Source organism: Miscanthus floridulus, unplaced genomic scaffold (assembly GCF_019320115.1).
Source record: "Miscanthus floridulus cultivar M001 unplaced genomic scaffold, ASM1932011v1 fs_401_1_2, whole genome shotgun sequence".
Lineage (NCBI taxonomy): Eukaryota > Viridiplantae > Streptophyta > Magnoliopsida > Poales > Poaceae > Miscanthus > Miscanthus floridulus.
Window position 1 is genome coordinate 22,912 of NW_027096704.1, and position 72,089 is coordinate 95,000.

At 42.8% G+C, this 72,089-nt stretch overlaps 1 protein-coding gene and 1 long non-coding RNA gene across 2 annotated transcripts; both read right to left on the minus strand.

The window, feature by feature from the left end:
• Positions 1-27,864: 27,864 nt before the first annotated feature.
• Positions 27,865-29,464, minus strand: LOC136531642 (defensin Ec-AMP-D1-like). The gene is made up of 2 exons (XM_066524288.1): positions 29,305-29,464; positions 27,865-28,301 (listed from the first exon to the last, which is right to left on the minus strand). Exons 1-2 carry the CDS (start codon positions 29,366-29,368, stop codon positions 28,141-28,143), a joined length of 225 nt encoding a protein of 74 aa, XP_066380385.1. The 5' UTR covers positions 29,369-29,464; the 3' UTR covers positions 27,865-28,140.
• A 1,807-nt stretch (positions 29,465-31,271) lies between these two features.
• Positions 31,272-32,735, minus strand: LOC136531640 (uncharacterized). The gene is made up of 2 exons (XR_010778083.1): positions 32,603-32,735; positions 31,272-31,885 (listed from the first exon to the last, which is right to left on the minus strand). It is a non-coding gene; the product is annotated as an uncharacterized lncRNA (long non-coding RNA).
• Positions 32,736-72,089: the final 39,354 nt, after the last annotated feature.

Below are 72,089 nucleotides of genomic sequence, written 5' to 3' on the forward strand. Positions count from 1 at the left end.
CATACCATGTAGTGAATGCTGTCTTGGGTATGTCCGAGTTTCAAATCTTAAGCTAATGATACCCTGAGCGGAGATCAATCTTGGAGAACACATGTGCTCTTCTCAACTGATCAAACAAATCATCAATCCTAGGCAACGGGTATTTATTCTTGATTGTAACCTCATTAAGTGAGCGGTAATCCACACACATCCATTGACTACCATCTTTCTTATCCACAAAGATCACAGGTGCCCCCCACGAGGAAGAACTGGGCCGTATGAAACCTTTTTCTTGCAACTCTTTTAGTTGTTTCTTAAGCTCTTCTAATTCATTAACTCCCATTCTATATGGATGTTTAGCTATTGGTGCAGTTCTAGGTAATAATTCAATAATGAATTCAATGTCTCGGTCAGGTGGCATACCTGGCAAGTCATCGGGGAAGACATCCGGGAACTCCTCTACAACACGATCTTGTTCATTGACTTCTCCATCTAGCTGGTTCACTGTGGCTGTAGGCTGAGCTTGCACTACCACTTCTACATAGATTCTATCTCCATTGAGTGATGTCACAACCACAGATTTCTCCTGACACTGAATCACTGCCCGGTGTTGTTTCATCCAATCCATTCCCAGAATAAGATCAATTCCCGTTGTTCTCAACACAATAGGCTTCACTTTGAAGTCTACCCCCTTAAGAAAATGCTAGTTGAGGGGCTCCAATAAGAAGCGGGCATACTACCTCCCAGGGAATTTACTAGTATGGGTTTTTTCATGGCACACAAAGGCAGTGGAGAGCAATCGATAGAGAATTCCTAAGTTTGAAATGATGCAAGAAACTTAAGGTTGCTTTAAGTACGGATGGTATGAATCCTTTCGGGGCAGAGCAGTAGTCATAGCACTTGGCCTGTTACTCTATGTATCTCACTTCTCCTAGTTATGCATGAAGCGTAAGGTATGATTATGATTCAGTGCTCATCCAAGGCCCAAGGCAACTGGCAACAACATCGATTTACCTGAGGCCACTATTTGAAGAACTTCTACTTTTGTAGAACAAACCAGGTGTACATGTGTGGGATGAGCACAAACAGGAGCACTTTGACCTGCGAGCATTGTTGTTTTGTAACAATCAATGATGGCCTACTCTAAGTAATCTTTCAGGATATCAACAAGGATATAATGCGTGCATGCACGGTTTTGATGACATTAAAGGTATATTCTTGAAAAAAATGTTGAAGAGGTACGTGTACCTTGGCCATCGTCGATTTTCTTCCTATGAACACCCCCTAAAAAGACAAGCAGCATTTAAAGGTAAGGCAGACACCAACCAAGCTGGGCAACCGAATAGGTGGATTACTCATATGGTCAAGGATGTGAAGTAGTATTTTGGAAAGCACATGTCAGCGAACTATCCGAACGACACCGACGGTCACGCACCCATGTGGAAGAAGAAGTCCATATTTTGGGAGCTACCCTATTGGCAAGTCTTAGAGGTCCGAGCATGATTGACGTGATGCACCTGACAAAGAATCTTTGTGTGAACCGCTAGGCTTCATGGGTGTGTATGGGAAGCCTAAGGACACACTTGAAGCACGACAGGACCTGCGGTGTTTGAAAAGAACGAGACAACCTGCATCTAGAGAAGACAGATGATGGACGCCATTACTTAAGTCCTGCCAGCTACACTCTTAGCAAAGAAGAGAAGGAAAGCATGTTTGAATGCCTAGCAGCATCAGGTACCTCGGATTCTCCTTGAATATAAAGGGTATAATAAATGGCCAAGAGAGAAATTCCTAACTAAAGTCCCATGACTGCCACGTGCTCATGACCAATTGCTTCCCGTTGCATTAAGAGGAATTCTACCTCCAAATGTACGTTTAGCCACCATGAAGGTTGTGCATTCCTAAATGCAATTTCTTCAGATGGCAATCGATCCAATGGATCTAGCTAAACTACATAATGATGTGGTTCAATGTCTTGTCAGCTTTGAGTTGGTGTTCCCTCCTTCGTTCTTTAATATCATGACACATCCTAGTTCACCTAGTCAAGGAGATTAGCATTCTCGGTCCTGTGGTTCCTACACACATGTTCCCCTTGAGAGGTTCATGGGAGTCCTAAAGAAATGTTTCACAACCGTGCTCGACCAGAAGGAAGCATCACCGGGCTATGGAACAGAGGAGTCATTGAGTTTTTGTGTTGACTTTATTCCCGACCTTGACCCGATTGGTGTTCCTGAATCGCGGCATGAGGGAAGACTAAGTGAAAAGGGGACACTAGGGAAAACCATATATTGGTATGCAGGACAATTATTTTAATAAAGCACACTACACAGTTCTGCAAAACTCATCTTTGGTGGATCCGTATATCGAGACACATAAAGAGTTGCTCCGATCCGAGTTTCAAGGGAAGTATGAAGCTTGGATTACGCATTAGCACATGGAAACTTTCAAGCGACTGGTTGTGAAAAGAATGTCAGGGTGATGAAGTATTGATAACAACTTATTTGTTGGCTAGCAGCCATCGTGGCATATCCTCACATACAAAGGGTACGAGATAAATGGAATACATTTTACACATAGCCCAATAAAAGAGCACCAACCAAAACAGTGGTGTCCGCATATATCCACCACCCTAATGGAAATGAGCAAACATATTATGGCCGCATAGAGGAGAATATGGGAACTAAATATGCACCTACTTTAAGGACCTTGTTCAAGTGCCATGGGTAAAGGCACTGGAGGCGGGGTAGCAGTCGACAACTATATGGAATGACAACCGTGGACCTCAACATATTGGGTACAAGACGAACCGTTCATCCTTGCCAAGGACGTGAATCAGGTGTTCTATGTCAGGACTGGCTACAAAACCGAAAGAGGGAAAACACCAATGACCCAATCAATGGCCAAAGCGCCACATAGTTCTTTCAAGGAGAGAAACAATCATCGGAATTGAAGACAATCAGACATATCAGAAGATTATGAAAGGATGGCCGAATTTTCACCCTTCATAGTGACTAAAGACCCAGCATCCAGCTAACTGATGAGAACACTCCATGGTTTACTCGCGATCATAACCAAGGGATATATGTTAGAAGAAGTTCACTACTATGCCCCTTGATATATATAGTGATGTATTAGACCTATGATTAATAATTGTGACTTCAGATTTTATTGTCGTGTTTTCATATTTTCTAACGGTTCAAAATGACTTTTCTGGTATATGGTGGATTTCCCGTGGTAATGTTGATGAAAACCAAATGATAACATTAATAGATGTGAAAACTATTTCTGTCGAAAAACAATAGTTTTAATGATTTTAAGTTAAGTAGTATATTTTTCCATGGTGTAAATTATAATTATTATTTACACTATGTCAAATATTTATACAGTAAAACAAAAGAGTTTAGTTTACAAATTTTTGTTGCATATAATAATGCAAAACCAGGTCAAAGAATTTTTTTATAATTTTTTGGATAATATTTTATTTATTAGGCAATTAATAACTCTCTGCATATTTATATAAAGAAATATATAAAAAGGAAAAAACTTACTTTACTCCCGGGTGGATCAACCACCCGAGACTTTAGGTGGTGCTTTAGTCTTGGGTGTATACACTAGCCGGGACAGATCCCCCTTTACTCCAGGATGGATCAACCACCTGGGACTAAAGGTAGAGCTGCAGTTTTCACCAGCCCCACCCAAATGGCCCTTTACCTCCCAGGTTGTGGGATACACCCAGGACTAAAGCTTAGACCTTTAATCCTAGTTGTAATAATAGCCCGGGACTAAAAATTCTTTAGTCCCGGTTGGTAGCTCCAACCGGGACTAAAGGTATCCCTTTATAACCCACGCCCTAGTTTTCTTCCTCTCTATCTCCGCCACTGCCGTCGCCTCATCTTCTCCACCAGATCAATCCAGCAGTGCCGCCACTCCTAGGCGACCAACCTACCCTTGCCTCGTCAGCATGCCTCTTCTCTGGCCAGGCCAGCGCACTTCTTCTCCGCAAGCCAGCGCGCCTCGCTCGTCCTCGCTAGAGCGCGCGCTGTCCCTTGTCCCTGGCCCCACCTCGCTCGTGCTCACCGGAGCGTGCCGAGCCTTCACCACGCTGCCTCACCGGAGCTCGCCCGAGCCTTCCCCGCGCTCGCTGCCCCTCACCGGAGGGTGGCTAAGTTCTTCCCCGCGCTGCCCACAACCGAAAGCTCGCCCGAGCCTTCTCCGAGCGCGCTGCCTCACCAGAGCGCGGCCGAGCCTTGTAATTAGTTTCGATCTCTTGTATGTGCCTGTCTGTAGCATTGTATGTTTTGAGCATGTTTGAGTTTCTGTAAAACGCGACATGCGGGACGGCAGAGAACTCGTGCTGCCGATCGACTCCACGTGGTTGCGGTGCCCAGCGCTGTGGCTGCGTTTCCATCGGTAGCGCTAGGCGCATGCGTCAGTCGTCTCTGTCGTTCATGGTTTTGCGGTTGCGTTGCTGTCTTGTGCACTTCGTTCGTAGAATCAGAGCCCGAACAGCCGGCCTGATAGTTTTTGTTTCGTTGCTGCGGTCCAGGGTGCAATGCAATGCAATGACAATTGACCAATGCATTGCTAGGTCAAAATATGGTCGTTTCTCTAGACTCCGTGACTAAACATTTTATTTTAACTTTTTATGAAATGAAAAACTTAGAAAATTGTTAGAAAATTGTAGAAAATTCGTACTAGTTGAACTTGTGGACCGTGATCAGCTCGGCGAGCATGTTCTCTGCCAAGCGGTAATGGACGTTAAGGAGGAGCTTTGATTCTACGAGGGAGAGCGGCAACGGTCGTGGAAGACCGTGTTCCCTTCCTTGTAGAATCGGAGCTCTTCCATGGCCACGTACGGTGCCGTCCGGTGGAGAAATGCTCGCCGAGATGATCACGCAAGCAATGTCAACTAGTACAGATGGTTATTTATTGAAACATATTTTTGAGCTATAATTTGATGGATATTTGATAACTTTAGACCTACAAATGTCACAAATGTTACTATCCTCGGCAACCTAAACGCCCGAGAGCTCACCGATATCGAGCAGGTCACTTAGAATTATTTTTTCCATAAAATGAAATACTTAGAAATCATGCCTTTTATTTTTTAGAATTAATTTTTCCATGAAATGAAAAACTTAGAAAATAGTTAGAAAATTGTAGAAAATCCATATTAGTTGAATTTGCGGGCCGTGTTCATCTCAGCGAGCATGTTCTCTGCCGAGCGGTAAAGGACGTCAAGGAGGAGCTTTGATTCTACGAGGGATAGCGGCAATGGTCGTGGAAGACCGTGTTCCCTCCCTCGTAGAATCGGAGCTCTTCCTTGGCCAAGTACGGTGCGGTCTGATGGAGAAATGCTCGCCGAGATGATAACGTCAGCAAGGTCAACTAGTACGGATGGTTATTTATTGAAACTTGTTTTGAGCTATAATTTGATGGATATTTGATAACTTTTGACCAACAAATGTCATCTGCAAATGTTACTATCCTCGGCAACCTAAACGCAGCGAGCTCATTGATATCGAGCAGGTCACTTAGAATTATTTTTTCATGAAATGAAATACTTAGAAATCATGCCTTTTATTTTTTAGAATTAATTTTTCCATGAAATGAAAAACTTAGAAAATAGTTAGAAAATTGTAGAAAATCCGTACTAGTTGAATTTGCGGACCATGTTCATCTCGGCAAGCATGTTCTCTGCCGAGCGGTAACGGACGTCAAGGAGGAGCTTTGATTCTACGAGGGAGCGCGACAACGGTCGTGGAAGACCGTGTTCCCTTCCTCACAGAATCGGAGCTCTTCCTTGGCCAAGTACGGTGTCGTCCGGTGGAGAAATGCTCGCCGAGATGATCACGTAAGCAAGGTCAACTAGTACGAATGGTTATTTATTGAAACATGTTTTATTTTTTATAGATATATCTAGTGGAGTAAAAGCTAGATGGCTGCCCCGAGAGACAACATGGATGAAGAAATGATGAATATTATCAACACCGGTACTCAATTTGCCGATGGTCACCGGCAGGATGTAGATGACGGGAGTCAATACCTGGCTCTTGAAAAAAACCAAGAAAATATTGTGCAAGAAAATACTAGCAAGGTATATATATATATTTGAATATTGTATATATATATTTGAATATCTATCATCTATTATGTGTACACATGATATTTATTTATTCTTTTTTTATACGTAGCCCTCTGGATCGACGACCACAACGGCGAAAAGCAAAAATATTCGAGGCCCAAAAAAACCATTGGAGGGGCGTTACATAATATCGGAATTCAATATCGAGACAGGCGAACCACATGGTCCACATGCAAGGAAATTCGTGCAACACTGTGCGTACCTTGTAAGGGACAGGTTCCGATCAGTGCCCGTGAATGGAAGCAAAAGATCAACGAGCCTCATGTTAGTTTTGTCTCTGATCTTGATAAGAATTTAATTTGGGATGATATCCTTCAACATTTCATGTTGCAAGAGGATGATTATGATGATATCAACGATGATGAATTGAAGGAGCTAGTTCGAAAGTGGGCTATGAAGAAGATGGCCACACAATTCCAGACTTGGAAGAAATCCCTATACATGAAATACGTTAAGAAGAACCTAATGCCCAATTTCAATACTAGGTGCATGCTCGCGAAGTTGAGGCTCTACTGGAATGATTTTGTACAGTACAAGACATCGGAAGCAGGTGAGGAACGGGTCAGAAGGAACCAAGAGAATGCCCGACAGAAGGTATACCATCATGGCATGGGATCTGGTGGCTACGCGACTGCCATTCCCAAGTGGGAAAAAATGAAAGCGGACATTCTTGCCAAGGGTATCACACCAGAATCACTCAATTGGCCCAAACACGTGAAGAATTGGTTTTTCGCTCATGGGGGAAGACTAGACCTAGAGACCGGGAAGTTGGTTCATGGCCCAAAACTCGAAAGAGCAACACAAAGATTATCTTATGCTCTACAAGCTAAAGCTATTGGTGCGTTCAGGCCCAATAGAGAGAAGGATGAACTGACGTATGCCATCGGGACTGCTGAACACAGTGGCCAAACAAGAGGTTTAGGACGGAACATTTCTTGGGAGCATGGTTTCCCTAACGACAGAGATACCTATAGAAGCCGGCAGAGAAGGAAGGATGAGGAAGCAGTGCGGATCAGCAGGTTAGAGGAATACGTTCATGAGTCACGGGAGGCATTGCTTCAAGCACAAGAGCGCGAAAAAAACATGCAAGCTAGAATGCAAGACGAAATCTTAAAGCAAGTGCAAATAGCAATGAGTGCCCAAAGGCAGACATCAGATGCAGGAATCAGCATTAATATTAGCCCCCCTGATCAGTTGAAAAGGAGCTACACTTCCACGGAGTTGCCAAATCAAGATGACGTAATGCTACGTTTCCCTGTGGATGACATCACTGCACCATTTACATCATGTGAGCTACATATTCCAAAAGAGAATGCCACAATCATGGTGGCTCTCGGTGTTTTTTCTCCTCCAGATCCTACCAAGACACCAAGAATCCATAGGGCAATAATACCACCTGAATATGTTAGCGTCTCAGTGGATAGAGTTAACAAAGGTTTTAGTGATCTGGCTCTTGACATTCCAGGAGGTGATGGGGAGAAGACTCTAGGAGAAGCAGAGAAGATATTCATACTATGGCGCAAGCGCTACATCATTATTCCCGGGGTCTCTAGTCCATCGCCGCTTCCTCAATTGCCAGACAATAGGTGCGGACATAAGTGAACAAAAAAAATTTCACTAATTTTCTATTGACATGCATGATTAAAAATAACAATTTTTTATACCTAATTATTCTTTTTTATACTCACACAGTAGGGTCTCCGCCAACCTAAGTCCAATTATCCAATCTCCAGATCATCATAGTGCTCCAGGAAATCAGGTGGCAACGCCGCCACCGCCACCACCTCCAAGGAGGTCTCCAACGCCTCCAAGGAGGTCTCCAACGCCTCCAAAGAGGTCTCCAACGGCTTCTCCGCCTCCCTTGATGACTAGGAAGAAGCCAGCTCCTAAGAGGTCCGCCCCACAAAAATGAAGCCGTTGGCCCACTAGCCGGCAAAGAAGAAAGCCACATCTAATCCAATTATTCCCCAAAAACTGTCTTACGAGAAAAGTGAAAAGGAATTAAATGCTGCAGTACAAAAAGATGTGGATAGTTTCTTCGAAAAAGGTGAAAAAGCAACGAGAAGCGAGGGAGAACCCGGAGAAACCGTACTTCTACCTACCTCCAGATCTTCTAAGAAAGAAGGTGGACCAGAAAAAGCGGGAATCTCAAAAGACCTTGCCAAAATCGGACTACTATCACTCTCTCACCAAGTCATTTGAGACGGCGCAGAAAACGACTAGACCAGGGAAAGGTGTTGCACAACTCGGACAACAATCGCAACAATCAGCCCCCCTCTTGTCGTTCGTAATGAATATGGTTCGAACTTAGACTTAGACGTCGATTTTGAGGAGCTGGCTCAGTTTTACGAGGAAACTGGTTTGGACCTTGCCCAAGTGCTCGCTGAAGGACCATCTGCTCCGAAAGTGGATCCTTGGAAGAAATTTGAACATGGAAAGAGTCTATGCAACCCTGAGGCCTTAGGTGAACTGGGTACACAAATGTACCTGCTAAACAAGTGGTACATGGCGACGTGTGAATGGGGAGAGGCCTTTGTTCCTGTTAGAGTTAGAAACCAACATTACTTCCGTGGCGATGACGTTATATATGTCGAGTTTGTAGAATTACACCAACTATGCCACCTGGACTCTCTTGACAAAAGTCTCATTAGCTGCTATTGTTTGTAAGTGTGATTATTTTCTACTATTAAAGTGTATATATATAAAGCTACATGTATATATATAAATTATATATCCTCACACTATATTTTTATATGTGCAGATATGAGATGACAGAACTCAGAAAGAGAAAGGATAATGATGTTGGTTTCATTGATCTAAATGTCGTATTCAAACACACCCTCCGCCTCAATGGAAAGCTGAACTCGAGAAAAATCTCATGAGGTTCTTAGTGAACCAACAAAACAAGAACATACTCTTCCCACTACAACTTCAAGTGAGTATTAAATAATTAATGTTGATTATATGGACATTTGTTCAATTATTTGCTTACTAGCTAAGCTATCTCCCATATATATATATGTTGACTCTAGTTAATGTCGATCATATTTATGTATAAAAACATATGCAGCAATCATTGAATATTGATGGTCATCGATATGGCCAATAGTCGCTTGAGCATCTTAGACTCGTTAAAAAAAGAGCAAACAGAGTACCAAGACATGATAGATATTATTCCAAGGGTAATTTGATCTCTCTAGCAACTATATATACCCCGATCTCTTAACTGTAATAATTATTAAAGGCTAAATTAATTTTTTTATTTTATTGGGCGCAGTGTTTGGAAAAGTTTCATTGAGGAACACCACATGAAACATTGCAAAGCGCCACTGGATGTAATCGTACACAAAGTAAGTACTAGCTACATATATATATATATATATATATATATATATATATATATATATATATATATATATATATATATATATATATATATATAATTCAATTAACACCATGCATGCTTTCAATTCACCGGATCTTTTTTCTTGTAAAAGTGGGTTATGAGACAAGAACAGGGAACAACTACTGCGGATACTATGTTTGCGAGTTCATCATGGCGTACGCAAAAAGAACTCCTAAAGAGAACCTCAAAGTACGTTATATAAATATATTCATATATTCATAATTTCTTTTGTTGCTCATATATATAAGTAATCACGTGACCAACACATATATATATATATTAATACTTTTTCTTTAACATTTATTGAAGACTCTATGGTTGAAGGAAAAAGTCATACGACGTGACCAACTAAAAGCAATTCAAGAGACCATAGCAGGATTTCTTAATGACCAGGTCCTCAACCCCGCCGGCGAGTTCTACAATGATGTCAATGAAACATGGAAGCCAAACCAGATGGAGTGAATTTGTTATCCCAAGGATATGATAGAATATACAATGCAAGCTTTATTTGTAATATATATATATATATTATATGTACATAAAATAACGTACAATATATGTATATGTATGTAATATATACGTTAGTTTCATACTTTAGTTTGTACAAAATGTTCGAACATTATAAACGTGTAGAATACGTATATTACTAGCAGCGTTGAATGCGTATTCGAAAACCTATTCGAAAACCAAAATGAATCGTCAATTGAAAATAGAAACAAAAAGAAAAAAAAGGAAACCTTTAGTTCCACGTGGCCTGGCCGGGAGGCCTCTTTAGTCCCGGGTGAGAAGCCAGGATTAAAGGATGGGCCCTTTAGTCCCGGATTCGTGCTCCCGGTTGAGAAACCGGGACTGAAGGGGTTTCCAACCGGGAGTAAAGCCCGTTTCTGTACTAGTGTATAAGATTTCAGTATTAGCTTGGCATTATATATTCATCATACTGAACTTCATGTCGTTCCATAATATCTTCAATATGGCCATTTGCTGCACACATCCCTTGATCATCACGTATTTTTAGAACTTTTTTTTACATGATTTTCATTCACCACAAGTTCAGGCTGCCATTACTTTTGAACTACTTTTGAAAACCTTGTCAGTTTTATACCGAGAAAAAAGGCGGTTCGTACACACAAGCCCAAAAGTAGACAAAAGTATTAGCATGATTACTTCTAAATTTCGCTAACAAAAATAAAACACCATGATTTTTTTGCTACTTTAGGTTCAAAAGAATTATTTCTTTTGAAGAAAAATACCACCTGAAGAAAAATAACACCATGATTATTTCTTTTGACGTTCAAAAGAATTAACTTGCTGGAATCCTACAATTTTATAACTTGCTTCAGGTGGTTCCAGGCATCCACTAATTCGACATGTCTACCACCAGCTAGAAAGAAAAAGGCAATATATCTAGCCGTTGAGACAATCTAATCCCACTGTTCATGGGCAATCAGGTACAATCTTGACTCCTGCAGCATAGCATTAGCTTTATTGTTTGTCACTTGGATGGTAGTCAGTACTCAGTAGCATATATATCACCATGATTTCCTCTAAGTTTGTAGATGTTAAAGCTTCATGCAGTTCTTGAGCTTTCACTAATACCAACAACACATCATGGTTTTCACAAACCTAGCTAGCTATCGCTACACTGTCTGTATAGGTTGAAAGAATTATCTTTTCTAAAGAAATATTCCTCCTGAAGAAAGACGCATGAACGTCAGCCTCTGTAACCCCTTCATGAATATGAGACGATGATGTGATTGGCTTGTCTAGTCCGATAGATAGAGGATGTACTACATGTTATAAACATCATTACATAGAGAGACGAGATTCGGGGAACTTTCAAAACAAAATGAAATTATCTTGTAGTACGTCGAGCATTGTGTCTAGATTTATTTGTTTTCTCACATCAGAAAATACGAAGACCAGGCATATTAGAAGCATTTCAGCATTTCCATTCAATAAATTTATTTCACTTTTTGCAGTTCTGATAGAAAAAGAGGCTCGTTGCATGTTTCTGTCCTAGTTGACCCGTAAAACAGAAGACTAGGGTGGGATGTGCCCCGAAGTGCTTGTGTATCCATTATTTTGGTCTCGATTGCTAATAAATTTTGCAAAAACAACGAAGTATCTTGTTCTTGACAACCAACTTTATCATGCTTGATCAAGAAACACTCCAAAATTCTGATGGGAGAAATAAAATGGCATGCATGCTGTTAATTTTGAACTTAATATTGGATGTACCATTATGTATTTTCACCTATAGATAAATGACGAACTTTCCATATGGGACCATATCTAATCTTCCTGCAGTTTCCTTGTTGTCAATATATATATGGGAGGGCACATATATCTAGAGAGAAAGAGCAAACTAATTCGAAAAAACAAGAGAGAGGAAACAGTAAAGCAAGCATGCATAGCGTAAAACCCTAACGGAATTTGTCTCCGGTTCATGATAAAGTGATATAGCTGAAGCGATGGCCAGTCTGAAAGGACTTTTTTAAGCATTGGTGTTGGGCATCTCAAGGATCCAACTAGAATCTGACTCTACGATTCTACTCCAAGCTAGATTCCTTGTCGATGGATAGTGCAGGAAAACTTTGTACACGTAGATATCTCATGCATATTCATTCACATAACTGGTAACTCTGTCTGCGCATGCACGAGCTTGCATGTATATCACATAGTTGAGACCTGGGATCCGTATCGTGTTTGGGATGATCCCCTCCTAGAATTTGTAAAAGTTTAGGTGTCTCCAATCAAAAGGGCTTCAAGCCTGAGGTTGTAAAAAATCAAATAGACATTCGCACTTGTATTTGAATTTGAATTGTTTTATTTCTATTGCACATTCAAGGAATCAATCCATTTCGACCCCTACTTGGCCATGCCTTTCAAAAACTTAAACAAAACGAAGGCCATGTTGTCACAGACCTTGATATCCAGGCAAGAATAATCAACAACAACACTAAGATTTACTCAATTCCAGTTACAGTATAAGAGGATTTAGAGGGAATTAGGTAAGGAAAGAAGGGAATCAGAGGTAGACAGCTAGAACAGTTGTGGACACAGATAGAACGTAAACTCAGGTTATTGGTTCTGTTCTCAGGGATCCCCCTCTCCCAACGTTGCTCCTTCCTTTTGCAGTTGAAGCACTCTCTTCAACCCAGCCCATATGGCAGCCCAGTTCTGTCCCACTTGGCAGCCCAATCCATGACACATGATTTTGAAATTAACGGATCTACTTTCATTTTAAACCTTTGGTTACTATCAAAAAAGGGCGTTCAGGAAGGGTCTCACTGGCAAGCCTTACCCTCGCTTGTGCAATACGAGAAGACCACGACTCGAACCCGGGACCTTCTGGTCATAGACGGTAAGACTCTACCGTTTGCACCAGGCCCGCCCTTCTTTCGGTACTATCAAATCTTGGAAATTTCCCCATCTTTCCTGCTTGCACAGGAAGAACACTTCTTATGTTTACCATGGTAGCTTATACAAGGCTACTAACACAAATCGTTAAAACACCAATAATACTGTGCAAAGTAATGAACTATAATATAATTACTCAAGATGAGGTATCTCAAGCATCTTCCTTTCCCTGTGATTACAACAGGCTGTGAAGACCAAGTTTTTGCACCTTTCACTTTTATTCACTTTTAGTAGTAAAGAACAGCAACTAATTTACAGTTAAATGAATATGTGTATGAGAAAGGTGTACATCTTGAATTCACTCATTTCTTATTCGGTAAAATCATAGCCATAAATGCAACGATCCGGAAGAACAGACCATACATAAACAAAATCGAAATACAGAGCTTGAAATGATGGACGTCAAAGTGATTCTCGAACAATAAACCACAGCGAGTTATCAACCACACTCCCGGATTCCTGTAAACAGCACATAGGTTAGTACAAATATGCAGTCGCAGTCTTGTAGCCACTTGGCAAGAAACACGCCCCTTGCAATTTACAGGCAGCACATGATTAAATTCATGTAACCACTGCTACAGGAATTGTTTCTAGGGATGGTTGGTGAGGCTTTATAGAGGCGGCTCGGCCAACCGCCCCTACCATACGGTGTCTACAAATCATGTATTTGTAGGGGCGGTTCCCAGACCGCCCTTATAAATCGATTTATAGAGGCAGCTGGTGTTATCAGCTACCCCTATAAATCGATTTTTATGGACGACTGTAGTACAAGCTGCCCCTATAATACCTGTTTGTAGGGACGGTTCAGTCTAGAACCGCCCCTAAAGTACATTTTTCTATAAAAAAAATTCAAATTTACAATTCAAATTCGACCAGAATATATATATATATATATATATATATATATATATATATATATATATATATATAATTCAATCTGACCATAAGCACAAGAGCATTATATAAACAACCATTACAAGTCCAATTCATAAGAATATATATAATCTATCATTAAATAGACATAATTCACAAGTCTAATTCATTCCACAAGTCCAAACCGTCCCACAAGGTAAGACCAATGTCAAATTCCATACACATTGTTATCAACAGTCTAGAGTTAGCCTTTCAGTCTCACGAAGGTATTGGTATTGAGGACTTCTACCTAAGTCATAATCTTGATCATGGTAGGTGCCTTTGACGTGTACAATCTATTCCAATATAAAGTTGCAAAGGTCGCCGACGAGCTCTAAGAGTTGGTCATCCTTGTATGGGTCTCTTTTCATTTCTTTATCTTCTTTCCACTACAAGAGAACAAGTTTCGGTTTAGTATTTCATATCATGTGCGAAGTTTTTATACTATGGGTGAAGAGGTTCAAACTTACCCTTAAGGGGTGTCTCCTGCAGGCACCGGTGTTACTCATCATAGAACATACATAGTATCTAGAATGTACACTCCCAGACTTCTGCTTGGGGCATTGTGTGTTTTGTATATGGAAATATTAAGTAATGCTTTTGACAGCCATGTAATAGAGTACTAAAGTAAGTTACACTTACCGCACATAGTGTTTTTATAGCCATCCTTTCCTTTCTTACTGGATCATGCCTTCCGTGATGTTTATTGACATAGAACCTGAATGCTCTGTTTGAATTATTTTAGCAAATGCAACTTGTTAGTATCCAAAAGTGAATGTTACAAGTATATATACAAATATATAAGCTAATGAGGATTATCCATATGTATACGTCTTGAGAATCGATATGAAGTCTTTGTATGTCACCGGGTCCCTATCTATTGAATTAAAGACACATGCCATGCTCCTCCTGACATCGACGCATATACAAATCCAGTGGTTGTTACATGAATTTAATCATAGAACCAGATAAGCTCTTTTGCATCGAATAAAATATATCGAACAAAGCTTTAAGTATAGAGTTGAACTTACTCGAAGTTGTATGGTAGCCATATAGTAGAGTGTTGTTGGAGATTTTTAAAAGCCAGGGCAATGTATGCCAAAACCTTAAGGGACTCTTGCCTTAGTTTCTTCGCACGGATGTTCTCTTTCTCCCGAAGGGTCTTTCTAGCAGCTGCCACTTTGGCATCCAGTTTCCACTGTCTAGGGTAATTAAAATTTGTTTGTGCTATAGCTTGAGGGTCTATATACCCGGATTGCACACTTGGCATTTATTTTATAATATGCACTTGCATTCTACAAATCATGGCGTGGGTTAGTTATAACAAAATTCAAAGATTACATTCATATCATATCAGGGAGGGCAAGGACTTATAGGCACCACAAGGTTTCCCAAAACCTTGGGATGCTGCACACCCACAAGGCGATGAGTTGAATTATGAAAAATGGAATGCAAAGGCTAGAAACACCATATTTAGAGGCCTTTATAAAGATGTGTTCAACCGGGTGAGGAACCACAAAGACGCCCATGCACTATGGTCGGACATTTGTGCGCTCCATGAGGGAACAAAGAGTGAGCGTGAGGAACGCTATCATCTTGTCATAAAAAGCTTAACTCTTTTGAAATGCTTCCTAAAGAATATGCTAATGAAATGTATTCAAGTTTGAATGTTCTTGTAGAGGAAGTCAATGGGCTTGGACTAACTCAAATGCAACCATCCAATGTTGTAAGAAAGATCTTGAATGTCCTCCCCATTGATAAATATGGGCACATTATGACCGTGCTTCATCAAGGTGATCTTTCCACCGCTAGACCAACACAAATCTTGGGAAAGATCAATGCTCATGAGATGTACATGCACATCACACCTCAAGATGGCTCATCCTCTAACAAGAAGAAAGAAAAGGACTTAGCATTCAAAGCTAGTCAAGAGAAGGGCAAAGCAAGGCTTGAGTATGAGAGCTCAAGTGATGATGAAGTTGATGATGCAAGCCTTGCTTTCACGGTGAGAAAAACCGCCAAGATGCTAAAGAAGCTCAACAAGAGTGGCATCAAGTTTGATGGCAAGAAGAAGTTATTCACTAGCTCTAGAAGGAAGCCAATCTCTGAGATGAATTGCTACAATTATGGACAACTTGGTCATCTAGCTCACCAATGCACAAAGCCCAAGAAAGACAAGTTCAAGAACAAGAACAAGGGCAAGAAAGATGACTCAAGTGATGAAGATGAGAAGAAGAAAGACAAGCCATACAAGAAGAGAGATGGCAAGAAGAAGGACTTCCACAAGAAGAAGAAGAGTGGAAAGGCATACATCGTCGGTGATTGGCTCACGGACATTGATTCATCTAGTGGCTCATCCGATAATGATAGTGACAACGAGAAGGTGGCCGCCATTGTTATTGACTCTTTATCATCTTCACCGCCACCATCACCATCATCCTCTACACACCTATGCCTTATGGCCAAGGGTGAACGCAAGGTATCAAATGATGATGAGAGTAGTGGTGATGAACATGCTAGTAATGATGATAGCGATAGTGATGATGATGAATATGAATCACCTTCTTATGATGATCTTGTTAAATTGCTAAATAAATACTCCAAGATCATTATAAATACTAGAGCTAAGAATGACAAGCTAGAAGCTAAAAATGATTCTCTTTTAGCTAAATATAATTTAGCCAAAAAGGCTAGTGTTGAGCTTAGAGAAGCAAATGAAGCTATGTCATCCAAACTCAAGGAGCTCAAATCTTCTAAGAAAGAGCTTAAAGATAAACATAATAAACTTGAGAGGATGCATAAAGAGCTCATCACTAGCCATAATATGCTAAAAGATGAATATACTACTCTCAAGATTAATCATGATAATCTTGTTATTGCTCAAGAATATTTATCCAATGAGTCACATGATGCTACTAACAATGTTGTTAAGATTGATATAGCCACATCATATGATGATTTGATCATTGAGAGCATTGAGCAAAGTTCTAGTAGCAAGGGCAAGCAAGTGGTTGAGGCCGATGATTATGATGAGTTTGTCAAGCTCAAGAATGACAATGAAAAGCTCAAGAAAGATCTTGAAGAGATCAAAAGCCACAACACTATTGTGCTAGAAACTCTTGATTATGATGGTGAGTTGATGCTTGAGAATGAGAAGCTCAAAGAAGAAAACAAGAAGCTCAAGGAAGAGAAAAACAATGATGCTCTAAAGGAGGAGAACAAGAAGGTCAAGTTAGAGAAAGAGCATCTCAAGATTAGATTGAGCAAGTTCACTAGAGGCAAGTATCTTCAAAGTGAGCTACTAATGAACACCGTCATGAAGATGGATAGAAGTGGCATTGGGTACATGGCAAACAAAGAGAAGAAGGCTCAAGCTCAACAACAACAAAAGCCAAAATCAAAGAAGTGTTTTGAGTGTGGACAAGAAGGCCACTTTGCTCATGAGTGTCAAACTCCACCACCACAACCCTTGTCCCAAGCATGCTAGACCTTTTGCCTTCAATGCTCACTACATACTTAGAAAAGATTCTAGTGGGAAAATGAAAGTCATGTTCTTAGGACCTCCCAACAAGAATAGGCCTAAGAAAATTTGGGTTGCAAAGTCACTTGTTGAGAAGGTGAAGGGCCCTCAACAAGTTTGGGTTCCTAAAGCTTGATCTCTTGTGTGTAGGTGAACTACAAGACCGGTGGAAGTCATTGGGTTATTGATAGTGTTGCACTCAACATATGACCGGTGATCCTCGTATGTTCACCTCGCTAGATGAAGAGGTAGATGGACAAGAGAAAATAACATTTGGAGATAATTCAAAGGTCAAGGTTAAAGGATTGGGCAAAGTGGCAATATCAAATGATCATTCCATCTCCAATGTGCTCTATGTTGCTTCATTGAGCTTCAACTTGCTATCCGTTGGACAATTGTGTGATCTCGGCTTTCAATGTTTGTTCACCGAGAAGGAGGTTGTTGTATCCAAGGTAGATGACAATCAAGTGATATTCAATGGATTTAGATACAACAACTTATATCTAGTGGACTTCACCTCCAAAGATGCAAATTTGAAGACTTGTCTATTCATCCAAAACAACACTTGGGTGGCTATGGCATAGAAGACTTACTCATGTTAGGATGAGCTCACTCAAGAAGCTAATGAAGAATGATTTGGTGAGAGGGTTGAAGGATGTGAAGTTTGAGAAGGACAAGCTTTGTAGTGCATGTCAAGCCGGCAAGCAAGATGCAAATACTCATCCAACCAAAGCTTTCATGTCAACCACAAGAGTGCTAGAACTCCTTCATATAGATTTATTTGGACCAACAACATACAAGAGTTTGGGAGGAAATCTTTATTGTCTTGTAATTGTTGATGACTATTCAAGGTATACATGGGTATTCTTCCTTCATGACAAATCCGAAGTTGCATCTTGTTTCAAGAAGTTTGCCAAGATAGCATAAAATGAATTTGAAGTGAAGCTCAAGAAGATAAGAAGTGACAACGGTAAAGAATTTGACAACACAAACATAGAAGCCTATTGTAATGAAGTCAGAATCAAACATGAGGTCTCCGCAATATATACTCCTCAATAAAATGGTGTAGTTGAGAGAAAGAACTGGACATTGATCACTCTTGCAAGAACAATGCTTGATAAGTATAACACCCCCGAAGCTCTATGGGCGGAAGCTATCAACACCGCATGCTATGCATCCAACCGCCTATTCCTTCAAAAGTTCCTTGGCAAGACACCTTATGAGTTGCTCAATGGGAAGAAGCCGGACGTCTCCTTCTTTAGGGTGTTTGGTTGCAAATGCTACATCTACAAGAAGCGGCAACACCTAGGGAAGTTTCAAAGATGTTGTGATATTGGCTTTCTTGTTGGCTACTCATCAAAGTCCAAAGTATATAGAGTATTTAATCATGCCACTGGCTTGGTTGAAGAAACATATGATGTGGAATTTGATGAATCTAACGGCTCCCAAGGAGCACATGAGAATCTTGATGATGTAGGTGATGAACCATTGAGGAAGGCTATGAAGAACATTCCAGTTGGAGACATCAAGCCTAAAGATGATGAAGATGATGTACAAGTGATTGATCCACCTTCTTCAACAAATGTGCCACAAGATGGTGAAAAAGATGGGAGAGTAGAAAATGAAGATACTCATGTCTCCCATGAGCAAATGGTGGTACAAGCACAAGATGTTGATGCTCCACAACCTCCCCCTCAAGTGGTTAATAGAAGAAATACACCTCTACTACAAGATCATCCACAAGATCTCATCATAGGGAGTCCTATCAAACGGTGTAATGACTCGCTCACAAAAACTTGCTTCATTTATTGCTCATCACTCTTTTGTCTCTTGCTCTGAGCCTACTAATGGTAGAAGAAGCTCTTCAAGATTCAGGATTGGATAAATGCCATGCATGAAGAGTTGAACAACTTCACCCACAATGAAGTTTGGACTCTTGAAGAGCGGCCAAAAGGTGCAAGAGTCATTGGAACAAAGTGGGTGTTTCGAAACAAGCAAGATGATCAAGGCGTTGTTGTGAGGAACAAGTCAAGAATAGTGGCAAAGGGGTTTTCTCAAGTTGAAGGTTTGGATTTTGGAGAGACCTTTGCACCGGTTGTAAGACTAGAAGCCATTCATATCCTCGTTGCATATGCATCACATCATGAAATGAAATTATATCAAATGGATGTGAAAAGTGTGTTTTTAAATGGCTTTATTAATGAACTATTCTATGTTGATCAACCTCCCGGGTTTGAAGACCCTAGATATCATAATCATGTTTATAGGTTGTCCAAGGCATTATATGGACTTAAGCAAGCCCCAAGAGCTTGGTATGAGCGCCTTTGGGACTTCCTCATTGAGAAGGGCTTCACCATTGGGAAGGTCGACACCATACTATTCACCAAGAAGCTTTATGGGCATATCTTCATTTGTCAAGTGTATGTTGATGATATCATCTTTGGATCATCAAATGAAGATTCTTGCAAAGAGTTTGGTGAATTGATGTCGAAGAAGTTCGAGATGTCAATGATTGGAGAGCTTACATTCTTTCTTGGTTTTCAAGTCAAGCAAATGAGAGAAGGGATTTTCATCTCTCAAGAGAAATATATAAATGATCTTCTCAAGAGATTCAAGATGGATGAATGTAAGCCAATGAAGACACCAATGCCAACTAATGGACATCTCGACCTAGATGAGGGAGGTAACACGGTTGATCAAACTCTCTACCGCTCTATGATTGGTAGCTTGTTATATTTAACCGCATCTAGGCCCGACATCATGTTTAGTGTGTGTATGTGTGTTAGATTTCAAGCTAATCCTAAGGGAACTCATTTGATTACCTGTTAAAAGAATCCTTAGGTATCTTAAGCACACACCAAGCATTGGCCTTTGGTATCCCAAAGGAGCTAGATTTGATTTAATTGGCTATTCTGATTCGGATTATGCCAGGTGCAAAGTTGATAGAAAGAGCACATCCGGAGGTTGCCATTTGCTTGGTAGATCACTTGTGTCTTGGTCCTCCAAGAAACAAAATAGTGTGGCTTTGTCCACGGCCGAAGAGGAATACATTGCCGTGGGTGCTTGTTGGGCATAAATACTTTATATGAAACAAACTTTGCTAGACTATGGTGTAGTTCTAGAAAAAGTACCTCTTTTGTGCGACAATAAAAGTGTCATAAAACTTGCAAATAATCTGGTTCAACACTCTCGCACCAACCACATAGATATCCGCCATCACTTTCTTAGAGATCATGTTGCAAAGAATGATATATCACTAGAAGGTGTAAGGACCGAGGATCAATTGACAGATATCTTCACTAAACCGTTGGATGAGGCAACATTTTGTAGATTGCAGAATGAGCTCAATGTTCTTGATTTTAGTAACTTTACTAAAAGATGAGCTTGTGTTGTCCCTTGCATTGCATTGTAATATATAACATGTTTAATCTTTGGTAATGCATATAGGGCTTGTCTAACATGGTTAAGATAACCGTCGTAAAGTGTGTGAAGAAGCTTAACCTTGGATCAAACTTGACAAGCAACAAGATTTACTTTCAAGTATTGCATTACATATGCATGAATGTTGTTTTGTCGTTTATCTTCAATTGCCCTCTTATTGCCTATTTTCTTAAAAAGAATTATAGCCTAAGGTAAAATATTTTTGAAAAACATGAGGGTTTGAGAGAGGTCACTCACATTAGTCCCAATTGGTGTTTATTTGGATCTTATTGAAGTTGGGACTTGATTGGGAATAGGCAGCACGAAGGACTTTGAAAATTTGCTAGAAAAAGAGTGATCGGACGCTACACCAGACTCTGATGTCCTGCGTCCGGTCAGTTCATAGGAGGTGGACTGCTGCTAAGAAGGAGTGATCGGACGCTGAAACAGTGTTCTCCCAGCGTCCAGTCAGAAGGCAATCCAGCGTTCGGTCGATCGAAGATGAAGGAGACAGCTTGCACCAGACTCTGGCTGCGTCCGGTCAGTAGGGATCGGACGCGTCCGGTCGCGATTCCAGTGGTTTTGGACCTCTCTGGAATCGACCAGACGCTGGGTGACAGCATTCAGTCGCTGCCACCGGAGCATCCGGTCAGTTGAAAACGTGCAGGATTCAATCTCTTTTCTCTATTTTCCTTTCCCGTCACGTTGGGGGCCACTATTTAATCGTAGCGCTGTTTGACCTAAGGCCGCAACCACGCCGACATCGCCTGCCTTGCTCCCATGCCCTAGCAGCCGCAGCGCCACCGCAACCTTCAGTGCCCGAGCGCCGCCGCACGCCGCCCACGCGCCACCACATCTTGCGCCGCCGAATCCGCCCTGCACCCACACTAGCGTCGCCCGCGCGCCTCCCTGCTGCACCGCCGTGCGCCAGAGCCACCCGCACACTGACCGCACGCCCTGTGCCGCGCCCTAGCCACCATGTTAGCCAGTGCCGCACCTGCCTATGCCCTCTGCTCCACCAAATCATGCCGCATTGCTCGCTGCCTGCACTGCCATTGGGTTTCCATGGCTGTTTCCTCGCCGCATTGCAACCCTAATCTCTAGTTGCTGACCCGATGTTTCCTTGCGTGACGTTCCTCTTCTTTTTGGATCGCCGGTTCGTCAGGTAGCAAGCCCTCGATTCAATTTCGTACCTGATTACTTGCTTTCTTAGGGTTTCGTATCTCTAGATGAATAATTAAAATTATTTGTATATCCTATCTATTCTATCGTGCAGTGAGTTGGCGCCGTTGAGGTCCTATTTGCAGTTGGCCAATCCTCAAAAGTGACAGTTGGCAATTGTTTCTTGTCAGCGACAGTTGTTCTTATTAGATCCTTCAGATGGCTCATGTGAAGAATGCCGGAGGTGGTCCAGGTGATGAGGATACAAGGCGTCCACCTCGCTTGCCTGTAGATCCAAAAGGCAAGGCAACAAGGAAGTGCAAGTATCCAGATGCAGATACAGCTAGAGCAGCCGCAGTTGCAGAGGCCACAAAGCATGCCGAGAGAGGAGGTGCTCGCAGTGGTGTTGTTATTGCATATCAGCTTCCACCAGCGACAAGAGATGCACTTGAGTAGGTTGAGCGCCGTCATGGTGGTCCAGCTAGGACTATCATGGTTGCGGGACGGTGAGTTGTCTTGGATGAGAGTCAGCCTCAGGGGGAGTCACAGTAGGAGCCACACACAGCAGAGCATACTCAGGAGGGACAGCAGGCCGAGGAGATAGAGCAGGCACCTCAGTCATAGCTTCACCGCTTTGGTCATACCCAGTGCTCTAGTCACACCGAGGGTAGATACATAGCAGGAGGGGTTCTCAGTCCACCGCCCTAGACCATAGGGATCCGCCTCTAGTGACTCATCTAGATCTAAGGGCTGCCACGGCCAAGCAGGTGATGCGGCTCAGATTTGTGGATTTTGAGCAGTGGTTTCCACCGAGGCGGGATGAGCGTGCATCAGAGGGCTTCTACACATCACTATAGGAGGACTTCTACAATGCATATCTTAACAGTGGAGCTAGTTTTTAGATCTCAGAGGGTGTGCAACATGGAGTCTATTGTTGCAGCAGCTGGAGAGCATATTCGCCCCTACCTTGCATATCTACCAGGGCTAACAGATAGGATTGTATGTTCCATCTTGGGTCTAGGAGTTCTATGCTACACTATGGATTGACCCGCAACACAGATATATTCACTTTGCATTCAGAGGCAGAGATTACAGGCTACAGAGCTCTAGGGTCAGAGAGATACTCAGGCTTTAGGAGCAAGCCGTTCGGCTACATGAGGTTTGCTATGGACAGACCGCTGCCTCCCAGACGCCCTCATGGCGGTATGGTGCCTCCTACAGATTTGGTTCATCATTGCTTCACAGAGCCTTTTGGCGAAGGGTCGAGAAGGAACCCCTGTGATCTCACTCCCATTGCTCGCGTGCTTGAGGCTATCATGAGGAGGACATTGCTTTCGAGGATGGGATATAGAGAGGGTTTGACTCATATACAGCTATGGCTTCTCAACTCCCTGATGCAGCTGACCGTATTTGACATTTGGGATCTCCTTCTTTTAGAGATGGAGGATACTATTGTTGAGGGGTTCAGAGGTCACTGATAGTTGCCCTATGCCCACTGGATCACGTTTCTTATTCACTAGGGCAGTTACAGTGAGGCCGCCTGAGATGCTAGCTGAGTACAGTGGTGCCACTACAGAGTTCCCTACTTATAACATGACTCAGATGATCCGCCATAGTACACCGAGTGCACCTAGCTAGCCGCGTCGTCGTCCAGAGGTGCCAGAGACTATAGCCCAGCAGGATGATATTGTTAGGGGACATAGCAGCTACTGAGGAGGAGCAGCTTGCTCAGCAGGAGGGGATGGTCGAGAGCGACCCCTAGTGATAGCTCAGACGAGGACTATCGGGACATTCCTCAGATGCCTACACGTCGACATGACCATGAGGCTGGTAGCTCTAGTTTAGCTCCACCTGCACCGTAGACAGACCCCGCTCTACTTGCTATCCTTGAGCGGATGAGGCAGGATCAGGCTCACTAGGCTCAGGAGACCGCTGCCACGTTTGCATAGTTCCAGACCTGGCAGGATGAGTTCCAGCGACAGCAGCTAGCTATTCGGCAGCAAATGTAGGCTCTACAGCAGCAGTAGCAGGCCATGCATCAGCAGTAGCTCCTCATGCAGCAACAGCTACTTGGGTTTATGCAGCATGTTGTGACAGCTATTGGGGCTCCACCGCCATAGTCTTCACCCCAGCTTGGTCGGACTGCCACCACTTCTATGACTGCAGCGTTACAGCCTAGTGGGCTTTAGAGTCACGGACAGCCACCAGCACAGTTTGCTTCTCCTACAGAGCAGGTGTCATAGTGGTTCACTTCGTCAGTGCTAGCCCCGTAGTTCATACCTTTTTAGACGGGCTTCACACCAGCTCAGACTTCCTCGCTGCTAGTGCCAGAGACTAAGTGTCTAAGAGCCTTGGTGCATCTTTCGGTGAGTTGACAGGGCAGCCTACTCCGCTATATATACATGTCCAGGTCATTCTACAGTTGCACCTATTACCGGGACTACAGAGACGCTCCCTTCCTCAGTGGCATCATCAGAGCTGGCTGCTACAGTCATACCAGCACAGCCTACAGCAGCTCCAGTTCCTGATTTGACCTAGACTGCTTCAACATCACTTCTAGCTATAGAGGGTAAGACTGCTCAGAGCTCAGGGTCAGATGATGATGGCACTCAGTTCCAGCTCGCTCCTCATACCTCAGCGCCCGGCTCGTCCGCTGCAGCCCCGCCGACCGACCCTTAGGTTTTGGTGTTTGACGCTAAAGGGGGAGAGGGTTCGAGTATGTTAGACTTAGGGGGAGCGACATATCTAGGGGGAGCTTAGTTTATCTATTAGCTTATCTATTATATTTTGAGTTTTTATGTGTGATACACTATTATGCATTCATCGTGTGTTTACTTTTTATGCATCAAACTATATTTATGTGATAGTGATATTTACGTGATCGTGATATATGACATGTGTGCTCGCTACTTTGAATTATTTATGTGTCATATCACTTGTGTTATGCTCATTTGCTTTGCCTCCGTGTTTTACTCTGATGCAAATGAGCTTTATTACTTGTACTCATGCTTATTTCAAATCTTTTGAGTACATCATGTTGGCTTGGGTCATATAAGCTTGCCTAACACTTTTGTTCTTATTGCCAAAAGCTTATATGAACCAAGTGTGTTAAAAACCTCAACTCTTTCACATACTCGGGGTGGTATTGTCATCAATCACCGAAAAGGGAGAGATTGAAAACATTTGGGCCCCTAGTTGGGTTTCGGTGATTAATGATAATACGTGATTACTGTGACTAACGTGTGTTTTGTAGAGGCAATTAAGTTAGGTCACGGTAATGGAGATCGATTGGGCAATCAAGGTGGTCATGCCCCTACGATAGAAATCGTTTCGGTTTTCAAAGGATAGACGACAAGGTTAATGATGGACTAGTTCTAAGTGTCGTTTGGAGTTGAAGAGACACTTAGAGTAGTTTAGGACTTGGTTTTTTCCTTTGGCCATACTATTAAGGGGGTATGGACGGGTAGCTTGACCTAGGTGAGTCAAGTGAGTTAGGTGTGGTGCACACTTGCTAAATCTAGCACTAGGTAGCTCCAAAATAGCCCTTAAATCCAATGGAGCAAACTTCATTCACATATGATCGAGAGTTGGAAGTGAATAGAGGGTCAAATACTAACCGGACTTGGCTCCAGTGTGACCGAACGCTGGCTCAGAGTCCAGTCAGTTCATTTGACCAAGGTGATTTCGTCTGGCGCGACCGGACGCTGTCTGGTCGACTCCAGTAAGGTTCCAGAGAGGGAAAATCACGACCGGACGCGTTCGGTCAGTACGGACCGGACGCTGTACAGCGTCTGGTCACACTTTAAACATTGGAGTTCGGGGTGAACTAACCGGAGCGTCCGATCAACATGATCGGAGCGTCCGGTCACCCCGCAGAGGCACATAACGGTTCGTTTTTCAGCAAGTGTTATAAATACCACCTCCATTCGTGTGTGGGGGTAGTTTTGCTCATTCCAACAGCTGAGAAACACCTTAGAGAGTGCCAAAAAGAGCATGGTCCTAATGAGGTGATTGAGATTTGAGAATCCCAAAGAGAGCCCTCATTAGTGAGATCAAGAGTAGCAAAGTGTGCATCCATCCTTCTCATTAGGCTTGTCATAGGTCAAGTGAGAGTTCGTGCTTGTTACTCTTGGTGATCGCCATCAGCTAGACGGTTTGGTGGTGATTGAGAGCTTGGTGATCATCTGGAGAGCTTGTGGATGACCCAACTCAAGTTGTGAGCGGTTGTGGGTGATTCACCGTGACGGAGTGTCGAAGAATCAACCCGTAGAGAGCACTTGATCCTTGCGCGGATCAAGGGGGAGCTACACCCTTGCACGGGTGCTCCAACGAGGACTAGTGGGGAGTGGCGACTCTCCGATACCTCGGTAAAACATCGCCGCGTTCCTCCTTCTCTCTTTACTTTGAGCATTTACTTTGAGCAATTCAATTCTTGTCATTTACATTCCTAGAATTGCCATGCTAGAGTAGGAATTGGAACTTAGGGTGCTAAACTTTTGTGCGTTAGATTAATAGAAACACTTTCTACGCACAAGGGGTTAATTAGGCTAACCGTAGAGTTTAATTATTGAAAAAAATTTATAATTAGTCCAATTCACCCTCTCTCTTGGACATCTTGATCCTTTTAAATTCAAGGTAGTAATGTTGAATTAATAATTTTTTCTTTACTAGAATCATGCCCGTCTGTTGCACGGGAGGCGTAAGTTTTTGCCCACGCCTACAGCGATGTATGTGCCTGGAGCTTATGTCTGTGACATCTGAATGTCTCTTTCCACCATACAAGCGGTGGAGGCACTGCTGTCTACATGTTGCTGGTTTCAGACCACACCATTGGAGGAAGGTGGCTCGTTGGTTGCTATTTAAAAAAAAAATCAATTCACACCTAGGCCACAGTGTCTTCTTACATGTCATGTGTCCCTGAACCTGAACTGAAAGAGAAAGGATGTTATTCTATATTGATTGAAAAGGTTTCTCATGTGATTGTTGTACATTTGTTTCTTCATATATTGACTTGAAGCTCATAGCTTGTCTCAATCTACTATCACTGAAACATAGGGAACAGATGACCAATATAAGCAATTGAACAAGAGATGGGCCTGTACCACCCAAAGGTACAATGTTATCAACTCTGAAATATTTGCAGTCTCACCTTCTCAGTTGGCTTTGAGGCTAAGATGGCGTGATATCGTTTCCTTCATGTGCATGCACCATTGCCAAGTATACCTATTGACAAGTATTAAAGCGTGATTAAATTAGTCAGTAATTATGAAAGTGCATAGAAATTAGAGTCTAATTTTCAGTGCAAATCTGAGGGAGAGGAGAACTTGTGAGTCACCTTTGCATCCTGGAAGAGAGGAGCCCTGTGCAGGAGAGGTGTCAGAATGGGCAGCGATCCATGATTGGAAACCAGGTGCGGGAGGCGGCCTAAAATCGCCCCAGCAGCAATAAGACGTCTGTATATGGCACGATTGTTTGCCTTTCGGAAACCGAGTTTGTTTTGGAAACAGGGCCTTATCTGTTGCGGAATACGTGGGTCGGGTTGCCTGGACGGGGTTTGCGAGCGGGGTCGGGCGGGGTTAATGCAGGGATGCAGACAATAAGCTTAGTTATTTTTTAAGTGTAGAGATAGAGATTTGACAAAACTTGTGATTTTTCATATTGGTTCACCCTCGGTAGAGTAATCTCTTTGAGTAAGACAACTAAACTTGAGGGGAAATCTGAACCTGACAAAACATATTTAAAGCTTTTTATTAAGTCGTCACGTAATTGGCTGTACGGGGCTTTTCAGGCCCTTGGCTACATACTGTTGGTGTGAGTCGTCTGTCACTGCATCCAAGACAGAGAAATGCAGGCGACGGATGCGAAATACCAAAACTACAAAACTCACTGGGACTGGGCCAATTCAAACAATCAATCATTCATTAATTACATATAGATTATAAAGCAGGAATCATCATAAATAACAAAGCAAGCATGAATAGATCTCCTTGCCAGTACGTTTTATTGTTGGAATAAATAAATAAATAAAGCAAATAACTCAAAACACAAGACCATCATCGAAATGAAATGCCGAGAGTAGTTAGCACGGCATCTGGTAGTCGATCGGTACGGTCGCAGTCGCAGTCGCAGGCGCACGCATCATCCTTCATCCAGTTGATGGCGAGCGAGCTGGTTTAATTAGCACGGCTTAATGCAGATGCAGCGGCGGCGGAAGGTGCTACACCTGCCACCCATGAAGCCTTCACTACGGCACACGGTGGCGCAGTTCTCGTCGTTCGTGCATATCCCAACAAATCGCTCGCTGTTCTTCTCGCATTCCTTCGCCTGCACCGCCATATCTATCTCGTCATCAACCACATGCACATACAGGCACAGCAGAGCGCGGGTTAGGGATCAGTATGTATATCATAAAGAATTGTACTATATAATAATACAGGTGCCATGTATATATATCTCAGACGCATACGTCTATAGAAGCACAACAGTCAGTATCACAGAGGAATTGTACAGACTACAGACACGTTATATATGCTTGCTGTTACATAGTACTAAACAAGGGCACCAGGGCAACTCGATCTTGTGCATTTGTACAGAAAGCATGCTTAATTAGAGGTCAGCGTTAATGGAACATTTGCAGAGACGGTCGGCCAGGACGCATCTGTAAATTACCATACAGACCATAATTAGGCCACAAGATGCGGTGGTCACAAGCCTACAACAATGGCTCTACATGTCATGTCGCGAGATGCGGTGCTACCACAGGAAACCAATTAGCTTGTTTGGATGCCCATGTATCGACCTTAATCCAACGTGCATTGAATTGGTTTGGTGTGGAATTTAAACTAAATTTTTCATCAAACCACTCCTACACACATAATTTGAGATGGATACATGGGTATCCAAACAAGGCCTTATCAGGATCAAAACTCCCAATACTATAAATAATCAATTATTAGAGACTGTCAAAATCAATTTTTATGAGTCCGGTTATTGCAACTGTCTCAAACTAACAAAAATCTCTAGAAATCTTACATCTTGAGGGCGGTTTGGCAACCGTACCATAGGTGATCCGAAACCAAACCCTTGTATCATCAGCCTTTACATATATATTTTCTAATATACAACATAATGTGCAAATAATCGAACTATCACTAGAAAATCCCACTATATATATAAAAATATGTAAGAAACCTACATAACATTGAATATATTATTATCAGAAGCGAATACAGCGTGCAAACCAGAATCAGTTTCAATTATATAACTCTTTATATAATATAAATCATGCATGCGTCACAATATATATGTGCAGAGAATCTACGTCTTTGTTTTAGAACATACCGGTGGCCACAATGAGCAGGAGTAGAAGGATGGCGACCGGCTGCATCTTACGTGACGACTCCATTACCTTGTCTCCACAGGAATATATGCACGCTTCAGGAATTTACAAAATATGTCCTTTTTCTTTTCAAATGGCTCTTGCTTCACTCTTGAGAACAGGGGGCATGGCACCCTGTTTATTTATACACAAAAGGATACCAGCACGCAATGCACTTTTGCTCCACAGGTTATTGTGTGGTATATGTCTATTTACAACCAGCTATTTATACTGGTGGTGGAGCTTCAGCTTAAATTTAGAGAGCGATCACTATCAGAAACCGGCACTTTGCCGAGTGCCGGACGCTTTGCCGAGTGTATTTTATCGGGCACTCGGCAAAGACGGTCTTTGCCGAGTGCCAAATAAAACACACTCGGCAAAAAAAAAAACACTTGACAAAATGCGTCTTTGCCGAGTGCCTTTATTCTGGCACTCGGCAAATATGTATTTTGCCGAGTGCTATTTTTCGGCACACGGCAAAATGCGTCTTTGTCGAGTGTTTTTTTTTGGCACTCGGTAAATATGTATTTTGCCGAGTGCTATTTTTCGGCACACGGCAAAATGAGTCTTTGCCGAGTGCCTTTTTTCTGGCACTCGGCAAATATGTATTTTGTCGTGTGCATTTTTTTTTGGCCCTCGACAAATCAGTTTTTCAAAGCAATTTTTGAGGCCCTAAATGAATTCAAATGAAAAACTTTTCAACTACAAAGTTGTATAACTTCTCAAGATCTACAAAGTTTATTTTGGTCATTTCTTCATTTTGACAAAGCGACAATAACATTGTTTATAAAATCTACCTCTCTCATATCTCTCATATTAGTTTTATGAAAGTAGAAGAGAGATATATAAGATTTGTGAACAATGTTACTATCACTATGTCGGATGAACAAATGACCAAAATAAACTTTGTAGATCTTGAGAAGTTATGAAATTTTGTAGTTGACAATATTTTGATTTGAAATCATCTTGTCATGCAAAAACGATGTTTGAATTTGAAAATTTTAAAATTTGAATTTTTCAAAAGACCTCGGATGGAAAAACTTCCTAAATGAAAATTGTAGATCTCCAAAAGTTATGAAACTATGTAGTTGACAACTTTTTTATTCGAAATCATTTTATCATACAAAACTACGTTTGAATCTCTCAAATTTGAAATTCGAATTTTTCAGACGACCTCGGATGGAAAAACTTCCTAAAGGAAAATTGTAGATCTTGAAAAGTTATGAAACTTTGTAGTTGACCACTTTTTGATTTGAATTCGTTTAGTGCCTGAAACAAGCAATTTACTCTCGGTTTAGTATAATATATGAGAATAGATAACAGAATCTAGACACAAGTGACAGTGTAGTATAGTGGTAGAGCAGCAGACACGCGAGGGAGAGGTCGTGAGTTCGAATCCCGTTGGTCGCGTTAGCCGCGAATTTAGCGTAAAAAATGCACCGACTTCGATGAAGACGGGCGGACGCTGGCTGGTGGCGGCCTCCCCCGAATTTTTTTTTTAAAAAATTTACTATTATTTTTGGGTTTTTTCGCATTTTCATTTTGCCGAGTGTAAATCTTTGCCGAGTGCTTTTCTGTGAAAAAGCACTCGACAAAGAAGCCTTTGCCGTGAAAGGATATGCCGACAGCTCTTTACTGAGTGCAGCACTCGGCAAAGGCTTTACCGAGTGCAAAGCCTTCTTTGTCGAGTGCAATTGCACTCGGCAAAGCACGCGTCTGCTGTAGTGGATATGGCGGTGGAGGTAAATCAAGCGGAGACGGTAACTTATGGACCAAGTGGAAAATGGTGTAGTATGAAAGAAGAATATAGAAATATTGGTAAATCTAACCTCAACAATTCCCTCTTTAACTGGCGTAATATGCTGGATATGCAGAAATCCTTACTGTAACCCAACTATGAAAATGAAGTCACGTATTTTGACCATTACTGTGGACCATAAACATCCGCTTTATTTGTACTAGTCCAATATATATGGTACATTCCTGAGCATTGGAAAACCTTGAGAATCCAATGCTTGAGATGGATGAAGTACATGGAAAATACCGTTACACAAAGTAGGCATCTTCTAATACAAGTTTGTTCCAGAAATACACACAACTACAACATACAATTAAATTTGCAAACTAGATAGATGGTTCCATCCATAGATTCTTATGCATGGTTGATACTGAGTGCCCTGATATATGAATCCTTCATCACGGCTTATTCTCATTGTTGCGGGTGATTCTTCGGTACTGATCAACTGAGAGGTCATGGTGGGAATCTGTGGTAGTGGTATAGGCTGTAGCGGTGCCCGACATATTAGTGTTTGTGCTTTCGGAGTTATTGTTCACACCATTAACGTTGCTAGATGCCTGACCTGACAAATTGCTAACTGAAGGATTCAGGCCACTAGTTGCTATCTTGCTTTGTTCTTTTAGAGCTTTGCGTGAAAGTGCATCATGCCTCATGTATGCTCCACCACCCTCCACGGCATTGCAAGAGAACATAACTACCATGCAAAGGGCCATAAGAATGGTATATGCCTTCATCATTTTTCCCCACTGAATACACCATATACATTTATTTCATAAGAATAATCTAAACACATGAAATGAAGAAGTGCTATGAGATTAATTTTAACCCAACATTCAAATAAAATTGTGCTACAAAGAATAGCAGCCGGTGAACAAAACTAGACATTAGATATTTAGCAATTGCTATAGAAACATTTAACAACCTAAAGTCCTAAATTGAAGTATATACACTCGTACAGTATTACAAAATTACAAGTCCAATTGGGTTGTTTAATTATCTAGCAGTAAACATAAGAGTGAACAATACACACATTTAACATGTCACTTTGAATACTTTGGTGAATTGTTTCCAATCGATTACTGAACATAGTTATGTCCTTTGCAATAAAATTATCAACTCATTTACACTTTTAAATACCTAGTTAACATACTCAGAACACAGCTGATGTGTAAATAATTGATGCATACTGAATTTGCCACTTTTTGGTTACTCCACCAATGAACTTTCTTTTGTTTCCAACAAACACAACAATTCATTATTACTAGTTCATTATTATGAAGTGAATACATCCGATGAAAAAATAGTCATAAGAATATGGATAAGTGTTATACAGCTAAAATCCAATGGGAAAGGATGGCCAAAAACAATCCGAGACAAGTCATACAGCTAAGAGCTTAGACAATGAAGAAAATTATGTCAATTGCATATGATATCAGATAAGGGAAGAAGTTGTGAGCCCTTACATATTGCAAGTACCATGCCAGCTTCGGACTATGCATATTTACTTATAAGGAGAGAGTTATGATATATATAGGAGAAAGATAGCTTGGCATTGTGTGAAAGTAAGAATATCTTCCCACAAGTAAGTGGGTTTTGTGCATGCGCGCTTTTTTGACAAATAGCTAAGAATTATAAAGCACCCCTCGAATATTTTCACACATAGGCATGCGAATAAAGTGATTGGCATAATTGTGTCGCCAATATCCAGAAAATGACTGATTGGCATGCATACCGAACACGCACTTCGATGTCTACCACACGCACTATCGATGTCTAAAATGCGCACTTTCGATGTCCAACAATCCGTTACTCATATCATTTGATACATAGATAAGTATATCTCTAGACATTTTCTCCCAAAGAAAGATCAAATACTATTAGTGCCTACTAATATGTGACCAGGATTTCAAGCATAGCCTAGGAATGGGTTACCATGTCTAGATTTTTCAGTCTAATACTATTAGTGCTGATAGATTGTAAGCGGTAACATTAAAAATTTTAAATTACATTAAATATGTTCTAACTTTATTCATTGATAAAGAAAACATTTATTAAAATTGCATAGAAGGAGGGTGATCTAGTATATGGATTGACAATGAATGTGTTTTTAGTCTTTTTTTCTTGGTTGTGTGCACATAGGAAAAGGTTTGACAAATGGGGCTGATATATGGATGGCAATCTCCGATCTAGTACATGGATTGGTTTTTGTTCGAGCTCAGTTGAACAATCTACATAGTAATAATTAAAACCAGTTAGAAACAGGACCTAATAACTATCAGCACCAAAGATGATGTGAACCATGCAAAGAGCTGCACTCTATGGCTTATCTGCGATGTGTCTACAATATTAACACTGCCTACAAATTGCAGGCCTTTCATCAATTTGACGGCAACATGATTGCTCCAGTGTAGGGATTCGTGTGACATGGAATGGGCCAACAACAGAGTGCCTTGAAAGGAGCTATGCGTGCAGAAGCAGCAGATATCCAACAGAAACTTTACTTTATTCTTCAGACAACCATGCCAATGTTGGCAAATCGTGGTCACCTATTTACCAATCGCGGTCACCAACAGCCTGTTCGCTTGCTCGTAAACGATCGTAAATTTCCAGCCGGAAACAGTGTATTTCTCTCACACCAAACCAGCCAGCAGTAAATAATCCACGATACGATACGGCCTCCCGAACAGGCTGTAAATCATAGTAAGCTCACCGCTGATTCTGATGAATGGAACAAATTATTTTGTGCAGCCATCATGGATTAGTAAATGATGAATCCGACTAGCTGGAATCCTATAAATTTGCCCTAACTTGCTTCAGGTCATTCCAGGCTACCACCAGCAGCTAACTAGACACATGGCTACCAGCTAGAAAGAAAAGGCAACATAGCTAGCTCAAGAGATAATTGTATCCCACTATTTGTTCATGGGCAATCGAGTGCAACCTTGCCTCTAGCATATCTTTAGCTTTACACTTGCAATTATTCATAACAATAATGTTTGTCACTCTGATCCGTGATAGGCACCATATGCAATATATTTTACCATATATGATTCCCTCTAAATTTCTAGGTTTTGAAGCTGTAGTCCCTGGACTTCTACTAATACCAACAAACACATCACGGTTTTCACAAACCTAGCTATTGCTACCCTGTACTGATGGTTGAAAAGAACAATTTTTCTAAAAGAAATATTCCCCATGAAGAAAGATCTACCTCTCTTACTGCTTCATTGAATATGAGGTCGTGATGTGATTAGATAGTCTAGTATGATAGACTAAGTTCTACTATGTGTCTTTTCCTGTGACAAACATCATTATTATAGAGATGAGGCGCAGCAGCTAGCAAGGCGATAATTAAAATTATCTTAATTATATTATATTACATCGAGCATTGTATCTACTTTGTTTTGTTTTCATAGATTCACTTTAACGTTTGTTCTTTTCTTAAGAACAACCTGTAAATGTGATTTTATTATAATTCCATTTAAAACAAAACGAACACCAAGACTGTGGAATGTATGCTAACAATCGGATATATTGGTTAGATATACTGCATAGCACTTTCATATTTTTTTTAGGAAGGAAGGATTTTATTCAAGACCATTACATTGAGTTGGTACAATAAACCCGAATGCACCTCCAGCTTCTGCATCAAAGTACATAGCCACACCGAAGAAAGAAAACAAAGCCTAGCACCCTAATAATGACTTTTCAATCCTGAGACTAGATCACAACCCATGTGCTTAGGAAAAAAAATGCCTTGACCACTATTGTGATGTACCGCATGGTAGGTGGCCTTGTCAACATAGAACAACCCTAAGTGCACCTCCCAACAGGCTCCTTCCTGGGAAGCGTTTCTAGTCTTTTCGCAGTGGATATGACCAAACTACCTAAGTCGGTTTCAGAAGCCGGCTATGACAGCTCCTTCGTTGTGAATCAATCCTCAAGTGATGCTCATTTGAATCCAGGTGTGATAGCCCATTGAGTGTAGGACAAGATTTGGGACAACACTACCCAAACCTCAATAACCAATGTGGGACTAAACCTTCACAATATTTTATCAACATACACACATTGGCCTCCATGGGCATAATTCAAATTGGCGCGGATGTCACATACACCCCATTGAAGGGATTGATGTTCTTGTTGGCCCAAAACACCCACAACTAAGCAAAACATGACCAGGAAGACTGCCTGTTGGGACTTTTAACTCCCTTAATCTCACATCAACACACACTTGCCCCCATGGGCATAATTAAAAAAATGTGCCAAATGTCGCAGAGGTGTGCTATGTGCTAGAGAAGGGAAGATGATTTTTTGGGGCCGGCAGATCGGAGGTGATGAGCGACAACGGCGGTAGGTGGTTGCACAATTTACGGGAAGGATATGCACATAGTGGTGTGTAGAGGGCACAATTTGGAATGACAGATCGGGGAAAGTATTTGTGATCGCCGCCTATTAATTTCCATGAGCACTTGCAATTTCCCACTGTTGGCGTGCTCTGTTAGATGATAGAGCATTAGTCTCAATTGACAGGTTTCCATTTGTCGATGATAGAAAATGTCACTCAAATTGGTTGGCCAATTGCATGAATTCACTCGGGTTCATTGGCCGAGTAAGAATTTAAGTTGACTCGGCTTATTTTTTTTTTAGGAAGGAAGGATTTTATTCAAGATCATTACATTGAGTTGACACAATAATCCTTAACCCACCTCTAGCTTTTGCATCAAAGGACATAGCCAAAACCAAGAAAGAAAACAAAGCCTGGCACCCTAACGACTTTCAATCCCAATACTAGATCACAACCCATGTGTCTAGGAGAAAAATGCCTTAACCACTATTATGATGTATCCCACTGGTAGGTGGCCTTGCCAACATAGAACAACCCTAGGTGCACCTCCCAACAGACTCCTTCCTGGGAGGCGTTTCTATGTTTTTCGTAATGGATATGATGAAACTAGCTAAGTTGGTTTCAGAAACCGGCTAAGCATGCTGGCTTTCCCTTCTTCGTTTCAAATCAATCCTCGAGTGATGCTCATTTCAATCCGGCTATGACAACACTACCTGAACCTCAATAACCAATGTGCGTGAGACTAAACCATCACAATATTTTATTAGCATACACACATTGGCCACCATGGGCACAATTCAAATTGGGCAGATGTCACATAGACCTCATTGAAGGGATTGATGTCCTTGTTGGCCCAAAACGCCCACAACTAAGCATAATATGACTAGGAAGACTCTCTCTTGGGATTTTTTTAGATGATGGATTTTCGTTAATCCGGGTTCTATATCCATGAAGGATATACACAACTAAAAGGATACAAGAACATTTAGACTCACACCTCAACAAAGAGGAGAACACAACTAAAAAAAAAGAAAAAACTATGATCTTGGCACATCCTGCTTCCCAACATCCTCTCCTAAAATGGCTAGATTCGGTGAGTGGAAGTCATCATGTTGCCGCCGCCCCTTGTGCGCCATATATCACTGCAAACCTCATGTGCTGCCATCTTCATCCACTTCAAGTGAGCTAACACCACATGTCGCCGGTTAGCCCGCCTTCATCTATCATTGTCCAATCAGAACTTGAGGATCAGACATGAGCCAATAGGACCCGCTTCCGCTTCACCTAGATTCCTAGGCCTGCACCGCCCATAGGGCAGTGGCCATCATTGGGATGGCCATTGCCTCTACTTGTCGCTGCCGCCACCTCTAGGGCCGCTGCTGTTGACGGGATCCGCCTCCACCTCGCTAAGATCCTTGCACTAGCACTCAAGCCGCCGCCGCCCCTAGGGTACCAACGAACCGATCACCGGGAGCAAACAATCACCACGTCTCTATGTGACAGCCACCTCTCCATGACCAACCATCCACGAGCAGCATGCACACTCTAGATGTGCAGCCGTCATGTATCCCACGCTGTCCACGTGCTGCCTGCGCGCCCTAGGCACACAGCCATGCACAGCCACCACCGCCACTGTCGTCCACTTGCTACCGTGGATTCGGGCGGGGGTACGGATCGAGCCGTGGCGGCGCTGAACGGCCGCTGCCAATGCAAGCAGGACCCCGGCCACCGTGGCTAGATCCGAACGCTGGCTTGCCAGATCCATCTTCCCTCGGCAGCCACCACGCCGCCGTCACCGCTAATTTCTCCCAGACGCAGACGAACTTCACTGATGGGAGATGTACGAGTGCTCCCCGAACAGCGGAACAGACGGGAGGGCCCCACCGCCGCCGTCCTCATGGGCCTCCGGCGATCTCACTCAGGCAACAGCGAGGTGAGAGAAGTGGAAGGCGGCGCGGTGGGTGGTGGCGCCTGCGGTTGCCCAGACTGAGCGACGCGGAGGCTCATACAGTCGATGGCCTTGGGGAGACGAATACATCCTTGCAGCCTAGCAGACCTCCCTCTTGGGACTTACCCCCCTTAATTTCACATCAACAAACACTTACCACTATGGGCATAATTAAAAATGTGCCAAATGTCAGAGAGTTCTGCCGTGTGCTATGTTTTCATCTGATACGGAATTCTTCTAAAGAACTCAAAATGCAATAGAATATCTGTAGTTTTGATTAGGAGAAATTAAATGGCATGCATGTTGGATATTTACAACTAAATTTGTTGTCTCGTTTTGTATTTTCACCTCAAGGGAAATTAACTCTCCATAGGGCCATTTAGATTGGCTTTAGTTCTCTTCGTTACATGATACAGTACGGCACATATATCTAAAGAGAAAAAAAAGGAGGAACAAGTAAATCATAATCTAAAAATATAGAAAAAGTGATGAACATGAACCGTAAGTGATTAGTGGTTATGATCTTTTTGAGATAGAAACATGGCACTTCGTCAACGAGCTCATCAGTGTTGTTCTCCTTTACATGCACGCTCCTTTGAGGGTATGGCGTTTCACTCTATCTCCAAAACCATCTCAGTTGGGCACTGCAAACTTTACTGCCATATATAGATAGACACAAATATTCCAAATTCGCCCATACCAAAATTGAGTTAGTTAACGAGTCTTCAAAATTTCTTGAACATCACTACATATTGAATATTTTCCGAAACACATCATAAGAAATGCCACAGGTGCCCTTATATATTGATTGACACTTTTACTTGTTTCCTTCACCAAGAACATCAGCCATGGATTTATCTGAGTCAATCATTATCGCACACATGATATTTTTTAATTTATTGTTTAATATTGAGCGTACGCTCAGTACAAATACACCACATTTCAGGAGCCCCAGAGATTATTTAGATAGGTCTAAACACAAATGACACAAGGGACTCTAGAACATGCTGATACATCACATATATATAATGTCCTCCATATGTGTGGAAGGACATACATTTATGAACTTTGGGGAATGCAACCATGAACTAATCAAGGATGAGGGCTGCGGTTCATTATACCATTGATATCACTGATTGAAAAGACACGGCTTGAATCAACACTGGAATCCATCAGCTTCCTTCCAAGATTTATGCCCTTCATAAATCTTGTTTCTTCATTGCTTCCATATGAATTGACAAGCAAGGTGGTTTCTTTGGCCTTTGCTCCAAGAAAACTTGCATGATCAAAGTATGCCATTGTGCACATCATGTTCATCAAAATGAGTAGTGCCACAGTTGAAGGCTTCATCTGCTTGTATGTTGGATGCGTATGCGTTATGCTGCAATTTCTGACATAATTAGTGCATGGAAATTATATTGCATCATACTGAAGAAAACTGATGAAGTATAGCTTACAAAAAAAGGACTCACCCAGTTAGTTGATTAGTTGGAAATTTGTGTTGTTGATAACCAAGGATACACTGGGCACACTATATATAGCCATATTAATAGAGAAGTAACTTTTTAGGTGAAGAGGACGCTCATGATGTTTTGCAACTAGGGGTGGAGGCTAGGGTGGGGGAGCTGCAAGCCATTACTTGATAATAGGTCTTGGTGCATTATGTCGCACTAGTACAGAACCACCATCTAGTAGCTGGTTCCATACCACCTACTATTCAAGAATTGGTTTCAGCAGTTGGCATCAAGCGGTAGTGATAGCTCCTCTGCTATTGCTGCTTGGTCGAGGATATGGAGAATGGACATGCATCACTATCAGTGAGTCATGCCTAACAAGGTATGCATGAGGGTTTGCCAGTTTGGTCCTCAAAACTGAGCAAGGATGGTTTGGTGGTTTGTGCCTCAAAAGCATCTATGGTAGGTTTGATCTGTTTGGGCCTCAAAACCGGGAGTGACGAGTTGGAGGACATGTGACATCATCATAAAGCTTTTTGTCGAGGTGAAGCTTAGTCGTGAAGACCGTGGGTCCATCCTATGCACTTACAAGATATACAGCTTTACCCTTCGGTGTATTTAGGAGGAGACTAGGAGGCTCTTATTGTTGAGCTTTTTGCCATCTTAACTTTGATTACTGGCTTTCTTATATCTGAAATATGTGTTTCTCTCTATTTTCGGGGTTATTTGAGGGCCAATTTTTAGATCTATGTTAGATCCGATTTCCTAGTGTTTTGAGTGGTTTTGTGGGTCCTTGGAACTTGGTCAAGTCATGTCACACCCAATTTTAAGGATAAAATTGAATGCACAAAACTCGTGTGTGCCCAGGAATCAATCACACACACAAGCTGACAAATTACATAATGTATCATCACGGTGTTCATACATCAGATCCATACTATAAATTAGTCTTACATTACACAGCAGGAAAATAAAAAGATAATAAACTCTCGTGGGCTTCATCACAGGGAAGGTCAACTGGTTGACCACAAGCCTAAAAATCCTCCGGGAATTCCTCATACCCGTTGTCATCTGTTACCCATCTAGGATTTTTATCCAAATAAAGAAAATAAACAAGTGTAAGTACATCCCGTACTTAACAAGCTAACATGGGTTTATGAAGCTCAAAAAGGGTTGACTCTGGTTTACTGCAGTTAGCATTTTAAGTACGACAAGCTTTTATTATCAGATATTATCAAATTATGCTTAAGCTCCCATTTAATCCCATAAGAACATATATCAGGGTAAAGTGTATCGTATAACATCATAGAATATCTTAAATGATCATCAACAAGTATTCGGTTATTCTGTGAGTTTTCCGGGCCGCTCGTAATCGTGAGCACGGCTGTTATAACAGTTTGTTACCCTCTGCAGAGGTGGTGCACATTCACCGTGAGTCATGATCCCCATATGCCCGGTTTAATTACTCCCATGTCACTACCAAGGTGAGCGGGTAGGGTACACTATGAAGCCATTTCATAGGTTTCCCTAACGAGTTAGGGCCGCTAGGTTTCCTTGGTAGGCAGATGTAGGAACCCCCCTTTCCTATGGCACATATCCATCGCGGCTATACTCATAGGAACAGAGGCAGCCCTATACCCAATGTGGCAAGCCCCATTTGCGCCAAAAAGGTAACCTCTAACTAGCTAGAAAAGGTCCTATTACTGAGCTAAAGTCAGAGCCATATGACTCTCCTAGTTGCACTGTCAGTCCCAGCTTTTGCCGACAGATAAGTCCTTATGGAGGGCTAGGAGCAACATGATCAAAGGTCATTTGCACCTTCGCCCTATGGAACAATTGTTATATATCATGTTAAACTCTTAGTTCTATAGAGTCATTCATCATCTTGTAGATCAAGTTTAGTTAGAGCACTAGCAATCTAACCATATGCATTTAACCCATAGGAGACAAGGAACAGGATAAACAATCACTAGGATGTCCTTACGGGTATCAATTTAGACACATGCAAATGAGTAATTGATTAAAGTGTAATAGGACATCAAGGTAGGCCCATGCTATACTTGCCTTGGTTCACAAACTCTTGCTGGTCCTGCTGGTCGTCGAAGAATTCCTGATCTCCAACGTTCTCCTCACCGTCTGAACGCGACCAACACGGCAACATACAACATTCCAAAAGCATTCATGCAAAGCAAACATTCCTATCATTAGAACAGTACACCAATAGTATAGAAAACAAGATAAAATGTTTGTGAAAATAATCTACGTCTCGCTACGATCACATCAACGCGAAGTTCACGAAAAACGGAGCTAAAATGCGAAAGTTATGATTTAAACTGGATTTCCTATAGCAATATATTTAATTAAATCTAACCAGGAAATTAAAAAGTTCCAAACTTGACTAACAGTGGTTCTAACATGTAGATTATGGAATTACGAAGCTAACGCGATTTGAATGGATCAATTCGGAGCTAAAACGACAATTTTATAAGCAAAACAGTTCAAATGGCATATCTGTAAATACTGAAAACGTATTTTAGACTTAAGCGGTGAAGTTTACGTTTTCAAATCGAGAATGCGCATTCAGGGAACTACGCATTGGACTGTGGGTTCAATTAAATGAAAACCGAGGGTCTCTTTAGAAAAATAACCCGCGAAGGGGTATCGGATGTTCTCGGCCGTTGGATTAGAAATGTGTGGCCAAGAATGGATCCGGGGGGAGAGAGAAGAAAGTGACCAGCCGGAACAGTGACGCCAGCGGCAAACTCCATGGCCGGCGGCGTGGAGGTCTCTGGCAGCGCGCAGTTAGGGGGCTAGGGTTCACCAAATGAAGAGCCGAGAGCACCGGGGTAAGCGGGGGAGTAGGGGGTCTCGGCCATGCCGATACGGCGGCCGGAGGACGCGGGTAGCACTGGTGGCCGCCATGGCCGGCGGCCAAAGCTTGCAGGACGCATGCGGCCAGGGCTCTAGAAGCCAAGAAAATCGAAACTAACGGTACCGGAAGGTAGAGGGAGGCCAGGGGATTCTCACCGCGGGGAAGAACGAGGACGGGGAGGCTCGGAGAAGGCGGCAAGGACGGTGGCCGGACGGAGCTCTTCCGTGCGGCGGTTGTGGGGCTTCCGAGGCGTGAGCGAGCAAAAACGAGTGCGGGGGAACAGCAGGGGCGCATGGGGGGGGGCTCGGCTCCTATTTATCAAGGCCAAGGAGCGGGGGGGGGGGGGGGTGGGGGGACGCTCCCACGATGCCCTGTCGTGGGCGGCGGTTGCTCAGACGCCGGGCGCGGACGGTTCCGAGCCACGCGGGGAAGGGGACGACGCCGACAGGTGGGGCCCGGGGCATCAGCGGCTGGGGAGGAGTGTGGGCGGCGGTTGCAGCCAGGCCGTTCAGCTGGGTGGGGCCGGCAGCGGTGCTGGGCCGCGCAGCGTGCAAAAGGGGAGGCGAGCTGGGCTGGCGCGGCTTGCTGGGCCGAGCGAGGCGCGCGGCTGGGCTGGCAGTAGGCGCGAAGGAAAAGGCCAGCGGGCTGAAAATCAAGAAGGGAGGGGGAAAATGATTCTTTTTTTCTACAATTTTCCAAATCCATTTTTAAATCAAATTTTCAATTCTTTTTGAAATCTTTAATAAATTCCAAACATTCACAAAATGATATGCAGCAGCATGTATGCATCACTTGTAGCTAAATCTTATATTTGATTTTAGTTTTATAAAATTATTATTTTCCTACATTTGTATGCACACATAATTGCGTAAATAAATCAATTTAGCTATTTAAAAGAGTGCAAATTTTAGGATGTTACAATTCTACCCCCCTTAAGATGAATCTCGTCCTCGAGATTCGGGTGATTGCTTACTCAAACAGTTGGGGATAAGTCTTTCTCAGATCCTCTTCTCTTTCCCAAGTAGCCTCTTCCTCTGTATATCGATTCCATTGCACCTTGCACATCTTTACAGTTCGGCTTCTTGTAACTCTTTCGACAATTTCCAAGATCTTTATCGGATACTCTTCATAAGTAAGATCTTCCTTGACAATAAGTTCTTCCAATAGGAATTTGCTCTTCTGGAACCCTCAAACACTTCTTCAATTGGGAAACATGGAACACGTCGTGCACACCTGACAAACTCTCAGGTAGTTCCAACTGATAAGCTACTTCTCCACGTCTCTCTAGGATCTTAAAAGGTCCTATATACCTTGGTGCTAACTTTCCCTTCATATTGAATCTTCTCACACTTCTCATTGGTGACACCTTCAAGTACACATAATCACCAATCTCGAAAGTCAGCTCTCTTCTGTGAATATCAGTGTAACTCTTCTGTCGGGACTGAGCTACTCTCAAATTGTCTCTAATCATTCTCACTTGTTCTTCCACGTCTCTAAGGACATCGGGTCCAAACACTTGAGTTTCCCCAGTCTGGTTCTAGAACAAAGGCGTTCTACACTTACGCCCATACAACGCCTCGAAAGGTGCCATCTTGAGACTCTTCTGATAACTAGTTGCTGTACGAGAACTCTGCGTAAGGCAGACTCTTATCCCAACTATCACCATACTGAAGTGCACAAGCTCTCAACATATCTTCCAAAATCTGGTTGATCCTTTCAGTCTGTCCATCAGTTTCGCGGGTGGTAAGCAGAACTAAAATTCAACTTTGTTCCCAAAGATCTATGTACTTTATGCCAGAATTGCGATGTAAACTGAGTGCCTCTATCCGACACAATTTTCTTGGGAACACCATGTAAGCACACTATTCTTTCCATGTACAACTCTGCTAGTCTTGCACCAGTATAGGTAGTCTTGACTGGTAAAAAGTGAGCAACCTTGGTGAGTCGATCCACTATTACCCATATTGAATCATAACCTCTTTGAGTGCGGGGCAGTCCTACAATAAAATCCATACCAACTTCTTCCCATTTCCATTCAGGAATCTTCATTGGTTGTAGTAACCCTGCAGGTCTTTGATGCTCAAGCTTTCACTCTTTGACAAGTGTCACACAAAGCCACATATTCTGTCACATCTCTCTTCAAACCATACCACTAATACTTCTCCTTGAGATCCAAGTACATCTTGGTACTTCCGGGATGTATAGAGTAAGCAGACTCATGGGCCTCTTGCAGAATTGCATCTCGGATAGCTTTCACTTTAGGTACACATATCCTTTTCCCGAACCAAAGAGTACCATTCTCATCCATTCTGAATCCGGGTGCCTTTCCAAGCACTACATTCTCTGCTATCTCCTTAAGTTTTTCATCCTCCAATTGACCTTTGCGTATCTCTTGTTCCAAAGTAGGCTCTATCACCAATTTCATTGCATTAGTGACCAGGATCAAGTTGAGATACTCCATTTCAGCACACAACTCTGCTGACATAGATGTTATCTGAAGTCCATTGGCATAGCTCTTTCTGCTAAGTGCATCAGCTACGACGTTTGCCTTTCCCGGGTGATAATGCACTTCCAAATCATAGTCTTTGATCAATTCCAACCAACAACATTGTCTCAGATTCAGATCTGATTGGGTAAAGATATACTTCAAACTCTTATGATCAGTATAGATATCACTCTTATGTCCAATTAGATAATGTCTCCAGATCTTCAAAGCATGAACCACAGTTGCTAATTCCAAGTCATGAGTGGGATAATTCAACTCATGCTTCCTTAGTTGTCTAGATGCATATGCAACCACTCTTCCTTCTTGCATAAGCACACATCCAAGACCCAAACGGGATGCATCACAATATATAGAGAAGTTCTTGCTTAAATCGGGCAAGATTAATACTGGAGCTGTAGTCAATCTCTTCTTTAGCTCTTCAAAGTTTGCCTGGCATTTATCCGACCATACATACTTAGCATTCTTTTCCAACAGAGCTGTCATAGGCTTGGCTAGCTTGGAAAAACCTTCAATGAACCTTTGGTAATATCCAGCTAATCCCAAAAAGCTACGAATCTCACTTACAGTTGTTGGTGGTTTCCAATTCAGTACATCTTGCACTTTGCCTAGATCCACTGCTATTCCACCATTGGAGACTACATGACCCAGAAAAGAGACTTCCTTTAACCAAAACTCACACTTGCTCCTCTTAGCGTATAACTTATGTTCTCTAAGCTTTTGCAAGACCAACCTTATGTGTTCAGCATGTTCTTCTTCTGTCTTGGAGAATATTAGTATGTCATCTATGAATACCACCACAAATTTATCCAGAAACTCCATGAACACCTTATTCATCAGATACATGAAGTATGCAGGTGCATTGGTCAATCCAAAAGACATAACGGTGTACTCATATAATCCATACCAGTGTAGTGAATGCTGTCTTGGGTATGTCCGAGTTTCAAATCTTAAGCTAATGATACCCTGAGCGGAGATCAATCTTGGAGAACACATGTGCTCTTCTCAACTGATCAAACAAATCATCAATCCTAGGCAACGGGTATTTATTCTTGATTGTAACCTCATTAAGTGAGCGGTAATCCACACACATCCATTGACTACCATCTTTCTTATCCACAAAGATCACAGGTGCCCCCCACGAGGAAGAACTGGGCCGTATGAAACCTTTTTCTTGCAACTCTTTTAGTTGTTTCTTAAGCTCTTCTAATTCATTAACTCCCATTCTATATGGATGTTTAGCTATTGGTGCAGTTCTAGGTAATAATTCAATAATGAATTCAATGTCTCGGTCAGGTGGCATACCTGGCAAGTCATCGGGGAAGACATCCGGGAACTCCTCTACAACACGATCTTGTTCATTGACTTCTCCATCTAGCTGGTTCACTGTGGCTGTAGGCTGAGCTTGCACTACCACTTCTACATAGATTCTATCTCCATTGAGTGATGTCACAACCACAGATTTCTCCTGACACTGAATCACTGCCCGGTGTTGTTTCATCCAATCCATTCCCAGAATAAGATCAATTCCCGTTGTTCTCAACACAATAGGCTTCACTTTGAAGTCTACCCCCTTAAGAAAATGCTAGTTGAGGGGCTCCAATAAGAAGCGGGCATACTACCTCCCAGGGAATTTACTAGTATGGGTTTTTTCATGGCACACAAAGGTATGCTATGCATTCTAACAAAAGCTTAGGAGATAAAAGAATGCGAAGCACCAGAATAAAAAGTACGGTAGCAGAGATAGAGTTGACGCTGAACGTACCCAGCATGACCTCAGGCGTCTTCTGAGCTGCATCAAATGACACATAGTTCACCTTCGTAGTGTGAGGTGGTCGGGCGTTGAACTTCTGATTGCTGGTCTGGTTCTGAGGTGCTTGTTGGTTCTGCTTCTTAGGACACTGATGAGCATAGTGACCTACGTCTCCGCATCGGTAGCAGGCATTGGGATTGTTGGGTGCACCACTCTTCACAGGAGCATTGTTGGGCACTCCTTGGTGTGTTGCAGGATTGCTGGTCTATTGCGGGGGACGCTGATTCCCAAACTGTTGCTGGTACTAAGGGCGTTGCTGGAACTGGTTCCACTGAGGATACTGACCACGGTTTCCCTGGTGAGTTGGTCCTTGATTCCTCTGCTAGAAACCTTGCTGGGGATAAGCACGTGGGCGAGTGTTGCTTCCTAGAAGCTTGCCCTTGGAGCCTTCTCTTCTTAGCTTCCATCTCCTTGCGCTTATCGTCAATCACGATAGCGTGATTCACCAAAGACTGGAAGTTAGGGTAAGTATTAGACATCAGCTGGAGCTGTAGTCCATCATAGAGTCCCTTGAGGAAATGACGTTGCTTATCCTTGTCATCCGCTACATCATTTGGAGCATAGCTTGATAAGTTGTGCAAACTTGTCCCGATACTCCGCCATAGTCATGGATCCTTGCTTGAGAGATCTGAATTCTTCCTGCTTCAGTTCCACTAGTCCATCAGGAATATGGTATGACCGGAAATTGTCCTTGAATTACTGCCAAGTGATAGCAGGAGCATTGTTGGGACATCCAAACTGGAATGATTCCCACCAATCCTGAGCAGCTCCTTGGAGTTACCCAGAAGCGTACAACACCTTCTCAAGGTCGTTGCATTGTGCTATGTTTAGTTGTTTCTCCACAGCACGCAACCAATCATCTGCCTCCATAGGGTCTGAGGCATGGGTGAACACCGGTGGTCGATCTTTCATAAACTCTCCACGCTTATCTCTGACCTGAACAGGCGGTGGTCCTCTTGCAGGTTTATTGTCCAAGCGCTGCATCATAGCTTGCATCAGCTGCGCTTGCATTCCTAATATCTGTTCCATGGTCACATGTGGCGGTGGTGGTGGATTTATGAGAGCATCACGTCCACTGACCACGGCCTCTGCCTCTTCCTCCTCTTGCGGCCATCTGTTTTCCAACAAATGTGCAAAATTTAGAGATTTTCCAATTATAGAGAGCTTACAAAAGATAGGAAACAATGCTGAGAATTTCTGGACAAGATTCAAATTCAGCAGTTCAGTAAAACTGTTATAACTCGAGTTTCAGAGATCCAACAGAGGTGCACCAAGATTTGTTAGAAAGCTTAGGATATCAGCTACAACTTTCATTTAGGATCACTTTTACAGATTCTGAAACACACATGGTGAAAAGTAGAGCTAAACTGAAACTGTTCTGAGTTCCAGACAGCGCAGGAACATCAACTTGTGTCAGCTAGATCTCCCAAACCTGAACAGCTATTGATGTGATTCCAGAGACATTTGAAAGATACTGAAGTCTAGTTATCTCCACAAAATTTTCAAAATTTTTATCATCCCAGATTTCGAGATACTAGATAAAGAACACAGGCTGCTCCAGAAATCAGCACAGCAGAGATAAGATAAAGCGAGACATCAGCATTAAGATTTCTTTCTAAACTTAAAGTTCCAATCTAAGGAAGTTGTGGACATGCCCACAAACTTCCAGCAATCAAGCAAATACAAAATCAACCAAGTTCACAAATTAAACATCTAATCTTCCAAGTTCACAAGACCAAACAAGACTAAATAAGGAACACTAACTAATGACGTGGTAATCTAGATCAAGGCACCTAACACCTATGGAGCGGTGTCAATCATGGTGAAGGGCCGGCGCTTCTTCTTGTAGATGGAAGTCTGCCCAAGTTGTGCTTGAAGTTCATCCACTTGCTTCTGGAGGCGTCTCTGAGCCGATGCATGCAGTTCTCCTTTGATTTCCTCATCCACCCCCTGCATAGCATGGATATGCTGCACCGTTGCTTCCAAAGTTGGGTCACTCTCTGATGGAGCCAAAACCTGCCAAACACCCTCATGATCATTTCGAGGAAGGAACCTGAAGCGATCCTCCCTCATGGCCTCAAGCGACGACCATGGTAGTGGATGTAGGCGTTCTGTGCTGCATCCTCCATGCCATCCAAGGCATGGGCTCTCCTGGTAGGGGCACAGTGGACAGTCTCCACCTCATGTCCATACTTGATGTCGTTCCAGGCGCTGACCACCAGCTCTACCTTCCAGAAGGTAGCCTCCAATGGATGCTGGTACTCGGCGCAGTGGTAGCTGATGGAGGCGTGCAAGTTGGGGTAGTAGTCATCCAGCATGTGAGTGAGGAGGGCGTGGTAGTAGGCTATCTCTGGGGCTGGCTTGAAGTAGTACTTGCACTTCCAGCCAATCTCTCATCCACCACAGGGGCAGCTGGGGATGGTGCAGGTGTAGGGGAAGTAGCCGTCGACTCCTCAGGTGTAGGTACAACAGGATAGACCGGCGCAGCAACTGGAGTAGGAGTAGGTGCAGGCATCGGGGTAGCCATCTCCTCGTCGTTGGAGATGATCACAACCTCTCTCTCCTCCTATGGGGCACGCGGGGTGAACAGGGCACGATAGCCGGCGGTGTTGAGGCGAGCAGTCTTCGGATTATGAGACATCTATAGATTTAAAGTGAGATAGAATTAGAATCAACAATTTTAAATAATAGATTAAGGTATGAAAAGCATAAATGTTTTAATAAAATAACAAGAATAAGACAGTAAGCAAGAAACCAGAGAGCAAGGATGCTAAAACGACCATTTTCTCACTAGGCTTGCGTCCTACAGTCAACACGGCTCTGATACCAATTTGTCACACCCAATTTTAAGGATAAAATTGAATGCACAAAACTCGTGTGTGCCCTAGGAATCAGTCACACACACAAGCTGACAAATTACATAATGTATCATCACGGTGTTCATACATCAGATCCATAATATAAATTAGTCTTACATTACAAAGTGGAAAATAAAAAGATAATAAACTCTCGTGGGCTTCATCACAGGGAAGGTCAACTGGTTGACCACAAGCCTAAAAATCCTCCAGAAATTCCTCATACCCGTTGTCATCTGTTACCCATCCGGGATTTTTATCCAAATAAAGAAAATGAACAAGTGTAAGTACATCCCGTACTTAACAAGCTAACATGGGGTTATGAAGCTCAAAAAGGGTTGACTCTGGTTTACTGCAGTTAGCATTTTAAGTATGACAAGCTTTTATTATCAGATATTATCAAATTATGCTTAAGCTCCCATTTAATCCCATAAGAACATATATCAGGGTAAAGTGTATCGTATAACATCATAGAACATCTTAAATGATCATCAACAAGTATCCGGTTATTCTGTGAGTTTTCCGGGCCGCTCGTAACCGTGAGCATGGCTGTTATAACAGTTTGTTACCCTCTGCAGAGGTGGTGCACATTCACCGCGAGTCGTGATCCCCATATGCCCAAGTTAATTACTCCCATGTCATTACCAAGGTGAGCGGGCAGGGTACACTATGAATGCCATTTCATAGGTTTCCCTAACAAGTTAGGGCCGCTAGGTTTCCTTGGCAGGCAGATGTAGGAACCCCCCTTTCCTATGGCACATATCCATCGCGGCTATACTCATAGGAACAGAGGCAGCCCTATACCCAACGTGGCAAGCCTTATTTGCGCCAAAAAGGTAACCTCTAACTAGCTAGAAAAGATCCTATTACTGAGCTAAAGTCAGAGCCATATGACTCTCCCGGTTGCACTGTCAGTCCCAGCTTTTGCCGACAGATAAGTCCTTATGGAGGGCTGGGAGCAACATGATCAAAGGTCATTTGCACCTTCGCCCTATGGAACAGTTGTTATATAACATGTTAAACTCTTAGTTCTATAGAGTCATTCATCATCTTGTAGATCAAGTTCAGTTAGAGCACTAGGAATCTAACCATATGCATTTAACCCATAGGAAACAAGGAACAGGATAAACAATCACTAGGATGTCCTTACGGGTATCAATTTAGACACATGCAAATGAGTAATTGATTAAAATGTAATAGGACATCAAGGTAGGCCCATGCTATACTTGCCTTGGTTCACAAACTCTTGCTGGTCCTGCTGGTCGTCGAAGAATTCCTGATCTCCAACGTTCTCCTCACCGTCTGAATGCGACCAACACGGCAACATACAACATTCCAAAAGCATTCATGCAAAGCAAACATTCCTATCATTAGAACAGTACACCAACACTATAGAAAACAAGATAAAATGTTTGTGAAAATAATCTATGTCTCGCTACGATCCATCAACGCGAAGTTCACGAAAAACGGAGCTAAAATGCGAAAGTTATGATTTAAAACGGGATTTCCTATAGCAATATATTTAATTAAATCTAACCAGGAAATTAAAAAGTTCCAAACTTGACTAACAGTGGTTCTAACATGTAGATTATGGAATTACAAAGCTAACGCGATTTGAATGGATCAATTCGGAGCTAAAACGACAATTTTATAAGCAAAACAGTTCAAATGGCATTTCTGTAAATACTGAAAACGTATTTTAGACTTAAGCGGTGAAGTTTATGTTTTCAAAACGAGAATGCGCATTCGGGGAACTACGCATTGGACTGCGGTTTCAATTCGATGAAAACCGAGGGTCTCTTTAGAAAAATAACCCGCGAAGGGGTATCGGATGTTCTCGGCCGTTGGATTAGAAATGTTGCGGCCAGGAATGGATCCGGGGGGGAGAGAAGAAAGTGACCGACCGGAACAGTGACGCCGACAGCAAACTCCATGGCCGGCGGCGTGGAGGTCTCTGGCGCGCGCGGTTAGGGGGCTAGGGTTCACCAAATGAAGAGCCGAGAGCATCGGGGTAAGCGGGGGGAGTAGGGGGGTCTCGGCCATGCCGATATGGCGGCCGGAGGACGCGGGTAGCACGGTGGTCGCCATGGGCCGGCGGCCAAAGCTTGCGGACGCATGCGGCCAGGGCTGTAAAAGCCAAGAAAATCAAAACTAACGGTACCAGAGGTAGAGGGAGGCTAGGGGATTCTCACCGCGGGGAAGAACGAGGACGGGGGAGGCTCGGAGAAGGCGGCGACACGGACAGCGAGGACGGTGGCCGGCGGAGCTCTTTCGTGCGGCGGTTGTGGGGCTTCCGAGGCGTGAGCGAGCGAAAATGGCCCGGGGGAATAGAAGGGGCGCGCGGGGGGGGGGGGGGCTCGACTCCTATTTATCAAGGCAGAGGAGCGGGGGGGCGGGGACGCTCCCACGACGCCCGTCGTGGGCGGCGGTTGCTCAGACGCCGGGCGCGGGCGGTTCCGAGCCACGGGAGGAAGGGGATGGCGCCAACAGGCGGGGCCCGGGCGTCAGCAGCTGGGAGGAGCGTGGGCGGCGGTTGCGGCTAGGCCGTTCGGCTGGGCTGGGCCGCGCAGCGCGCAAAAGGGGAGGCGAGCTGGGCTGGCGCGGCTTGCTGGGCCGAGCAAGGCGCGCGGCTGGGCTGGCAGCAGGCGCGAAGGAAAAGGCCAGCGGGCCGAAAATCAAGAAGGGAGGGGGAAAAATGATTCTTTTCTTTTTTTTTCTTTTTCTACAATTTTCCAAATCCATTTTTAAATCAAATTTTCAATTCTTTTTGAAATCTTTAATAAATTCCAAACATTCACAAAATGATATGCAACAGCATGTATGCATCACTTGTAGCTAAATCTTATATTTGATTTTAGTTTTATAAAATTATTATTTTCCTACATTTGTATGCACACATAATTGCATAAATAAATCAATTTAGCTATTTAAAAGAGTGCAAATTTTAGGATGTTACAAGTCATGGCTTGAAGCCCAGCTATAATCTCCAATGTTTCCTTCTTCAAACCCCTTGTTTTTAGCCTCGTTTGATGTATTTCATGAACATCTTGGTGCTATTTTTTGGGAGATGTTCTTGATTGATATTGGAAGGGCGGGCCTAGTGCAAGCGGTAGAGTCTTACCGCCTGTGACCGGAAGGTCCCGGGTTTTGAGTCGCGGTCTCCTCGCATTGCACAGGCGAGGGTAAGGCTTGCCACTGACACCCTTCCCTAGACCCTGCACAGAGCAGGAGATCTCTGCACTGGATACGCCCTTTTTTTCTTGATTGATATTTAGGTGGTATGAGGTCTTGGGAACATGCATATGCACTGCCCTCAATAGATTCACCTAAGCATCTAAAAATCACCATTTTGAGGATTTCTGAGGTAGGGCTTTTGAAATTCCTGAGGAAGCTTTGATCTATTTGGCAAGATCTCTGGGTATATATTCAAAATGGGTTAGTGGAAGTGTTTGCAAAGTTTCATGATCTTTGGAGATCATTTATATTGAATTCAATTTCTTGTTGCATTGGAGTTAGGTTGGCAAAAAAAACAACTGAGTCTGGTTTTCAAAACCAGCTAGCTAATCCAGTTTTTTGGACATGCTCCAATTGTGGTGATTTTTGGTGCCGATATTTCTCTATTATGTATAAGTCTCTCCACCAAATTTTATAACTTTGGATGTCAATTGGTTGGGTTTCGATATTTTCTCGGAGAGTTGAACGCTGAAATCTGCCAAACTAGCCTAAGCCGGTCTTTGCTATAAGTATTCAAATTCATCCTTTTTCACCTCTGACAGCTTCTACATCATTCTATCCTAGTTTTTAGGATCCTTAAGTCCGTTTTGACTACGAGATCTTGCTAGCCTACTCAAGAGGTTCCCATGGGATGCCTTCAGATATAGGCCCTGCTCTTTCATTCTTGAAAAGAGAAAAACTTGAGCCTCACCTCTTTCTAGTCGCCAATTTTGGACCTTCAGGTACATAGAGTGGTATATAGTGTCTGGAATCAAAAGTGAGGTATTATTATTACTTCACGAAGACTATAGGCTTGCCACCTACAAATTTGTGTACTACAACCTAAACAGACCATATATGGCTCTAGCTTTTCATCAACTTAACCACAACTGAGTACATTTCAGGAATTTGGACAGGGCACAGTATATTAAAAATCCAATGGAAAAGTGATTCAAATGAATTATTTATAACTTCTTAGGTAACTGTGACATGAGACAATGGAAGACCTTTATGAAAATAGCATCATGTCAGGCAAATCACCACTAATTTCTCCCAGACGCAGACGAACTTCACTGATGGGAGATGTACGAGTGCTCCCCGAACAGCGGAACAGACGGGAGGGCCCCACTGCCGCCGTCCTCATGGGCCTCCGGCGATCTCACTCAGGCAACAGCGAGGTGAGAGAAGTGGAAGGCGGCGCGGTGGGTGGTGGCGCCTGCGGTTGCCCAGACTGAGCGACGCGGAGGCTCATACAGTCGATGGACTTGGGGAGACGAATACATCCTTGCAGCCTAGCAGACCTCCCTCTTGGGACTTACCCCCCTTAATTTCACATCAACAAACACTTACCACTATGGGCATAATTAAAAATGTGCCAAATGTCAGAGAGTTCTGCCGTGTGCTATGTTTTCATCTGATACGGAATTCTTCTAAAGAACTCAAAATGCAATAGAATATCTGCAGTTTTGATTAGGAGAAATTAAATGGCATGCATGTTGGATATTTACAACTAAATTTGTTGTCTCGTTTTGTATTTTCACCTCAAGGGAAATTAACTCTCCATAGGGCCATTTAGATTGGCTTTAGTTCTCTTCGTTACATGATACGGTACGGCACATATATCTAAAGAGAAAAAAAAGGAGGAACAAGTAAATCATAATCTAAAAATATAGAAAAAGTGATGAACATGAACCGTAAGTGATTAGTGGTTATGATCTTTTTGAGATAGAAACATGGCACTTCGTCAACGAGCTCATCATGTTGTTCTCCTTTACATGCACGCTCCTTTGAGGGTATGGCGTTTCACTCTATCTCCAAAACCATCTCAGTTGGGCACTGCAAACTTTACTGCCATATATAGATAGACACAAATATTCAAATTCGCCCATACCAAAATTGAGTTAGTTAACGAGTCTTCAAAATTTCTTGAACATCACTACATATTGAATATTTTCCGAAACACATCATAAGAAATGCCACAGGTGCCCTTATATATTGATTGACACTTTTACTTGTTTCCTTCACCAAGAACATCAGCCATGGATTTATCTGAGTCAATCATTATCGCACACATGATATTTTTTAATTTATTGTTTAATATTGAGCGTACGCTCAGTACAAATACACCACATTTCAGGAGCCCCAGAGATTATTTAGATAGGTCTAAACACAAATGACACAAGGGACTCTAGAACATGCTGATACATCACATATATATAATGTCCTCCATATGTGTGGAAGGACATACATTTATGAACTTTGGGGAATGCAACCATGAACTAATCAAGGATGAGGGCTGCGGTTCATTATACCATTGATATCACTGATTGAAAAGACACGGCTTGAATCAACACTGGAATCCATCAGCTTCCTTCCAAGATTTATGCCCTTCATAAATCTTGTTTCTTCATTGCTTCCATATGAATTGACAAGCAAGGTGGTTTCTTTGGCCTTTGCTCCAAGAAAACTTGCATGATCAAAGTATGCCATTGTGCACATCATGTTCATCAAAATGAGTAGTGCCACAGTTGAAGGCTTCATCTGCTTGTATGTTGGATGCGTATGCGTTATGCTGCAATTTCTGACATAATTAGTGCATGGAAATTATATTGCATCATACTGAAGAAAACTGATGAAGTATAGCTTACAAAAAAAGGACTCACCCAGTTAGTTGATTAGTTGGAAATTTGTGTTGTTGATAACCAAGGATACACTGGGCACACTATATATAGCCATATTAATAGAGAAGTAACTTTTTAGGTGAAGAGGACGCTCATGATGTTTTGCAACTAGGGGTGGAGGCTAGGGTGGGGGAGCTGCAAGCCATTACTTGATAATAGGTCTTGGTGCATTATGTCGCACTAGTACAGAACCACCATCTAGTAGCTGGTTCCATACCACCTACTATTCAAGAATTGGTTTCAGCAGTTGGCATCAAGCGGTAGTGATAGCTCCTCTGCTATTGCTGCTTGGTCGAGGATATGGAGAATGGCATGCATCACTATCAGTGAGTCATGCCTAACAAGGTATGCATGAGGGTTTGCCAGTTTGGTCCTCAAAACTGAGCAAGGATGGTTTGGTGGTTTGTGCCTCAAAAGCATCTATGGTAGGTTTGATCTGTTTGGGCCTCAAAACCGGGAGTGACGAGTTGGAGGACATGTGACATCATCATAAAGCTTTTTGTTGAGGTGAAGCTTAGTCGTGAAGACCGTGGGTCCATCCTATGCACTTACAAGATATACAGCTTTACCCTTCGGTGTATTTAGGAGGAGACTAGGAGGCTCTTATTGTTGAGCTTTTTGCCATCTTAACTTTGATTACTGGCTTTCTTATATCTGAAATATGTGTTTCTCTCTATTTTCGGGGTTATTTGAGGGCCAATTTTTAGATCTATGTTAGATCCGATTTCCTAGTGTTTTGAGTGGTTTTGTGGGTCCTTGGAACTTGGTCAAGTCATGTCACACCCAATTTTAAGGATAAAATTGAATGCACAAAACTCGTGTGTGCCCAGGAATCAATCACACACACAAGCTGACAAATTACATAATGTATCATCACGGTGTTCATACATCAGATCCATACTATAAATTAGTCTTACATTACACAGCAGAAAATAAAAAGATAATAAACTCTCGTGGGCTTCATCACAGGGAAGGTCAACTGGTTGACCACAAGCCTAAAAATCCTCCGGGAATTCCTCATACCCGTTGTCATCTGTTACCCATCTAGGATTTTTATCCAAATAAAGAAAATAAACAAGTGTAAGTACATCCCGTACTTAACAAGCTAACATGGGTTTATGAAGCTCAAAAAGGGTTGACTCTGGTTTACTGCAGTTAGCATTTTAAGTACGACAAGCTTTTATTATCAGATATTATCAAATTATGCTTAAGCTCCCATTTAATCCCATAAGAACATATATCAGGGTAAAGTGTATCGTATAACATCATAGAATATCTTAAATGATCATCAACAAGTATTCGGTTATTCTGTGAGTTTTCCGGGCCGCTCGTAATCGTGAGCACGGCTGTTATAACAGTTTGTTACCCTCTGCAGAGGTGGTGCACATTCACCGTGAGTCATGATCCCCATATGCCCGGTTTAATTACTCCCATGTCACTACCAAGGTGAGCGGGTAGGGTACACTATGAAGCCATTTCATAGGTTTCCCTAACGAGTTAGGGCCGCTAGGTTTCCTTGGTAGGCAGATGTAGGAACCCCCCTTTCCTATGGCACATATCCATCGCGGCTATACTCATAGGAACAGAGGCAGCCCTATACCCAATGTGGCAAGCCCCATTTGCGCCAAAAAGGTAACCTCTAACTAGCTAGAAAAGGTCCTATTACTGAGCTAAAGTCAGAGCCATATGACTCTCCTAGTTGCACTGTCAGTCCCAGCTTTTGCCGACAGATAAGTCCTTATGGAGGGCTAGGAGCAACATGATCAAAGGTCATTTGCACCTTCGCCCTATGGAACAATTGTTATATATCATGTTAAACTCTTAGTTCTATAGAGTCATTCATCATCTTGTAGATCAAGTTTAGTTAGAGCACTAGCAATCTAACCATATGCATTTAACCCATAGGAGACAAGGAACAGGATAAACAATCACTAGGATGTCCTTACGGGTATCAATTTAGACACATGCAAATGAGTAATTGATTAAAGTGTAATAGGACATCAAGGTAGGCCCATGCTATACTTGCCTTGGTTCACAAACTCTTGCTGGTCCTGCTGGTCGTCGAAGAATTCCTGATCTCCAACGTTCTCCTCACCGTCTGAACGCGACCAACACGGCAACATACAACATTCCAAAAGCATTCATGCAAAGCAAACATTCCTATCATTAGAACAGTACACCAATAGTATAGAAAACAAGATAAAATGTTTGTGAAAATAATCTACGTCTCGCTACGATCACATCAACGCGAAGTTCACGAAAAACGGAGCTAAAATGCGAAAGTTATGATTTAAACTGGATTTCCTATAGCAATATATTTAATTAAATCTAACTAGGAAATTAAAAAGTTCCAAACTTGACTAACAGTGGTTCTAACATGTAGATTATGGAATTACGAAGCTAACGCGATTTGAATGGATCAATTCGGAGCTAAAACGACAATTTTATAAGCAAAACAGTTCAAATGGCATATCTGTAAAATACTGAAAACGTATTTTAGACTTAAGCGGTGAAGTTTACGTTTTCAAATCGAGAATGCGCATTCAGGGAACTACGCATTGGACTGTGGGTTCAATTAAATGAAAACCGAGGGTCTCTTTAGAAAAATAACCCGCGAAGGGGTATCGGATGTTCTCGGCCGTTGGATTAGAAATGTGTGGCCAAGAATGGATCCGGGGGGAGAGAGAAGAAAGTGACCAGCCGGAACAGTGACGCCAGCGGCAAACTCCATGGCCGGCGGCGTGGAGGTCTCTGGCACGCGCAATTAGGGGGCTAGGGTTCACCAAATGAAGAGCCGAGAGCACCGGGGTAAGCGGGGGAGTAGGGGGTCTCGGCCATGCCGATACGGCGGCCGGAGGACGCGGGTAGCATGGTGGCCGCCATGGCCGGCGGCCAAAGCTTGCGGACGCATGCGGCCAGGGCTCTAGAAGCCAAGAAAATCGAAACTAACGGTACCGGAAGGTAGAGGGAGGCCAGGGGATTCTCACCGCGGGGAAGAACGAGGACGGGGAGGCTCGGAGAAGGCGGCAAGGACGGTGGCCGACGGAGCTCTTCCGTGCGGCGGTTGTGGGGCTTCCGAGGCGTGAGCGAGCAAAAACGGTGCGGGGGAACAGCAGGGGCGCATGGGGGGGGGCTCGGCTCCTATTTATCAAGGCCAAGGAGCGGGGGGGGGGGGGGGGGGGGGACGCTCCCACGATGCCTGTCGTGGGCGGCGGTTGCTCAGACGCCGGGCGCGGACGGTTCCGAGCCACGCGGGGAAGGGGACGACGCCGACAGGTGGGGCCCGGGCATCAGCGGCTGGGGAGGAGTGTGGGCGGCGGTTGCAGCCAGGCCGTTCAGCTGGGTGGGGCCGGCAGCGGTGCTGGGCCGCGCAGCGTGCAAAAGGGGAGGCGAGCTGGGCTGGCGCGGCTTGCTGGGCCGAGCGAGGCGCGCGGCTGGGCTGGCAGTAGGCGCGAAGGAAAAGGCCAGCGGGCTGAAAATCAAGAAGGGAGGGGGAAAATGATTCTTTTTTTCTACAATTTTCCAAATCCATTTTTAAATCAAATTTTCAATTCTTTTTGAAATCTTTAATAAATTCCAAACATTCACAAAATGATATGCAGCAGCATGTATGCATCACTTGTAGCTAAATCTTATATTTGATTTTAGTTTTATAAAATTATTATTTTCCTACATTTGTATGCACACATAATTGCGTAAATAAATCAATTTAGCTATTTAAAAGAGTGCAAATTTTAGGATGTTACAATTCTACCCCCTTAAGATGAATCTCGTCCTCGAGATTCGGGTGATTGCTTACTCAAACAGTTGGGGATAAGTCTTTCTTAGATCCTCTTCTCTTTCCCAAGTAGCCTCTTCCTCTGTATATCGATTCCATTGCACCTTGCACATCTTTACAGTTCGGCTTCTTGTAACTCTTTCGACAATTTCCAAGATCTTTATCGGATACTCTTCATAAGTAAGATCTTCCTTGACAATAAGTTCTTCCAATAGAATTTGCTCTTCTGGAACCCTCAAACACTTCTTCAATTGGGAAACATGGAACACGTCGTGCACACCTGACAAACTCTCAGGTAGTTCCAACTGATAAGCTACTTCTCCACGTCTCTCTAGGATCTTAAAAGGTCCTATATACCTTGGTGCTAACTTTCCCTTCATATTGAATCTTCTCACACTTCTCATTGGTGACACCTTCAAGTACACATAATCACCAATCTCGAAAGTCAGCTCTCTTCTGTGAATATCAGTGTAACTCTTCTGTCGGGACTGAGCTACTCTCAAATTGTCTCTAATCATTCTCACTTGTTCTTCCACGTCTCTAAGGACATCGGGTCCAAACACTTGAGTTTCCCCAGTCTGGTTCTAGAACAAAGGCGTTCTACACTTACGCCCATACAACGCCTCGAAAGGTGCCATCTTGAGACTCTTCTGATAACTATTGCTGTACGAGAACTCTGCGTAAGGCAGACTCTTATCCCAACTATCACCATACTGAAGTGCACAAGCTCTCAACATATCTTCCAAAATCTGGTTGATCCTTTCAGTCTGTCCATCAGTTCGCGGGTGGTAAGCAGAACTAAAATTCAACTTTGTTCCCAAAGATCTATGTACTTTATGCCAGAATTGCGATGTAAACTGAGTGCCTCTATCCGACACAATTTTCTTGGGAACACCATGTAAGCACACTATTCTTTCCATGTACAACTCTGCTAGTCTTGCACCAGTATAGGTAGTCTTGACTGGTAAAAAGTGAGCAACCTTGGTGAGTCGATCCACTATTACCCATATTGAATCATAACCTCTTTGAGTGCGGGGCAGTCCTACAATAAAATCCATACCAACTTCTTCCCGTTTCCATTCAGGAATCTTCATTGGTTGTAGTAACCCTGCAGGTCTTTGATGCTCAACTTTCACTCTTTGACAAGTGTCACACAAAGCCACATATTCTGTCACATCTCTCTTCAAACCATACCACTAATACTTCTCCTTGAGATCCAAGTACATCTTGGTACTTCCGGGATGTATAGAGTAAGCAGACTCATGGGCCTCTTGCAGAATTGCATCTCGGATAGCTTTCACTTTAGGTACACATATCCTTTTCCCGAACCAAAGAGTACCATTCTCATCCATTCTGAATCCGGGTGCCTTTCCAAGCACTACATTCTCTGCTATCTCCTTAAGTTTTTCATCCTCCAATTGACCTTTGCGTATCTCTTGTTCCAAAGTAGGCTCTATCACCAATTTCATTGCATTAGTGACCAGGATCAAGTTGAGATACTCCATTTCAGCACACAACTCTGCTGACATAGATGTTATCTAAAGTCCATTGGCATAGCTCTTTCTGCTAAGTGCATCAGCTACGACGTTTGCCTTTCCCGGGTGATAATGCACTTCCAAATCATAGTCTTTGATCAATTCCAACCAACAACATTGTCTCAGATTCAGATCTGATTGGGTAAAGATATACTTCAAACTCTTATGATCAGTATAGATATCACTCTTATGTCCAATTAGATAATGTCTCCAGATCTTCAAAGCATGAACCACAGTTGCTAATTCCAAGTCATGAGTGGGATAATTCAACTCATGCTTCCTTAGTTGTCTAGATGCATATGCAACCACTCTTCCTTCTTGCATAAGCACACATCCAAGACCCAAACGGGATGCATCATAATATATAGAGAAGTTCTTGCTTAAATCGGGCAAGATTAATACTGGAGCTGTAGTCAATCTCTTCGTTAGCTCTTCAAAGTTTGCCTGGCATTTATCCGACCATACATACTTAGCATTCTTTTCCAACAGAGCTGTCATAGGCTTGGCTAGCTTGGAAAAACCTTCAATGAACCTTTGGTAATATCCAGCTAATCCCAAAAAGCTACGAATCTCACTTACAGTTGTTGGTGGTTTCCAATTCAGTACATCTTGCACTTTGCCTAGATCCACTGCTATTCCACCATTGGAGACTACATGACCCAGAAAAGAGACTTTCTTTAACCAAAACTCACACTTGCTCCTCTTAGCGTATAACTTATGTTCTCTAAGCTTTTGCAAGACCAACCTTATGTGTTCAGCATGTTCTTCTTCTGTCTTGGAGAATATTAGTATGTCATCTATGAATACCACCACAAATTTATCCAGAAACTCCATGAACACCTTATTCATCAGATACATGAAGTATGCAGGTGCATTGGTCAATCCAAAAGACATAACGGTGTACTCATATAATCCATACCATGTAGTGAATGCTGTCTTGGGTATGTCCGAGTTTCAAATCTTAAGCTAATGATACCCTGAGCGGAGATCAATCTTGGAGAACACATGTGCTCTTCTCAACTGATCAAACAAATCATCAATCCTAGGCAACGGGTATTTATTCTTGATTGTAACCTCATTAAGTGAGCGGTAATCCACACACATCCATTGACTACCATCTTTCTTATCCACAAAGATCACAGGTGCCCCCCACGAGGAAGAACTGGGCCGTATGAAACCTTTTTCTTGCAACTCTTTTAGTTGTTTCTTAAGCTCTTCTAATTCATTAACTCCCATTCTATATGGATGTTTAGCTATTGGTGCAGTTCTAGGTAATAATTCAATAATGAATTCAATGTCTCGGTCAGGTGGCATACCTGGCAAGTCATCGGGGAAGACATCCGGGAACTCCTCTACAACACGATCTTGTTCATTGACTTCTCCATCTAGCTGGTTCACTGTGGCTGTAGGCTGAGCTTGCACTACCACTTCTACATAGATTCTATCTCCATTGAGTGATGTCACAACCACAGATTTCTCCTGACACTGAATCACTGCCCGGTGTTGTTTCATCCAATCCATTCCCAGAATAAGATCAATTCCCGTTGTTCTCAACACAATAGGCTTCACTTTGAAGTCTACCCCCTTAAGAAAATGCTAGTTGAGGGGCTCCAATAAGAAGCGGGCATACTACCTCCCAGGGAATTTACTAGTATGGGTTTTTTCATGGCACACAAAGGTATGCTATGCATTCTAACAAAAGCTTAGGAGATAAAAGAATGCGAAGCACCAGAATAAAAAAGTACGGTAGCAGAGATAGAGTTGACGCTGAACGTACCCAGCATGACCTCAGGCATCTTCTGAGCTGCATCAAATGACACATAGTTCACCTTCGTAGTGTGAGGTGGTCGGGCGTTGAACTTCTGATTGCTGGTCTGGTTCTGAGGTGCTTGTTGGTTCTGCTTCTTAGGACACTGATGAGCATAGTGACCTACGTCTCCGCATCGGTAGCAGGCATTGGGATTGTTGGGTGCACCACTCTTCACAGGAGCATTGTTGGGCACTCCTTGGTGTGTTGCAGGATTGCTGGTCTATTGCGGGGGACGCTGATTCCCAAACTGTTGCTGGTACTAAGGGCGTTGCTGGAACTGGTTCCACTGAGGATACTGACCACGGTTTCCCTGGTGAGTTGGTCCTTGATTCCTCTGCTAGAAACCTTGCTGGGGATAAGCACGTGGGCGAGTGTTGCTTCTAGAAGCTTGCCCTTGGAGCCTTCTCTTCTTAGCTTCCATCTCCTTGCGCTTATCGTCAATCACGATAGCGTGATTCACCAAAGACTGGAAGTTAGGGTAAGTATTAGACATCAGCTGGAGCTGTAGTCCATCATAGAGTCCCTTGAGGAAATGACGTTGCTTATCCTTGTCATCCGCTACATCATTTGGAGCATAGCTTGATAATTGTGCAAACTTGTCCCGATACTCCGCCATAGTCATGGATCCTTGCTTGAGAGATTTGAATTCTTCCTGCTTTAGTTCCACTAGTCCATCAGGAATATGGTATGACCGGAAATTGTCCTTGAATTACTGCCAAGTGATAGCAGGAGCATTGTTGGGACATCCAAACTAGAATGATTCCCACCAATCCTGAGGAGCCCCTTGGAGTTACCCAGAAGCGTACAACACCTTCTCAAGGTCGTTGCATTGTGCTATGTTTAGTTGTTTCTCCACAGCACGCAACCAATCATCTGCCTCCATAGGGTCTGAGGCATGGGTGAACACCGGTGGTCGATCTTTCATAAACTCTCCACGCTTATCTCTGACCTGAACAGGCGGTGGTCCTCTTGCAGGTTTATTGTCCAAGCGCTGCATCATAGCTTGCATCAGCTGCGCTTGCATTCCTAATATCTGTTCCATGGTCACATGTGGCGGTGGTGGTGGATTTATGAGAGCATCACGTCCATGACCACGGCCTCTGCCTCTTCCTCCTCTTGCGGCCATCTGTTTTCCAACAAATGTGCAAAATTTTAGAGATTTTCCAATTATAGAGAGCTTACAAAAGATAGGAAACAATGCTGAGAAATTTCTGGACAAGATTCAAATTCAGCAGTTCAGTAAAACTGTTATAACTCGAGTTTCAGAGATCCAACAGAGGTGCACCAAGATTTGTTAGAAAGCTTAGGATATCAGCTACAACTTTCATTTAGGTCACTTTTACAGATTCTGAAACACACATGGTGAAAAGTAGAGCTAAACTGAAACTGTTCTGAGTTCCAGACAGCGCAGGAACATCAACTTGTGTCAGCTAGATCTCCCAAACCTGAACAGCTATTGATGTGATTCCAGAGACATTTGAAAGATACTGAAGTCTAGTTATCTCCACAAAATTTTCAAAATTTTTATCATCCCAGATTTCGAGATACTAGATAAAGAACACAGGCTGCTCCAGAAATCAGCACAGCAGAGATAAGATAAAGCGAGACATCAGCATTAAGATTTCTTTCTAAACTTAAAGTTCCAATCTAAGGAAGTTGTGGACATGCCCACAAACTTCCAGCAATCAAGCAAATACAAAATCAACCAAGTTCACAAATTAAACATCTAATCTTCCAAGTTCACAAGACCAAACAAGACTAAATAAGGAACACTAACTAATGACGTGGTAATCTAGATCAAGGCACCTAACACCTATGGAGCGGTGTCAATCATGGTGAAGGGCCGGCGCTTCTTCTTGTAGATGGAAGTCTGCCCAAGTTGTGCTTGAAGTTCATCCACTTGCTTCTGGAGGCGTCTCTGAGCCGATGCATGCAGTTCTCCTTTGATTTCCTCATCCACCCCCTGCATAGCATGGATATGCTGCACCGTTGCTTCCAAAGTTGGGTCACTCTCTGATGGAGCCAAAACCTGCCAAACACCCTCATGATCATTTCGAGGAAGGAACCTGAAGCGATCCTCCCTCATGGCCTCAAAGCGACGACCATGGTAGTGGATGTAGGCGTTCTGTGCTGCATCCTCCATGCCATCCAAGGCATGGGCTCTCCTGGTAGGGGCACAGTGGATAGTCTCCACCTCATGTCCATACTTGATGTCGTTCCAGGCGCTGACCACCAGCTCTACCTTCCAGAAGGTAGCCTCCAATGGATGCTGGTACTCGGCGCAGTGGTAGCTGATGGAGGCGTGCAAGTTGGGGTAGTAGTCATCCAGCATGTGAGTGAGGAGGGCGTGGTAGTAGGCTATCTCTGGGGCTGGCTTGAAGTAGTACTTGCACTTCCAGCCAATCTTCTCATCCACCACAGGGGCAGCTGGGGATGGTGCAGGTGTAGGGGAAGTAGCCGTCGACTCCTCAGGTGTAGGTACAACAGGATAGACCGGCGCAGCAACTGGAGTAGGAGTAGGTGCAGGCATCGGGGTAGCCATCTCCTCGTCGTTGGAGATGATCACAACCTCTCTCTCCTCCTATGGGGCACGCGGGGTGAACAGGGCACGATAGCCGGCGGTGTTGAGGCGAGCAGTCTTTGGATTATGAGACATCTATAGATTTAAAGTGAGATAGAATTAGAATCAACAATTTTAAATAATAGATTAAGGTATGAAAAGCATAAATGTTTTAATAAAATAACAAGAATAAGACAGTAAACAAGAAACCAGAGAGCAAGGATGCTAAAACGACCATTTTCTCACTAGGCTTGCGTCCTATAGTCAACACAGCTCTGATACCAATTTGTCACACCCAATTTTAAGGATAAAATTGAATGCACAAAACTCGTGTGTGCCCAGGAATCAGTCACACACACAAGCTGACAAATTACATAATGTATCATCACGGTGTTCATACATCAGATCCATAATATAAATTAGTCTTACATTCCAAAGTGGAAAATAAAAAGATAATAAACTCTCGTGGGCTTCATCACAGGGAAGGTCAACTGGTTGACCACAAGCCTAAAAATCCTCCAGAAATTCCTCATACCCGTTGTCATCTGTTACCCATCCGGGATTTTTATCCAAATAAAGAAAATGAACAAGTGTAAGTACATCCCGTACTTAACAAGCTAACATGGGGTTATGAAGCTCAAAAAGGGTTGACTCTGGTTTACTGCAGTTAGCATTTTAAGTATGACAAGCTTTTATTATCAGATATTATCAAATTATGCTTAAGCTCCCATTTAATCCCATAAGAACATATATCAGGGTAAAGTGTATCGTATAACATCATAGAACATCTTAAATGATCATCAACAAGTATCCGGTTATTCTGTGAGTTTTCCGGGCCGCTCGTAACCGTGAGCATGGCTGTTATAACAGTTTGTTACCCTCTGCAGAGGTGGTGCACATTCACCGCGAGTCGTGATCCCCATATGCCCAAGTTAATTACTCCCATGTCATTACCAAGGTGAGCGGGCAGGGTACACTATGATGCCATTTCATAGGTTTCCCTAACAAGTTAGGGCCGCTAGGTTTCCTTGGTAGGCAGATGTAGGAACCCCCCTTTCCTATGGCACATATCCATCGCGGCTATACTCATAGGAACAGAGGCAGCCCTATACCCAACGTGGCAAGCCTTATTTGCGCCAAAAAGGTAACCTCTAACTAGCTAGAAAAGATCCTATTACTGAGCTAAAGTCAGAGCCATATGACTCTCCCGGTTGCACTGTCAGTCCCAGCTTTTGCCGACAGATAAGTCCTTATGGAGGGCTGGGAGCAACATGATCAAAGGTCATTTGCACCTTCGCCCTATGGAACAGTTGTTATATAACATGTTAAACTCTTAGTTCTATAGAGTCATTCATCATCTTGTAGATCAAGTTCAGTTAGAGCACTAGGAATCTAACCATATGCATTTAACCCATAGGAAACAAGGAACAGGATAAACAATCACTAGGATGTCCTTACGGGTATCAATTTAGACACATGCAAATGAGTAATTGATTAAAATGTAATAGGACATCAAGGTAGGCCCATGCTATACTTGCCTTGGTTCACAAACTCTTGCTGGTCCTGCTGGTCGTCGAAGAATTCCTGATCTCCAACGTTCTCCTCACCGTCTGAATGCGACCAACACGGCAACATACAACATTCCAAAAGCATTCATGCAAAGCAAACATTCCTATCATTAGAACAGTACACCAACACTATAGAAAACAAGATAAAATGTTTGTGAAAATAATCTATGTCTCGCTACGATCCATCAACGCGAAGTTCACGAAAAACGGAGCTAAAATGCGAAAGTTATGATTTAAACGGGATTTCCTATAGCAATATATTTAATTAAATCTAACCAGGAAATTAAAAAGTTCCAAACTTGACTAACAGTGGTTCTAACATGTAGATTATGGAATTACAAAGCTAACGCGATTTGAATGGATCAATTCGGAGCTAAAACGACAATTTTATAAGCAAAACAGTTCAAATGGCATTTCTGTAAATACTGAAAACGTATTTTAGACTTAAGCGGTGAAGTTTATGTTTTCAAAACGAGAATGCGCATTCGGGGAACTACGCATTGGACTGCGGTTTCAATTCGATGAAAACCGAGGGTCTCTTTAGAAAAATAACCCGCGAAGGGGTATCGGATGTTCTCGGCCGTTGGATTAGAAATGTGCGGCCAGGAATGGATCCGGGGGGGAGAGAAGAAAGTGACCGACCGGAACAGTGACGCCGACAGCAAACTCCATGGCCGGCGGCGTGGAGGTCTCTGGCGCGCGCGGTTAGGGGGCTAGGGTTCACCAAATGAAGAGCCGAGAGCATCGGGGTAAGCGGGGGGAGTAGGGGGTCTCGGCCATGCCGATATGGCGGCCGGAGGACGCGGGTAGCACGGTGGTCGCCATGGCCGGCGGCCAAAGCTTGCGGACGCATGCGGCCAGGGCTGTAAAAGCCAAGAAAATCAAAACTAACGGTACCAGAGGTAGAGGGAGGCTAGGGGATTCTCACCGCGGGGAAGAACGAGGACGGGGAGGCTCGGAGAAGGCGGCGACACGGACAGCGAGGACGGTGGCCGGCGGAGCTCTTTCGTGCGGCGGTTGTGGGGCTTCCGAGGCGTGAGCGAGCGAAAATGGCCCGGGGGAATAGAAGGGGCGCGCGGGGGGGGGGGGGGCTCGACTCCTATTTATCAAGGCAGAGGAGCGGGGGGGCGGGGACGCTCCCACGACGCCCGTCGTGGGCGGCGGTTGCTCAGACGCCGGGCGCGGGCGGTTCCGAGCCACGGGAGGAAGGGGATGGCGCCAACAGGCGGGGCCCGGGCGTCAGCAGCTGGGAGGAGCGTGGGCGGCGGTTGCGGCTAGGCCGTTCGGCTGGGCTGGGCCGCGCAGCGCGCAAAAGGGGAGGCGAGCTGGGCTGGCGCGGCTTGCTGGGCCGAGCAAGGCGCGCGGCTGGGCTGGCAGCAGGCGCGAAGGAAAAGGCCAGCGGGCCGAAAATCAAGAAGGGAGGGGGAAAAATGATTCTTTTCTTTTTTTTTCTTTTTCTACAATTTTCCAAATCCATTTTTAAATCAAATTTTCAATTCTTTTTGAAATCTTTAATAAATTCCAAACATTCACAAAATGATATGCAACAGCATGTATGCATCACTTGTAGCTAAATCTTATATTTGATTTTAGTTTTATAAAATTATTATTTTCCTACATTTGTATGCACACATAATTGCATAAATAAATCAATTTAGCTATTTAAAAGAGTGCAAATTTTAGGATGTTACAAGTCATGGCTTGAAGCCCAGCTATAATCTCCAATGTTTCCTTCTTCAAAACCCCTTGTTTTTAGCCTCGTTTGATGTATTTCATGAACATCTTGGTGCTATTTTTTGGGAGATGTTCTTGATTGATATTGGAAGGGCGGGCCTAGTGCAAGCGGTAGAGTCTTACCGCCTGTGACCGGAAGGTCCCGGGTTTGAGTCGCGGTCTCCTCGCATTGCACAGGCGAGGGTAAGGCTTGCCACTGACACCCTTCCCTAGACCCTGCACAGAGCAGGAGATCTCTGCACTGGATACGCCCTTTTTTTCTTGATTGATATTTAGGTGGTATGAGGTCTTGGGAACATGCATATGCACTGCCCTCAATAGATTCACCTTAAGCATCTAAAAATCACCATTTTGAGGATTTCTGAGGTAGGGCTTTTGAAATTCCTGAGGAAGCTTTGATCTATTTGGCAAGATCTCTGGGTATATATTCAAAATGGGTTAGTGGAAGTGTTTGCAAAGTTTCATGATCTTTGGAGATCATTTATATTGAATTCAATTTCTTGTTGCATTGGAGTTAGGTTGCAAAAAAAACAACTGAGTCTGGTTTTCAAAACCAGCTAGCTAATCCAGTTTTTTGGACATGCTCCAATTGTGGTGATTTTTGGTGCCGATATTCTCTATTATGTTATAAGTCTCTCCACCAAATTTTATAACTTTTGGATGTCAATTGGTTGGGTTTCGATATTTTCTCGGAGAGTTGAACGCTGAAATCTGCCAAACTAGCCTAAGCCGGTCTTTGCTATAAGTATTCAAATTCATCCTTTTTCACCTCTGACAGCTTCTACATCATTCTATCCTAGTTTTTAGGATCCTTAAGTCCGTTTTGACTACGAGATCTTGCTAGCCTACTCAAGAGGTTCCCATGGGATGCCTTCAGATATAGGCCCTGCTCTTTCATTCTTGAAAAGAGAAAAACTTGAGCCTCACCTCTTTCTAGTCGCCAATTTTGGACCTTCAGGTACATAGAGTGGTATATAGTGTCTGGAATCAAAAGTGAGGTATTATTATTACTTCACGAAGACTATAGGCTTGCCACCTACAAATTTGTGTACTACAACCTAAACAGACCATATATGGCTCTAGCTTTTCATCAACTTAACCACAACTGAGTACATTTCAGGAATTTGGACAGGGCACAGTATATTAAAAATCCAATGGAAAAGTGATTCAAATGAATTATTTATAACTTCTTAGGTAACTGTGACATGAGACAATGGAAGACCTTTATGAAAATAGCATCATGTCAGGCAAATCCTGGAATCACCTTGCTCACTTGGAAGTATGAATGGGCTGGAACTATAGGTGTTATATGTAGGCGAAAGATTGATTTGCATTACCCGACAATAAAAGTACCATCTCCCAACTAGGGCAGTGGGTTTTGTGCACGCGCACCTCTCTATGAATAAGATCGTCATGAACGCACCGAATATTTCTACACATCCGACAAACAAATAAGGCTGGTGATATAATTATGTCACCCAATAACATGAAAACAACTTGATGGCATGCGCACCGAACAAATTTGTGTACTACAGCTATCAGCTACTCTTTCTTGTTCTCTAAACAGACAAATGATATATTTGTATGGCTCTTGCTTTTTCAACTACTTAACAACAACTGAGTACATTTGAAGAATTTGGACAGGGCACAATGTATTTTAAAAAATCATTGGAAAAGTGATTCAAATGAATTATTTATAATTCCTTAGGTAGCTGTGACCTGAGTCAATGGAAATACCTTTATGAAAATAGCATCGTGTCAGATAACAGACAAAGATGATAAGTAGTTTATCCTGGAATCACATTGGTCATTTGGAAGTATGAATGGGCTGGAACTATTGTTGTTATATGTAGGAGAAAGATTGGTTGGCATTACCTGACAATAAAAGAATCCTCTCCCAACTAGGGCAGTGGGTTTTGTGCACGCGCACTTCTCTCTGTGAATAAGAATTGTCATGAACGCACCGAATATCTCGGCACGTCCAACAAACAAATAAGGCTGATGATATAATTATGTCACCTAATAACATGAAAACAACTTGATGGCATGCGCACCGAACAAATTTGTGTATGTGCACTTCTCTATGTGAACAAGTTTGTGTATGTCACCCAATAACAAGGAAAGAATCGTCTCCCAACTAGGGCAGTGGGTTTTGTGCATGCACACTTCTCTCTGTGAATAAGAATTGTAACGAACGCACCGAATATTTTGACATGTCCGACAAACAAATAAGGTGGATGATATAATTATGTCACCCAATAACATGAAAACAACTTGATGGCATGCGCACCGAACAAATTCTTTGGATTTCTAGAGCTATATGGATTTTTATATTCATTCATATATATGATTTCGCAAACTGTCTAGTAAATGCATGCCAATCATATTTCCTAAAAAATAATTCTTCCTTTCTTGTACACAACACAAACATATTTCACACTACTACTCTGTCATTTAAACGGATTATATCTATTTCTAAAACTTAGATTCCACAAATAATAAAAAAACGAGATCCAACCTAGTAGGAACTAGGTGGTTTTTCATTAAGACAAGAAATAGGCACCCAAACTCAGTTCAAGAGAGGACTTGAACCTGGATGGTTGGGTGCATGACCACACCTCCCGCCCAACTAGTTGAGCTAGGCTCACTTCCTGTTCCACAAATAATAATGCTTGCCTTTCTTTTGGCACATAGGAGATGTGCAGAACTCAGAAATATATCATGAAAACCAAGAAAATTCCGTGGCCAAACTCTAATTATGATAGTCTTCTAATAAGAACAACCTTAGATTAGAAGATGTTAGTATCAGCATGCCAAATTATATATGGATCACAGTAAACTGTGTATGCCGTTCCATAATCTCTACAGCCAATGCGGCCATCTGCTGCATACATATAGCTTGATGACATCATGAAGTATTCCAGTTGATGTGGTTTAGGGTTGTCGACAAGTTCTGGCTGTCCTCACTTTGGAGCAATTTTATCGCCACCTTTGAGCCAAGTCAGTGTTCACGGGTCTTCATGAAATTGATGGGGCAATGCCTGCAGAAGAAGCAGATCAGGCAGAACTTTAGTATTCAGACAACCTTGTCAGTTTTACAGAGAAAACAGGATTTTTGTTCAGGCAACCCAAAAGTAGACAAAAGTGTTACCATGATTACCTCTAAATTTCTAGCAGCTAAAACTGTAGACTATGGGCTTTCACTAATGCAATTAGAACACCATGATTTTCACAAGCATAGCTATGGCTTTGCTGCTTTAGCCGCAAGAAAATTATTTCTTTTGATGTAAGATACCACCTGGGGAAAGACCAACCTCATAAAAAATAAGATCACTCACTAGAATAGTCATCTAGTAAGATAGACGAATTACTAAATGATAAATTTCTTCTCTGAAACACTAACATATATCAAATCAAGCAACTTCCAAGTGATAAGATTTTTTTCTTATAGTATGTTGAACAGTATGCTTACTTGGTATGGTGTTTGGATCCATATCCTGCGAACTAAACTTTAGCCCTATCACATCGGATCTTTAGATACCAATTAGGAGTAATAAACATAGGCTAATTATAAAACTAATTACAAAGATAGAGGCTAATTTGCGAGACGAATCTATTAAGTATAATTAGTCCATGATTTGACAATGTGGTGCTACAGTAAACATGTGCTAATCATGAATTAATTAGGCTTAATAGATTCGTCTCGCTAATTAGTCTACTCATGTGCAATTAGTTTTATAATTAGCTCATGTTTAGTACTCCTAGTTAGCATATGAATGTCCGATGTAACACGAACTAAAGTTAGCCCCTGGATGGATTTGTTCCTTCCGCAATAATGATAACATCTATCTTAGATGTTTTGTTTGTAAGACAATCAAGGTTTGAGCAAGTATTTAGCTCGACAAACATGGCATGCAGTAAACAGTAATACAGCACCCTTCTGTGTCTTCTTATCGTCACTACTAATATTTCCTACATATACAATCAGTATTTGCAAATATTATACCTTTGCTGCATTTCCAGTATGTTGGGTAATTGACGAGAGTCTAACATAGGATATGTTAAGTCTCTAGGAAAGAGAAAGCCGACCAACGGACCTGACCGATCCCATAGATCTCTCAGGGGCTATACTCATCAGGTACGCTCACGTGTACCCTCTGGGCGAGCCTGAGCGCACCGCCGCTGCCACCACTCAAGGCTCGCGCGCACCCTTGCAAAATCTCATTGTCTTATTTCAAATTATTATTTTTATTCTAATTTTGAAAACAGAACGTGATG

Excerpts from the sequence above, each read along its gene's own strand:
- LOC136531642 (XM_066524288.1), bottom strand. The coding sequence starts at position 29,368 with ATGGAGTCGTCACGTAAGATGCAGCCGGTCGCCATCCTTCTACTCCTG. Across the intron at positions 28,302-29,304 it reads CCTGCTCATTGTGGCCACCG|ATATGGCGGTGCAGGCGAAG; the intron begins GTATGTTCTAAA and ends ATGACGAGATAG.